Source organism: Mizuhopecten yessoensis, unplaced genomic scaffold, assembly GCF_002113885.1.
Source record: "Mizuhopecten yessoensis strain PY_sf001 unplaced genomic scaffold, ASM211388v2 scaffold10949, whole genome shotgun sequence".
NCBI lineage: Eukaryota > Metazoa > Mollusca > Bivalvia > Pectinida > Pectinidae > Mizuhopecten > Mizuhopecten yessoensis.
This window is the reverse complement of record NW_018408802.1, coordinates 444,131-516,219: the sequence shown is the minus strand read 5'-3', so window position 1 is coordinate 516,219 and position 72,089 is coordinate 444,131. Positions and strand designations below refer to the sequence as shown.

The 72,089-nt window shown below is 35.9% G+C and overlaps 4 protein-coding genes across 7 annotated transcripts in view; 2 read left to right on the top strand and 2 right to left on the bottom strand.

Annotated features, from left to right (window-relative positions):
• The window catches only part of LOC110463979, a 148,267-nt gene extending 138,053 nt beyond the window's left edge, over positions 1 to 10,214 (top strand). Inside the window, exons 10-14 of the mRNA XM_021518953.1 lie at positions 1,389 to 1,560; positions 2,035 to 2,175; positions 2,686 to 2,802; positions 4,582 to 4,675; positions 5,319 to 10,214. Coding sequence (XP_021374628.1) covers positions 1,389 to 1,560; positions 2,035 to 2,175; positions 2,686 to 2,802; positions 4,582 to 4,675; positions 5,319 to 6,550 — 1,756 coding nt within the window. The 3' untranslated portion in view covers positions 6,551 to 10,214. The remainder of the gene's footprint in view (positions 1 to 1,388; positions 1,561 to 2,034; positions 2,176 to 2,685; positions 2,803 to 4,581; positions 4,676 to 5,318) is intronic.
• Positions 10,215 to 20,564: 10,350 nt separating this feature from the next.
• On the bottom strand, positions 20,565 to 40,544 carry LOC110463976 (transmembrane and coiled-coil domain-containing protein 4-like). The gene is made up of 14 exons (XM_021518946.1): positions 40,432 to 40,544; positions 37,420 to 37,525; positions 36,836 to 36,893; positions 34,797 to 34,941; positions 34,038 to 34,179; positions 30,130 to 30,227; positions 28,964 to 29,107; positions 26,188 to 26,337; positions 25,776 to 25,937; positions 25,216 to 25,352; positions 24,332 to 24,416; positions 23,258 to 23,375; positions 21,815 to 21,935; positions 20,565 to 21,487 (listed from the first exon to the last, which is right to left on the bottom strand). Exons 1-14 carry the CDS (start codon positions 40,529 to 40,531, stop codon positions 20,663 to 20,665), a joined length of 2,391 nt encoding a protein of 796 aa, XP_021374621.1. The 5' UTR covers positions 40,532 to 40,544; the 3' UTR covers positions 20,565 to 20,662.
• A 51-nt stretch (positions 40,545 to 40,595) lies between these two features.
• Positions 40,596 to 56,793, top strand: LOC110463977 (OTU domain-containing protein 3-like). Of its 4 annotated transcripts, none has more exons than XM_021518948.1 (9): positions 40,596 to 40,681; positions 50,271 to 50,522; positions 50,992 to 51,140; positions 52,563 to 52,675; positions 53,232 to 53,360; positions 53,881 to 54,039; positions 54,486 to 54,576; positions 55,642 to 55,820; positions 56,597 to 56,793. In XM_021518948.1, exons 2-9 carry the CDS (start codon positions 50,299 to 50,301, stop codon positions 56,771 to 56,773), a joined length of 1,221 nt encoding a protein of 406 aa, XP_021374623.1. In that variant the 5' UTR covers positions 40,596 to 40,681; positions 50,271 to 50,298; the 3' UTR covers positions 56,774 to 56,793. The 4 variants fall into 4 exon arrangements, with proteins under 4 accessions (XP_021374623.1, XP_021374626.1, XP_021374622.1 ...); XM_021518951.1 differs by lacking the exon at positions 40,596 to 40,681 and adding an exon at positions 40,839 to 40,882; XM_021518947.1 differs by lacking the exon at positions 40,596 to 40,681 and adding an exon at positions 40,889 to 41,119.
• A 12,632-nt stretch (positions 56,794 to 69,425) lies between these two features.
• LOC110463974 (caltractin-like) overlaps positions 69,426 to 72,089 on the bottom strand; it is a 5,457-nt gene continuing 2,793 nt past the window's right edge. Inside the window, exons 4-5 of the mRNA XM_021518944.1 lie at positions 71,639 to 71,742; positions 69,426 to 70,226 (exon numbers count right to left, since the gene is read on the bottom strand). Of these exons, the coding sequence (XP_021374619.1) occupies positions 70,054 to 70,226; positions 71,639 to 71,742 (277 nt within the window). The 3' untranslated portion in view covers positions 69,426 to 70,053. The remainder of the gene's footprint in view (positions 70,227 to 71,638; positions 71,743 to 72,089) is intronic.

The window sequence follows — 72,089 nt, the reverse complement described above, 5'->3', positions numbered from 1 at the left end:
CCAACAATTGTATATATAGTTTTGGGGTTGGGATCTAAACCATTTCGAACCATCCTGGAAGCATATGTGCAATCATCTCTTTATACTCAGCAATTGTATATACCGTTACAGGGTGGGGCTCTCAACTGTTTCCAAGCTGTGACTAACAAACTAGGTCCCTAGGGGTTCGGTCAGACCCCAGGGTCTATTCTGATATCATGACTGCATTCGTCTTTTTATGCCCAGCATTTGTATATATAGTTTTGGGGTGGGGATCTCAACAGTTTTAAAGTTATGGCCCAGGGACTATGTCTCCAAGGGTGGGGCCAGACCCTATAGCCATACTGGAAGCAAATGTGCATTCTTCTCTTTATACTCAGCAATTGTATACCATGGTAATATGGTGGGGATCTCAACCATTTCCAAGTAATACACTTTTTTTGGCCCCACCTCTTAGCCCACAGGGTCAGCCCCACCATTTGTAAAATGTTTAATCCCTGCCTCCCATGAATGCTTCCGACCAAATATGATCAATATCCATGGCAAAGTTCTACAGAAGAAGTCGTTTATAGCAATATATCAAAATTGCCCCCTTTTTGGCCCCGCCCTCAGCCCCCTGGGGGCTCAGCCCCACCATTTGTACAATTTTGATTCCCCACCACCTAGGGATGCTTCCAGTCAAATATGGTTGATATCCACCTCTTAGTTCCAGAGAAGAAGTCCCTTTAAGCAATATTGCAAAATTGACCCCTTTTTGCCCTGCCTCTCAGCCCTCTGGGGGGTCAGCCCAACCATTTGTACCATTTTGAATCCCCAACACCTAGGGATGCTTCCAGACAAATATGGTTGATATCCATGGCATAGTTCTACAGAAGTCGTTTGTAGCAATATAGCCAAATTGCCCCCTTTTGGCCCCACCCCTCAGCCCCCATGGGGGTCAGCCCAACCATTTGTACAATTTCTAATCTCCACCACCTAGGGATGCTTCCAGTCAAATACAGTTGATATCAATCTCTCAGTACCAGAGAAGAAGTCGCTGAAAGCAGTATAGCCAAATTGTCCCCTTTTTGCCCCGCCCCTCATTCCCCTGGGAGGTCAGCCCCATCATTTGTACAGTTTTGAATCCCCACCACCTAGGGATGCTTCCAGTCAAATTTAGTTGAATTCCAATCAGTGGTTAAGAAGAAGTCGTTTAAAGAAATTGTTGACGGACGGACGTACGGATCGACGGACGGACGACGGACGCAACGGTATTGAATAAGCTCACCTTGATCCTTTGGACCAGGTGAGCTAATAATACAGATAAGCTTATGATAACAAAATTGAAATGCGTGATCATTAGGTTTTAGTAGTACATGTATGTATATAAAATAGTTCGTGATAAAGTTACTGATGTTATTTTCTACCAGGTATATCAACAACCCAATGTTGCTGGATGGCCGGAAGTTTGACATCCGCGCCTACATGTTGATTGGGAGTACAGTCCCCTTCCTTGTCCTCTATCACAAGGGATACGTCCGTCTGTGCTGCACCAAGTACGACACCAACGACACAAGTCTCATGACACATCTCACCAATCAGGTAACTCATCAAAAATCATCTGCATGACAGGAATATTTTATGAAGTTTAAATTGATTGCTTTGGCAAATTTGAAGTAATTACAAAAAAAAACAAAAAATCATATAACTTTACAACAAAATCTCCACTTATTCCCCCTCCGCCTGAAATGTGTTTTATATGTTCTAGGGGATTATATACATAGATGTATTAATAAAATATTCTAAAATTCTGTCTAGCTATTAGGTCAGTCATGTAATTTGCCTTAAAATCATGTATTATACATATCTGGCTCCAGCTTAATTAGAAAAACAGAGACGTGCAGACTATTTTGTAACTGACATAAAAAACCCTTTTATGTTTCAAATTTGAAGGAAACTGGAATATAACACAAAACAGTTTTAGGAAAAAGCTACATGTAACTTGTTGAAAACCTAAGGCCAGACTTTTGATTAGGAAAAAGTTGGGGTCATATTTTTTGTTTTTGTACCTGACAGTTTGTCCAGAAGAAGGACCCTAACTACAAAGAAAACAAGGAGGATTCTGCATGGTCGATGGACAAATTCAACGACTACGTCAATGAGAAAATAAAACCACAGGCAAATTTAGAACAGGATTGGGTCTACAATACCCTCACAGTAAGTAAAACAAGGAAGCTCAATCTTTACTGCTGTAACCAAACGGAAAACCTCCAGTTTTTCAGATGAACACTTTGTAAAGATACGTTTTGCTGCATGCTCGCTACCAGTGCTTTTGTCTTTCTCTCTAAAAGCTGTATTGGTAGTAATAGCTGTGATTCCTGGTGTACCATTTTGGAGTGTAACTTGTAACACAGAAAATGGGAAAAGTTTAGCAATGTCAATAGTTGAAAATGGTCAAATTTAGAGTTCAAAATTGTGAGTCTCCCTCCAAAATAGGTAGAATTAGAATGTATGTAAACAGTGTTAGCTAACTGATTCCTAACTTAAAATGTTCAAAGGAAATTATTTTTTTCAGTTCAACAATTCTGAATGATTGAAATCAAATGCCATTTAAAATCTAAAGGGAGATAACTGTTACAAAAGTGAAGTATTTTGTATAAGGTAGCATGTCTCCTTGAGAGGAGAGCAATTGACCCCTGACAGAATTTGTAACATATTTACTTGTAGAAACAGATGCAGAAGATAATGATCCACTGCTTCAACAGTGTGAAACACAAGCTGACTACCCGGCTCGGTTACTTCGACCTGTTCGGACTCGACTTCATGGTTGACCAGGACATGAAGGTATATTAGCTACCGTTAAAACTCAAGCCTTAATCTTTAACCTGTGTCTCTATTTCCACATAAGGTATCATACTTAATTGGTTTTTTTTAAATCCTCTGTTTATATCTGATTTTAAAAATAACCTCAAACTTTAACAGTTTAGTTTAGTTTAGTTTAATTTTGTTTAACGTCCTATTAACAGCTAATTAAGGTCATTTAAGGATGTGCCTCCATGTGTGTAGTGTATGCGTGCTTACATGTATGTATGCAGGAGACAGGGTATGTTAGTGTGCTTGCCTACTTGTGATTTTAACAGTCGTATAACTTCATACATGTTGGCAAGGAAAATTGTGTTTGAACTATATAGATATAAGTATGCTAAGTTGGTTATAAACACAAACAGGAATTGAAAACTGATGTCATTTTTCATTAATTACCACAATGTGCCTAGTCAGTAAAATCAGCTGTATGAATAATAGTGAGACCTAATGTGAAATAACACTCGGATTCTGCAGGCAGTGATCAGATGTATGGGTAACATGTTTACCTATTCTGCCCCTAAATTCATACCAAACTGATCTCATTCCAAATGGTGTTTGAACAGTTTTTTTTAGCTCACCTGCCCGAAGTGCAAGTGAGCTTATGCCATGGCGCAGCGTCCGTCCGTCGTCCGCCCGTCAACTTTTCCTTTGAAACGCTACTTGTCCTGAACGGCCCAGTAGATTTTGCCTAATTTGGTCTGGAGCATCTTTAGGCTAAGGGGACTCAATGTTGTATAAACGGTGGGTGTGGACCCCCTGGGCCAGAGGAGCGGGGCCCAATATGGGAAATGGAGGTAAAACCTTTAAAATCCTTCTTCTACTGTAGCAATTGAGGGATTTTATCTTAATTTGGTCTGGAGCATCCTTGGGCTAATTAGGGGACTCAATTTTGTATAAACCGTTGGTGGGGCCCCCCTTTGGGGCAGAGAGGTGGGGCCGAATAGGGGAAATAGAGGTAGCATTTAAAATCCTTCTTCTACCATAGGGATCGAGGGATTTCATCCCAATTTGGTCTGGAGCATCTTTATAAGCCAAGGGGACTCAATGTTGTATAAAAAGTGGGTGTGGACACCCTGGGGGCAAAGGGGAGGGGGCCCAACATGGGAAATTGAGGTAAAAACTTTAAAATCCTTCTACTGAAGCAATTAAGGGATTTTATCCTAATTTGGTCTGAAGCATCCTTTGACCAAGGGGACTCAATTTTGTATAAACGGTGGGTGTGGTCCCCTTGGGGCAGAGGGGTGGGGCCAAATAAAATCCTTCTTCTAACACAGGGATGAAGGGATTTCATCCCAATTTTGTTACGAGCATCCTTGGGCCAAGGCCATTGACTCAATTTTATATGATTTGTGGGATTTGACATCCTTGGGGAAGAGTTGCAGGGCCCAATAGGGGAAATAGAGGTAAAAATCTTTGAAATCCTTCTTCTACCATAATAATTAAAGGAATTCATCCCAATTTGGTATAGAGCATCCTTAGGCCAATGGGATTCAATCTAGTATAAGCAGTGAGTTTGCCCCCCCTCCCTCTGGGTGCTGAGAGTTGCAGGGCCAAATAAGAAAATTCAAGGTTTTAATCTTTAAAATCTTTCTTCTCCATAGGAGGGATTTTATGTAATAAGAATAATTTGCCATGGTTGCTTTATTACCCTCTTGGCCTCTATCTTGTGGTAAGCAAAATGCTGTTATAAGATTTTTTAAAACCTCATTTTCTCATTTTCAAAGTATGTCCAATGTATAATGTGATTGCCTGTTGTAGGTTTGGCTAATTGAAGTGAACGTAAACCCAGCCCTGCACTGTAACTGTTCCGCCCTGAAGGAAGTGATCCCGTTAGTTGTGGAGGAAACACTACGTAAGTTGTTACCTTTATTTTGCCCCCAACATTTACATGATATTGAATTGGAGATTAATTCACATTGCAGTCAGTATGTGTGTCTTCCATTCTGTAAAAAAAAAAACGGTCCTGTGATATTTTAATCTGTAATTGATGTTTAACATTAGATGTATATTCAAAATTAGATATTCTGCAATATAGGTAATTAAAATCATTAACCAAAATGTTAAAGATGATATCCTTGGGTGACTGTGTCGTTGGCATCAGCACAAATGGTTTTCTTACACTAATTCATGAATTCAGGAAAGCTTTGATTGTTCCGAAACTTTCTACTGTAATTTTGCTTTTATATATACTGGTGTCTATGAATGTTTGTACTCAGGCAGACTCTAGAACTTAAAGTCTGAATGTTTTCATGGAAGGGGAGTAATTGTCCAAGTTTGAGCTATTAATTTTGCTTACTTATTACAGACTTGACTAGAGGGACTTAGGCTAATGAAATCATTCAGTGGAGAAATCGAGCATGTATCTGTAGTCCCGAGAATGAACGCTAGGAAAGGCACTAAAACTGACCTCATTTATATTTATAAATCCCAAATCAATAATATTCGGATTTATTATTTACCAATTCTTATTGACATCTGACTGCCTCTATTCACAGATATCAGTGTCGAATGCTTTGAGAAGGCCAAGCGACACCAAGCACTACTTCCTCTGAACTCCCAACGCGGTTTCTGTGTGTTGTACTGTGGGACTCGTCCATACTACGTCGCATCACGCTCAACGCGCAGTGTGTCACCCTCAAAGGACTCTTCAAATGAGAAAACACGGACATCAGTATCAAACACTGCTGTTCAGCGTAACACATCGCCTGTACGGAGTCATCGTATGATGACCAACAGTACACCCGTGGTAGTGGCAGCATCGTCTGCACCCGCAGGAAGTAAAAGCACTGACACTACGGTGAAGGAATGTACCCCACAGACAATCATACCCAAACCTGTGCCAATAACCGAAGATTTAGTGGCATTAAAAATGACTCATGCAGGTGGAAATACAAACAAAAATAGCACCAGTGAAACCGACACTCCAGTGACGGAAGAAACACCGGTTACTGCGAAAAACGAATCTGCTCCTACTACCAAAGACACATCTGTCAAAGACACGTCAACAAAAGATACGACTACAAAAGAAACAACTGCAAAAGATGCGACTACAAAAGTTACCACTGGTGATACAAATAGCCGGACAGCTACAAAAGCTGGCGACGTAGCAAGTAAATCTGCTAGTGTTAAACCTGCGACAAAGTCGGTCGATACTAAAAATAAACCACTCTCTCTTCGAACAAGTACTTCCTCTAGGCCAACTTTGTCATCTACGGCCAAAACCACAACGTCAAGTGAAAATGTAAAGGCCCCAGTCAGTGCTCCCATTAAGACTGTTGTCTTGACGACTACGCTTCCAACATTATCACTGACAACTAGTTCTAATTTACCAACTCAGCATATAAAAAATGAAATCTTCACATCGTCAAACAATAATGCTGAAACGACAAAATCAACATCCATGCAATCAATGTCTACTGTTAGTGGACATACGTGGACTCTCGGTGCCACTGGTCTCCAAATGATTGGTCCAGAGTCAGCCCTTACCACTAAACCAGCCATCTTGTTTCCTGGTATCGCTGGGGCCAGCTCAGCCTCCTCCAGCCAAGGGGACACAGCTCTGTCTACGTCTTCCATGCTCGGGCAGAGTCAGAGTAGCACAACTCTTTTACTTGGCACCAATTTCACAGGATCCTCGGACAGTGGCCTGACACGACAATCCTCAAAAGTACTGACATCTGCTCACAGAAGGAACAGAGACAAAGATAGACCTGATCGTGGGAACTAATCTTACCTATACATCTTTATTCTTTTAGTGTTGAACATCAGGATTAATGAAAGAGTATGAAAATTTTAACTTATTTCAGTTTAAATGACTTAGTGCCAGAACATTCATATGCTACCATTCTGACAAATTTAAACTTTTATGTATATATATTGCAGCAACAATAGCGATGGGAAAATTTCCACACGGGAAAAATTTGAAGAATGAAAACATGCAAACCCTGTTAAAGTAGCATATACTTTTACAATATCAATCAATATATAGAACAAACGTTTTGTATCCGAAAAATTGCTCATTCTGAAAATGTATATACATTTAGCCATTGATCATCTCTTATAGTATTGTTGTCTTTTCTTCTTCTATTTTAAAGTTATATGTATATCTATTAACATTTATTTTGGTTTCAATCTAAATATTTTCAACAACTAAGTTATCATTTATTATAATATATTCTGTATGGCATTCAAATCATGTAAACAGATCTACAGCTACTGCTGTTGAGCTGGCTAATAAATTACAATGTGATAAAGGCAGGACTAAACCAGGGTTAGTATTGGTCAGTATTTTAAGGTTTTTAAACTTTTTTTTCTACATTGAAATCCAAAGGCAGGTTCTTAAAAATACAGGGTAATTTTATGTGGAAAATATATGTACAAAAGAATCCTCTTAGATTTCTCAGGATTTTCTTGAGGAACATTTTTATTCTTTGAGCTTGAAAACTTGCAAATGAAGCTTATGGTAGGAATCATACTAAAATAGAAAATTAGATATAAAATTTTCAGATTATATATATAGACATTAACTGCAATGTATTAAACACATTGAATTGTTCAGGGACAATTATTCCAGCCATTGTGATTTGAAGATAGAAATGAACTTATAAAAGCATTATCTTAAGGTTAACCTATCAAACCAAAAGTGCAAAAAGTGCATTGTAACATTTCTCATGATCCAACACAATGTTCAGGAAACAAGTCAGTTGATACGTACAGAAATACTATTAAATTCCTCAGGGTCAGGTATTATAATAGTTTGTTGTATTGTGAAGTGGTCCCTACCTATCTGTTGAGTATATGTATATTACAGAAACACAAAGCATGTTGCTCTTTTTTTTGGCCTACTAATAAGTTTGGAGCATTTCTTAATCCTTTTAAACATTTGACTGGCACTGAATTTATATATCATGAGAACTGTCTTACATATAGGGTTATCTTGAATGTACGGTTATTCCCCTACAACAGGGTTATCTTACATATACGGTTATCCCCCTTTAACAGGGTTATTTGACATGTACGGTTATCTCCCTTTGTCAGGGTTATCTTACATGTACGGGTATATATAATCTCCCTTTAACATGGTTATCTTACATGTACAGTTAGCTCCCTTTAACAGGGTTATCTTTCATGTATGGTTATCTCCCTTTAACATGGTTATCTGACATGTACGGTTATCTCCCTTTGTCAGGGTTATCTTACATGTACGGGTATATATAATCTCCCTTTAACATGGTTATCTTACATGTACAGTTAGCTCCCTTTAACATGGTTATCTTACATGTACGATAATCTCCCTTTAACATGGTTATCTTACATGTACGGTTATCTCCCTTTAACATGGTTATCTTACATGTACGGTTATCTCCTTTGGCAGGGCTATCTTACATGTACGGTTATCTCCTTTGGCAGGGTTATCTTACATGTACGGTTATCCCCCTTTGGCAGGGTTATCTTACATGTACAGTTATCCCCCTTCGACAGGGTTATCTTACATATACAGTTATCCCGCTTTGGCAGGGTTATCTTACATGTATGGTTATCTCCCTTTAACATGGTTATTTTACATGTACGGTTATCTCCTTTGGCAGGGTTATCTTACATGTACAGCTATCTCCCTTTAACAGGGTTAACTTACATGTACGGTTACCCCCCTTTGGCAGGGCTATCTTACATGTACAGTTATCCCCCTTTAACGGGGTTATTTGACATGTACGGTTATCCCCCTTTGGCAGGGTAATCTTTCACGTACGGTTATCTCCCTTTAACATGGTTATCTTACTTGTATGGTTATCTCCCTTTAACATGGTTATCTTACTTGTACGGTTATCTCCCTTTGACAGGGTTATCTTAAATGTACAGTTATCTCCCTTTGACAGGGTTATCTTACATGTACGGTTATCTCCCTTTGACAGGGTTATCTTACATGTACGGTTATCTCCCTTTGACATGGTTATCTTACATGTACGGTTATCTCCCTTTAACATGGTTATCTTACTTGTATGGTTATCTCCCTTTAACATGGTTATCTTACATGTACGGTTATCTCCCTTTGACAGGGTTATCTTACATGTACGATAATCTCCCTTTAACAGGATTATCCTACACTTGTTATTATTTCATAAAGATTAAGTACTTTTTCTTATATGGAACTATAAACACTTGATTGTGATATCACATTCCCAGATTCTAAGCTTGTTGTGTAATTAAATATTCATAGAAAGTTACCCTTCATAAGAATTATGTATAATATATATATATATATACATGTATGTATTCCATTTCTTAATGGTAAATTAATTGAATACATCGTATTTAGTTTGTGAAACAATTGTGCTGGGCTTTGCTGAATCACAAGTTTCATTAGCATATAAAACATTTGTTTTCCTGATTATTTAAACTGTTAACAATTTATATATGTCCTTGGATACAATATTATCACTGTCAGATAATACACAAAAATATAACTACACAGTTTAAAAAAAACAGAATTCGAAAATTTGATTTACATGTTAAGTTGATGACATGGATAAGACTGTGGGAACTGTAGCTCATTACTTAATATATATAATGTGCTGAAGGCCACAGATCTTTTATACTGAAGCTGTCAGTCTTTAACAGTCTTTATTTCTGTGTGATATTTAATTGTTCGTTCTGTTGTAAGTCTTAAAAGGCTTGGTGCAACATGTACATGTACCTATGACAGTAGAGTTTGGCTAAGAAGACAGAATTATTGATAAAGCACTTTTTTGTCAACTTAGAACATCTAGAATAAAGTATTCAACGATGTTTCACAGTTTTTTAGGAAGTAAATGAACTTTATTTAGGTGGTGTGATCAAGAGCTTTAGATGTTTGCTATGCTTTTGTTATGTTGGATTATTTAGACTGAGCTCTGTTTCATGCTAAATGTTACATATAAAAACTGTAACAGGGCAAAAACACAAACATACCTTTTTGTCCACTATGTCATTAACTCCTACTCATTATAAGGTCCGTCAGCATGAGGTAAGTATAAGTCAGGTTTTCATATATAAAATGTTTAATATTATTGTATGATTGGAGTGAAAATTATAAGTTACCAAGTTCATATCCTATTTAAAGTAAATGTGAAATATATTTTTTTAACAAAAATCAGTTCTGCATTGTAGCAGTTCATACTGAGTATAGTCAGTTCAGGTCTGATTATAAGTATATGTACGTGTACTTAGATTACACCTGTCTTAAGTCATTTGTGTATATATTGGTGCACATATTCATCAGAGCAGGCCTTTGAAAGGTAAGCATTCTTTCTGAATGTTTTCCCCCCTGAAAATGCTTAAACAATTTGCACTGTATACATTGTACCTGTTGCTACAGTATATATAAGTATACATTGTACTTGTAAATACAGTATATATAAGTATACATTGTACCTGTAACTACAGTATATATATAAGTATACATTGTACCTGTAACTACAGTATATATAAGTATACATTGTACCTGTAACTACAGTATATATAAAAATACATTGTACTTGTAACTACAGTATATATAAGTATACATTGTACCTGTAACTACAGTATATATATAAGTATACATTGTACCTGTAACTACAGTATATATAAGTATACATTGTACCTGTAACTACAGTATATATAAAAATACATTGTACTTGTAACTACAGTATATATAAGTATACATTGTACCTGTAACTACAGTATATATATAAGTATACATTGTACCTGTAACTACAGTATATATAAAAATACATTGTACCTGTAACTACAGTATATATAAAAATACATTGTACTTGTAACTACAGTATATATAAGTATACATTGTACCTGTAACTACAGTATATATATAAGTATACATTGTACCTGTAACTACAGTATATATAAGTATACATTGTACCTGTAACTACAGTATATATAAAAATACATTGTACTTGTAACTACAGTATATATAAGTATACATTGTACCTGTAACTACAGTATATATATAAGTATACATTGTACCTGTAACTACAGTATATATAAGTATACATTGTACCTGTAACTACAGTATATATAAAAATACATTGTACTTGTAACTACAGTATATATAAGTATACATTGTACCTGTAACTACAGTTTATATATAAGTATACATTGTACCTGTAACTACAGTATATATAAGTATACATTGTACCTGTAACTACAGTATATATAAAAATACATTGTACTTGTAACTACAGTATATATAAGTATACATTGTACCTGTAACTACAGTATATATATAAGTATACATTGTACCTGTAACTACAGTATATATAAGTATACATTGTACCTGTAACTACAGTATATATAAGTATACATTGTACTTGTAACTACAGTATATATAAGTATACATTGTACCTGTAACTACAGTATATATAAGTATACATTGTACTTGTACCTGTAACTACAGTATATATAAGTATACATTGTACCTGTAACTACAGTATATAAAGTACACATTGTACCTGTAACTACAGTTTATATATAAGTATACATTGTACCTGTAACTACAGTATATTTAAGAATACATTATACCTGTAACTACAGTATATAAAGTACACATTGTACCTGTAACTACAGTATATTTAAGAATACATTGTACCTGTAACTACAGTTTATATAAGAATACATTATACCTGTAACTACAGTATATATAAGTACATATTCAGGTACAGAGAAACAACAGAATAAAACTTCCCTAGAGGAAATGTTTATGTATAATTATCTGTGATTGTGCATTCCTAAATGTTTTTGTTTGTCAAAAAGTTTTTTTTTTTTTTACTGTAGCAGTATTTAATGAATTATCTATTAACCAAGCAACTGTGATTTACCAGTAGTTAGTTTATATAATAATCACTCAAAAGCTCCAGGTTGTAATACTTCAGCAGCATAATGACACAATGAAATTAAATTTGAATCTGTGATATTTTCATTTTAAATGCTGAAAACATAATAAACATTTACATGTAAACAAATTGATCGCCTTTATATATAAAATCAGTCCTGTATTAAACACATCAGTTATATAATGTGTAGCAGGACTTGTATGGGTCATATAATGTGTAGCAGGACTTGTATGGGTCAATCACCGGCGACCAGATAGCTCAATTGGTTAGAGCATTTGTTTAGAGGTCGGAGGGTCCCTATTGTGAATCCCACTCTAGCCATGCATTCCTTTTTCTACCGTTACATTTGGCACCCCCAAAATATACCCATGGTGGTATTAGGGTCTTGTGTGTCTTCAAGGGCGAAGACTTTGTTGAAGGAAGGAGGAATTTTGCAGAACTAGACTGGGTTGATCACCAGTGACCAAGTAGCTTAATTGGTCATGGTCTGTGTGCAGTTCCGACGGTCTGTATTTCTCTTTTTGCTGTTACAAATGTTATCATTTTGACCTAAATATGATACAGTGTATCTTTCTTTTTATTCACACTAAAACACATATGGTCCCTTATTTTGAATCAACTGTAAACATGAATCGCAGTGTGTTATTCTACAAGGTTTCACAATCTGTTACATTACCTCTCATTACAGTGCAAAATATGTGCTGTACATTTTAAAATGTTTTACTTGATCAAAATCCTAGTAAGTAATTGAAATTTCCATGATTTTTTTATTATTTTTTTATTCAGATTAAATCAGTGTTATCAATCTCTTTCTCTTTTCAATTTGTAAATGATAATTTCCAACAAGTGCCTTAAACGATTAAAAAGAAAAACTAAATTTGAGGTAATAGATAGAAGATTCTGATTTTGTATTCTGAGAATTCATGAGAATTTTTATTTTTTTAAACTACCAAATATATGTAAATTTAATTACAGAAAAGTTGAAATATAGATATATTATATGATAGTTTGATCTGAATAAATATGTCAATTTCAACATATTGCATAGTATTACAAAACAATCAAGTTTTGATATAATGGAAAGACATGAGAAGAAAGTGCATTAGTTTTTCCTTGATTCCATGTCTGATTATTTACGTATAGTTATATTTGTGTGAGATTTGTGATGTTTATATATGGTTATTAGCTATTGTTTGTAATCCCTGTTAGAATGTGACAGGGTTGTGTGGCCAAATATCCAATATTCCTCAGGAATTTTATTGGACACAGCATTTTAGTTACAGTATTAATGCGATTTGAAACAATGCACGGCTTAGTTGAGTTTTAGTTAGAGTAAAATTGTATTTTTTTTATGACTATTTCCTCAGCATAAACTTGAATATAAATTTTATTCTAAATGTTGTTTTTCTGTGATATGTTATGATGTTATCATTACTGAAATAATAAAATATTGAAAAGATGATTTACAACTTGTGTTTTTATACGTCCATCAAATTTGACGGGAGTATTATGGTATGGGGTTGTCCGGCCGGCCGTCTGTCCGTCCGGCGTAAACTTTTGTTTGTCCGGCAATCTCCTCCTACATTTTTTTGACGGATTTCTTTGAAATTTAGTATACATGTACATTATAATCATGATATGTTGTTGTGTTTTCTTGAAAAGAATTTTGATTCAACAATTTTTCCGAAAGTTATCTTATTTCAGTATTTGATTTTTGTCCAGCAATCTCCTCCTACATTTTTCAACCAATCTCTTTGAAACTTGGTATACATTATAAACATGATATGAAGTTGTGTCTCCCTTAAATGAATTTTGATTCAACAATTTTTGCAAAAGTTATTGCCTTTTGTTTATTTCAGTATTTGATTTTTGTCCGGCAATTTCCTCCACCATTTTTCAATGGATCTCTTTGAAACTTGGTTCACATTAAAATCATGATATGAAATTGTGTCTCCCTTAAAAGAAATTTGATTCAACGATATTTACAAAAGTGATTGCGCTTTGTTCATTTCAGTATTTGATTTTTTTGTCCGGAAATTTTCTCCTGCATTTTTTATAGCATGTCAGATAAGAATTAGAATGATGCAGATCTTATTTCAATGTAAGAAAGTATATAACACTATATGATATTCGACGGGCGTATATTGTTCCGCTCCGCGGTACTCTTATTTCTGAATATCATCACATTTTATCATTTAAAATTTTGATACAAATAAATTAAGTTGCATGTGAATCTGAATTTGGTCATACCAGCTTTGAAAAGTCTTCATAATATGGATTAATTTTGTTTGCCCTAAAAGGTCCTTTAGTTCCCTCATGTAACATTTTCATATAATCTAGCCCTATTTTGAATAGAATGAAATTCAGACAATTCATCACTTGATGTATAATCTAAAAATAAATGTTCAAGAAAATAAAAAAAATCAAGTTGCAGCTTGACACATAACAGCAAGTGTTATAATAAGAAAGCATTTTTCCAGTAAGTGTACCTGTATCATGGGTATGTTTTAGCTCCCCTTCCCTAATAATAAGTGAGCTATGACATGGTACAATGTCTGTCATCTGTCTGTCCACATTTTGGTTTTGTAAGATGAGCTGCATATTTTTTTTTAGATATCAATTAGTTTTGATAAAACTGATTAAAAGGCACAACATACAAAGACTATAAGGCTAAGTTTAAAGTAGAGGAAAAAATACAAAAATAATGAGTAAACATAATGTGCTTTTAGGATATGGGCAAAGGGAGGCAAATGTTATACCATTAATGTTTTCGTTATAGTTGATATTGAAACAAAATAAAGGTAAAAGGAGTCAATCCTTATAAAAAATATTTTAAGACAATTAAATTAAATGCCATATTATTTCTTTGACTTGTTAACTAAATCACAAATATATTTAGTCTACACTGACATTTACTCCATAACCAATGACCCTGCAAACTGGAGTTATCATCTGATAACCTAACCACAAAACGTGACAAGTTTCTATGACGTTCACAAAAGCACAAGTGGGTAGAACTTTGCAATTTTTCTGCAAACAAGATTAAATTATATGACGACATCAACAGACTTAATGTCGGCGGGATTAAACCAGGCTTAGAGAATTTCAGGCTGTTGCTTTTGGTGATTCGATCACATGTTATTATTCACAAGTTTTGAAAATGAAGTTTGTGTCCCTTGATCTGACTAATGAATAGGATAGTTTTAAAACATTAACTGAAATGTACTGTAAATATAAGGATTAGTTTTCTATTTCAGTCATGTACAAGAATGAATCAAATTTTTTCTCAATTTGTCTTTGCTATACAATGAGTCTAAGAGGATATAGTGGGCATATTATATATATATATAATTACTCCTGCATTTGCAGTGCATGCTCTTGTTTTCTTCATTTCTGTATGAAAATTAATCCAACAAATTCTACATAACAGCAAACTTTTCTAGTAAGTGATATTTAACATACCCTCTTAAAACTGCAAATTCAATGATTCAGATTTGGATGTTTTTTGTGTAACCACAAAAAAACCATGACACCAAATCAAAACTACCAGTATATACATCAATGGAATCCAAGAGGCATTCGATACTGAGCAAACAACAAACAACTCGGACTCGCCTGGTCATGCAATAACAAACATTCATTCATCTGAAGACTTAGGATACAGCTCCCAATTAATATAAGCTTAATTTATAACAAGGATGGTGAGACAGGTTGAGCATTTTGGATATAGCGATAAGTATAGTAAAACATGTGATATAGCGATAAGTATAGTAAAACATGTGATATAGCGATAAGTATAGTAAAACATGTGATACAAACGGCAGTTACATAACTGTATGTACAAGGTTATGTCAAGGCAGTGATTTTTTTCTGTAATTTTTCACTCATGGTTATGCACTTATAAACGATTTTGAAAAGTAGCTTCTGTCAAAATTTGGATATGATTTTAGGATACTGGACTTCTTTGTGATATTATCCATGTGGCATTTTCATGGACACCCTCTTGGTTCAATTCCAGATTTATCATTGTGAATCTGATGTTATCAAATAATAATTTATAGTTGGTGTGAAAATTATTGAGTACATGTATCTACAACAAATAATCATCACATGCCATTTTCATTTCATTTTCTTCTACAGCCAAACCTACAGAGGAATCATTTATAATATTGTGAAAGACATTCTGGTGATGCGATAGAATTTTTGAAATAATTTTTTAACACATCAGTAGTTATTTCTTTTCAAAAAAACAAACGTAACAATCTGTTAACCACAAATTCAACACTGTTAATTTATATCGCCGACGAAAATGTGAAAAACATCTGTAGGAAATGAAGCAGTACATTGTATAAAGTGTTCACAATCCAGGATGTTTTAGTCACTTTTGCCTATCTTGCCCTCTGCAATGAGGGTGAATTTATCACAACAGCGAACAACAGTACACACCATACCCTATTTAGTAATAACATGTGAAGGGTGAAATATCCACTGGGTGAACACAGATTTTACCGGTGAAAGGCGAATATTTGACTGAATGAAGTTTCCTTGTATACTTTAGTACTGCAGCATACAAAACTTCAGTTATACGACATTAACATTAGTTATAACATCTCAAAGATCTCTAAAAGTTAACGTCTTTGTGTCACCAAAGTCAGTCTTATCAACGAGTCAAAAAATGGAAAAACTTTAATGACTGAGACATGAATGGAGTAGAAATTTATACCTGTACTTTCTTCCACCCATCTATAAATTGTATGCTGTATATGCAGTTTCCAAAAAGATCTTTCATTTTGAATGTGTGTATCCAACCACAAACTTTACTATTATGACATGATGGTCTCCATCCACATGTACACAGGGTTAGACTGTCAATGTGCTGACCTTACAGGTAACAACTGATACCAACTCACAGACAGAAGGACTATTGCACAAACTTGCGATGAAAGTCTTGCTTGCTTTGTTAAATTGAAGGTTTAACTATAGTATACCTTACTTTTTACTGCTCTTGCCAAGGCCTTAGTTTGTGTGTGCTTTGTCTAGAAACCTTGATATAGTAACTCCTGCATTTGCATTGTCTACTGTCAATGTATTTCCAAAATTTAGAGTACGATTAGGGAGAAGAAGAGTCAATCATAATGTAGGTATAGGGAATATAAAAACGTTTACCCATGATTGTAGAATTGAGACCAGGGCCCATCTATCCCAATGCCTACATACAATAGACTGTCTGAGCTAGAGGTGCAGTATTGGGAATACTACGGTAATATCTGGTATTACGACCCCCTTCTCCAGTACCTAGTTCCTAATACACAATTGTATACACTTATTACAGTGTCCCTTGCGGATGAAATATTCATAATTTTCATTGACTCCACATGAATGATAAAAATGTAACAAATACAGGCATAATTATTGTAAATAACATGTTTTTGATACTAAGAATGTTTCTGGAATATGACTACCAGTAATCATAATTGTTTACATCAGTTTAATTAGACACTTCTGAAAAATTACAAATCAATTTTCTTTTAAATGAGAAAGAATGTAGCTCTAGATCCACACTAAATTTGGAATGCTGTATTATCACAAAAGAAAAGCATACATTCATACCATTACAAATCATTAATACTTTGACCACTTATACTGAAAACCCTATATAGAAACCCATTGCACATGTTGGTTTTATGTGTGAACATATCCCCCAACATCCTGGCTCCCGCCTGTTAATTCACCCAATGTTTGGTTACGCCTCGAGGTCCCCCTCGTGTCAGGATTGTACACAGTAGAAAGTAAATCACAGTATGTACTCTGCAGTCCCACTAAAAACACTAATACTATATACTATCTGCATCAGTATAAAATATATATAAAGCTACATTATCACACAATTATAACACAACTTATATAACAAAATTAATGCACACAAATCATTTATACTCAATTTATAATCAATTACCAATTAATACTGTACATTGTTTCTAAATCACAGCACATTCAAATTTGTACCGAAGCTCTTAGACTATACTTGACAATAAACTCATTCTGTTAAATACAGATAATAATTTTAGATTATTCTATGTTTATTTATGTACACTATAAGAACATTTCGAAGAAAAACTTTGGACTTCTTTGATATTTGGTACAAATGTCTTTTGACTTTGCACATGATCAAGTACTCTATAAAGCAAGGGCAATGTTTTGGATTTCAAGATCAAGTGAGAACTTTATTTACAATTTAACTACAGTATGACATATAAAAAAGACGTCATGAGGGCTTAAATTGGTTCTAATGGTGCATGTTTTCTATAGTAAATACTTTGTAGAGGACAAAAATATCACGTCCATATGGTTTATAGACAAGAGTTTACCATGGTCAACATTTTCATTCTTATACCCAGAAACCATAAAGGTACTGTACAAGTAAAACATTGGTGATGCTTCATATGAAAACTATATTCAAAAATGTGATGCCTAAATGTCACAAAGGAAAGAGTTAAGACAAACTCAGCCCAGTGGTTCAAAACTATAGTTAAGTTAATGATGTTTAATTTAACAACATGTAGTTCTCATACAGTATTCTAGTTTGAATATATTTTATAAGAAGAATTGGGAGCTTATCATGCTACAAACATAAATCTACATAATGTTGAAACAACAAATAAAAAAATTACAATTCTGAATTAATTTTGGAAAATGCAGCATACATTCAAGCACTTATTGAGAACACATCAAATGCTTCATTCAACATAATGACTAGATAAATGATTCTGAGCACACTACAGGGACTAGATGTTTCCAGCAAATGTCGCAAATAAAAGAGTAGAAAGATGTTTTTGCATTAATTAACAAGAGGCCTATGGGCCTTAACGGTCACCTGATATATCTATACAGAGAGTTGATTTTGTTTTTAACATGAAGGCAAAAAACAATAAAACCATCTTATTCAATATCTAGCATACAGATTTAAGACTAAAAAGTATTTGAACCTAGCACCTCTGATTCTAAACAAGGAAAATGAAGACATTTTAGCACACTGACTCCTTTGGGCCCCACCCTCCAGCCCTTGGGGGTAGGGCTGGCTCAAAATTTTCAAAGTATCAAACTCAGGGATATAATTCCAATCAAGTTATTAACACGTAATATTCAAAGTATCATTTACCATTAATATAAACCATAATAAATTTTGCCCCCCCCCCCTCCTTCCCAAGGGGGTAAACGTGAGACTCTAGGGTCATAAACCTTAAGACCCTTCCATCTATGAAGAGTGTTTGATTCTACCATATCTGGGTCTTTGAGAAGAAGATTTTTGAAATTTCAGTCAATTCAACCCTTTTTGGCCCCACCCATCAGCCCCGGGGGGTCAGTCAGGGCTCATATGTACGTGCATACCATCAAACTGCTACCCAATACTGATAATGCTAACCTAAATTGAATTACTTCCAATGAAAATTAAACAAATGTTGGTCCAAACTGTGATTTCCCTATATAAACTATAGTAAAGTTTACCCCCTCCCCAGGGGGAAACGCGAGACCCCAGGGTCAAGAAATTCACAATTTGGTAAAGCACCTTAAGACCCTTCCATCTATGATGAGTATTTGATTCTACCATATCTGGGTCTTGAGAAGAAGATTTTTGAAATTTTAGTCAATTTGACCCTTTTTGGCCCCGCTCCTCAGGCCCCTGGGGGCTGGGGTCCAAACCGGCAACTGTTTTTGTTGACCTTTGGCCATGGAAGGTTTCTGCAAAATTTCATTGAAATTGGTTCAGTGGTTTTGGAGAAGAAGTCGAAAATTGTTTACGGATGACGCCGGACAAAAGGCGATCGCAATAGGTCACTTGAGACTTTGTCTCAGGTGACCTAAAAATCTGGAGAAAAAAGATCAAGAACAAAGCTGGAATACAAATCTGTGATATTTAGGTCTGATAAGGAACTGAAATCTGTGAAAAATTGTATTGTATTCATCCTAAAAATTGCCCTACAGGCACTGTCACGATCTTATTAGCACCCCCTCATTTTTTCTTGGGTGAGTCCCTTCACTAAAAGGTACTGACCTACATATAAATATGTCTACCATGACTTAATGAATTAATTTTGGAAGGAACTGTAACCATTCTAATTATCTAAAATTGATGAGCACTCAGGATTATCATTACTAGTATATCAAATATGATAGTAAAGATGTTCATACCGGTAATACATGTACATGTATATGCCCCTGTAATATTGCACTATTAAGATTTACAAACAATATTTATGTTTATACATTTACAATTAATTACAGTGCAAAGTGATGCCACACTTCTCCCACAAATAATATTTTTCTCAACATTTTAAGTGTACCAGCTGTGAATAAAACACCAACGGTACAAGAAAAATTACCCCATGCATAATGTTCATATATCACTTTCATAATTACGAAAGTAACACCATTATATAATTGTTTACAGTAAAACATAACATAAATGTACCCCTTAATACTTGACAGACATATCAAGGCTATGAACGTTCTGTTGTATATTAATTTTGATACAGAAAAGTTCATTTTCCAAAAGTATCATAAAGATATGAAATTCTTATAGGAAAATATAGTATATCAGGGCTTTCAATAAGATCTTAATGTCCAGAGAATATAATTTAATAAAAAAATATTTTTTGATTTGTTTTAAAGCCCTGGGGTTTCAATAGACTAGTGTAAAACTTGTTCATGTTTTTCAGATTTCAATGTATCTTCTTGCGGGAGGTTCCGAAAATGTTGAAAACCGGTAGAGATTGGAAAAGTTTTCCCGTCATTTGTGGAGAATTACTAGCAGACATTTAAGCCATGACATTAACTCACATTTAGTATAAACATGTCACTCTCCTTTCTATCTTTGAAAAAAAAAAAAAAAAAGGCATTACACAGAGTCAAGGCTGATATGAGTTCAGCTAACAATCTCTCAGCTAAATCTCTCAGCTAACCAATCTCTCAGCTAATCAATCTCCCTCAAGATCACAATCTATCACTGTTCCCAGATACTGCTTAAAACTTCTGTTGGACAAATCCATGGAAATACTTTCCTCACCATTTGCCTCCAAACTGTCTTCACTAATTTTCACAAAACTAAAATCTGATTGGTCGACTGACCCTGTAGTGCATTCAGGAGTGTTTGAATCATCTTCACAAACTCTTTCTTTCTTAATTTTCAAATTTTCTTCAAAAACTTTCTTTTTCTTTATTTTCAAATTTTCAAAATTGCACTGAATCTGTTGCTCCGACTTATGACCTTCGTCTTGGTGAACATCGTCAATGGGGATGAAGCTCAAATCAGAGGAGTCAATGCCAGCCTTGATTTGATTTCTTTGTTGTGACTTTGGTTTTTCAGCAATGGGCTCAAAGCTTAAATCTGACTGATCAGTCGGGACCTGTTTGGACGTGTCAGGGTTTTCAGGTCCACTGAAACCATCACTACTCTGTTCAGTCTCCTCTTCGGTAGATGGGTTCGGTGGTTCAGAATCAATGCCACGATCTTCACATTCCTCTCCATTAGGCAAAAACACAAAGCTTATATCTGATTGGTCTACATCACCTCCTAAACCCCTAGACACCTGATCTTGGTCTGCCGGGAGGTTTGTATGACGTATGACATCAGAACTGGTATCCACCTCGCTGTCACTACTTGTGTAGCTATCACAGCTATCACCACGAGATAGGGGTTCTCTAGAAGACTTGGACGGCAACTTTACGTCACCTTTGGTTCGAACACCAACAACTTTCAGAATGACATCCAACTGCTTCAAGTAGTCTTTATGGCCATTTACCTGGGAGATAAAAAATATCAAATATTCTTACGAACGTTTTGGCTTACCTAAAAGATTGTTACATTTTCTGCTCACGTAAGACTCAATAAAAGTTGTTATTTCTTACTGACTTCAGCACCCGTAAAAGTAAGTAGGTTCACCTTAAATTGATTCTATTACCTTTGCGACATTATAATTGTGTCGTTAGAGACCGCAGGGAAGTCCCTAATGTCTTTTTTCAGTTTTGTTTGACAACAGCGTAATTACTAAAGCTAACAAAGATCAGAATGTACAAGGAAGAAATGAACAAATTCCTTCACCGCTATTGGTTTTAGCTGGACCACTCACCACGTCACTGAGGTCTATGTTGTGCATGCGTCGGCTGTCCCACTTAATGGGACTCAGCCCGGCAACTGTCGTTAAATGCACTGACGCTGTACGGAACAGGAACTTCAACAACCAGTCACCTCTAATTAACCATGCAACATAAAACGATTATTTAAATTAGAATGATACTCCAAAGGAAAATTCATCATGCAAAGACAAAACGATAATTTAAATTTAACTGATTTTCAAAAAAATAATTAATCGACCATAAAAAAAAAAGGTTAATTAATAGACCAATACTTCATAAAATAATTGATTAACTGGAGAATTTTGCAAGCCATAGGGATGACCTCTTGGCCCTGAAGTTGGCAGAACGAAATAGCAATGGTTAACCTATAAATAGCAACAGTCATCCTGGCATTGACCTATGGACCCTGAAATGAGAACCCATACAAGGTATTCTCATATTTGACCTTTGAAATAACTTTGATGAAAATCTGTTTTTTCCTTCTTGGTATTTATATAAACACTTTGATGAAAACTATTTTTTCTTACTTCATCTTTGTATAAACTTTTATGAAAATCTGGTTTTTTTCTACTTGACCTTCGTATATTTGATGAAGTTCTGTTAAGAAATGAAGATGTTGGAGTCATGATTATGAACACAGAAATGGACGCTACCTTTAGGTGGTGGAAGGGTTTTATGTTTGTTATATAAAAATGCTTACAATGATATCAATGTTAAAAATCATATTTATTCTTCTAAATGACCCCTCTTTATATGTTACATGTATCTATGTACAGCTACGACAGGTCTAACAGAAGGTCTGCCAGTTGTCTGGAGTCACATGTCTGCCAAAACGAGGGAGCCCAAGCAACCTCAATAGGCCCACACACAATTGTCTGGAGTCACATGTCTGCCAAAACTAGAGAGCCCAAGCAATCTCAATAGGCCCACACACAATTGTCTGGAGTCACATGTCTGCCAAAACGAGACAGCCCAAGCAATCTCAATAGGCCCACACACAATTGTCTGGAGTCACATGTCTGCCAAAACGAGGGAGCCCAAGCAACCGCAATAGGCCCACACACAATTGTCTGGAGTCACAAGTCTGCCAAAACGAGGGAGCCCAAGCAATCTCAATAGGCCCACTCACGATTGTCTGGAGTCACATGTCTGCCAAAACGAGGGAGCCCAAGCACCCTCAATAGGCCCACACACAATTGTCTGGAGTCACAAGTCTGCCAAAACGAGGGAGCCCAAGCAATCTCAATAGGCCCACACACAACTGGGGCTGCATGGAAATATTTCAGCATTTTACTGTGATACATTGGTAAATAGGAACTTTTCTGTTGATGACAATATGTTATATATTGATGAGTTATTGTAAGACCCTGTCAAGCGTATCTTATATTAATCCCTGTCCTAGATACAATTTGTATAGTGCAGACGTCATTCTTTACCTGCAATACCCGTTGATGATTTTCCCCCCAACAACTCGCGTTAAAGAGCTCCAGAGTTTAGGGTCACCTGACACGGGAGCACCTAATAGAACAGCATCTTCTATGATTCCTTCACCACCTGTCGTTTACAAATTAGCATCTTAATGTTTGACTGAACATCATATACAAACTGTATCCTATTTGACCTTATAATGACCAAGGGCTATTAAAAGACATTACACGCATACATGAGGAAAATTTATACAAATTATTTGACAATGTATGAGTTTAATTTTGTCAATTGCAAGAAAAATTGCTAACAAATGTTTTTTCAGTGAAATATTTGAACAATTTATTGTTAGGTTAAAATCAAACATTTTAACACCCTTTTATTTTAAATTTGTGGTCCTGTCAAACAGCTTGTTAATTATATGTTTAGAATACATTGGACAGTACATAGTTAACATGTTGACATTTTTAGAAACAAATGCTAAAAGGAATACACAGTGCTGATAAGTGTGTATAACCCTGTCATGGTGGAAACATGTGAAGCAGTACTAGTATTAAGGTATGCTATACATATGCAAGACCACATGCATACTTGTGTTTTTCTAATGAATCAGAAAGCACAAGTTAATTGCGCGGACAAATATATTCACCGAGTGAATATATACGGCCGCGCAATTAACTCGTGCTTTCTGATTCGTTAGAAAAACACAAGTGTGTGGTCTTGCATATGTATAGCATACCTTAATACTAGTACTGCTAGTTTGATATTTTTTGCAAAAACCGGAAACTTTTCAGTTCTACATCACAAGGGGATTTCCATAAAAAGTAGGTAAAAACAACATTCCGTATTGCACATGTGCAATACAGAACGTTGTATTTCATGGTATAACAAGATTCAACAGGTATGTGATAAAGAACAATACATGTGCATTGAGCACAAGGTTTTTTGATATTATGTCATGATATTAAAGATTCTAAAGAGTAATCCTCATATCTTTAAAGCATAATAATCATGTCATTTGATTGGTATCTTCTAATGACAAATAGCACAAAACTCATAAAGGCTGTGTAATTTTAATAACTTACCCTTTCTTTTGGAGAGTTCCTCAAGACAAGAGAAGACAACTCTTGCACCAAGACTAAACCCGATCAGTGTAACCGGCCGCTGACCCTTACAAATACAAAAAGTAGGGATAGTGGACATTTCTGCTTTCCTAAATTATCCTGTTACATTGAAATATAAAGTAACCTGGAACAGGGGTCAATGATTAAACCTAAATTTAGCAAACTGTTACTAGCTAGAAGTGGCTATAATCAACATCATTTCCCCACATCATTAAAACCAGTTTCTTACTGTGTTACTAGAACCAGTTCCTTATTTTTCTAGAACCAGTTCCTTATTTTACTAGAATCAGTTCCTTAGTTTGCCAGAACCAGTTCCTTATTTTACTAGAACCAGTTCCTTTTTTTACTAGAACCAGTTCTTTAGTTTGCCAGAACCAGTTCCTTATTCTACTAGAACCAGTTCCTTATTTTACTAGAACCAGTTCCTTATTTTACTAGAACCAGTTCCTTATTTTACTAGAACCAGTTCCTTATTTTTCTAGAACCAGTTCCTTAGTTTGCCAGAACCAGTTCCTTATTTTACTAGAACCAGTTCCTTATTTTTCTAGAACCAGTTCCTTAGTTTGCCAGAACCAGTTCCTTATTTTACCAGAACCAATTTCTTATATTATTCGAACCAGTTCCTTTTTTTACCAAAACCAGTTTCTTATATTACACGAACCGGTTCCTTTTTTTACTAGAACCAATTCCTTATATTACTCGAACCAGTTCCTTTTTTTACTAGAACCAATTCCTTATATTACTCGAACCAGGTCCTTTTTTTTTACTAGAACCAATTCCTTATTTTTTACTAGAATCAGTTCCTTATTTCACTAGAATCAGTTCCTTATTTTACTATCCTATACCTGTTCCCTTGCCAGTAAAACCTCTGCGAGCTCCCGTCCCACTGATGTTGCACGCTGTATACACACACTCCATGGATTGTCTATCACACTAGACACAGATAACAGTGTTGCTGGCCAGGCAATAGCAGTCAAGATACCTTAAGTGAAAGTAAATCATCTTTAGTGTTGTAGCTGGTACCAGTATGTGTCAAAATGCTTTCCTGCACAGAAGGCTGTCTTCACCTTATCATGATTATAATTATTACTGTGTATTTCAGGGCCATCTCCAAGTCGTGTAGAAGGTAGATTTTCCACACTTGACAGCACAGTGTTAATACAAGTCCCCTGTATCTCCTCTAGAGGAGTAAGACACTTCTTGTTTCATCAATACTTGTATTTAAAGATGTCTGCTGCCCTTTTACAGACATTTCTTTTCCTATCAGTACCATGTAAATAAGAGCCTAGCTACTGCTTGCCCCTTCCCCAACTCCCTAAAATTGAGTGAAACATTTCTTCACTTAAGTTTTTTTTTATTCAAGTCTTCTAAATCCCCAACCTCCTGATGGCGTGTGTTTTCTCACCTGAGAGTACTGTGTATTTGAGGGCCTCCTGTGTGGCTACAGACATGGCACCCCCGAGGAGGTAGTCAAGAGCCTGGCCGAGCTGGATCAGGTACTTAGATTCCCAGCGGAGGCTGTACTGTTCCCTAGACTCAGCCAGGGAATACCAAGGATATCGAAAGTCTGTAAATATATGTCCCATTATACTTGTGCGTCACCTGTTCAATAGCTGAAAACTTCTCATTTGGACAAGTTCTTTTGATAGTGTACATCACTCATATATCTCAAGATATGTACTTTCACATTCACTTCTCAGGAGTGATATAATTAAAGTGAACAATAATTTACCTTTTGTTATTAACTTCGAGATTTCAAATCCTTGCAAACAATTCATGATAGACATAAGTGAGAAAAAAATGTATAAAAAGTATACCAGTCATGGAGGTGGACAGCCAGCCAGACACTGCTAGGGTGATATGTAGCTGTTTGGCAGGGTGAGGATCAACCTTGAGTCGTGAACCAAATACCAGCGGCTCAAACTCAAACTCTTCTACGGCACCCACTCGCTTCTTCATCTTGTACCCTGAGTGAAGAAGTCATAGCACCATTCACAAGGCAAGCTTTAACCTCTTTAACATGCAAGTTACTTCATAAAGGCCTATTTTAGTGGTTTTTATTTTTTATGATTTTTTCACAATCAATAAGGTACATCCTGTAAGTTCATCACAATGTTAAACATTTCACAGTATCACAGAAAAACATTTATAGCAAATAGAGCATGTAAGACACCCATGTTGGAGATTGAAATTATAGCAGAAGGGTTTGGTCACTACAGAGAACGATTCCTTTCTTTGAATTTCTATCACTCTTATGGCCGGACTATATAGTGAATTCCATTCAGGAATCCATCAACTGGGGTATGCAGACCTTCACTGAACATCCACAGGTGATGTTGGACCTCGTTTTCCCTTGTATTTGCTGATTACTTCATAAGTTATAGTAGCTAGACTATAACTGTGAAGGGGTCACTTATTTAAGAAGAAAAAGCAGACTACATCTGCTAATTTCAAAACTAAGAGTAGGCAATGCCAATATACAGAATTATTAATTTTTAATAAAGGGTAGTAAGAGTTGGCTGTGTTCACTACAGAAAATACTTGCCGCCGATGTGACCAACTGATCTAGATTGGACAGACTATGAACTACCCTATTACAGTGGGGTACAACAACTCATCTAGATTGGACAGACTATGAACTACCCTATTAAAGTGGGGTACAGCAACTGATCTAGATTGGACAGACTATGAACTGCCCTATTACAGTGGGGTACAACGACTGATCTATATTAGACAGACTATGAACTACCCTATTAAAGTGGTGTACAACAACTGATCTAGATTGGACAGACTACGAACTACCCTATTAAAGTGGGGTACAACAACTTATCTAGATTGGACAGACTATGAACTACCCTATTACAGTGGGGCACAACGACTGATCTAGATTAGACAGACTATGAGCTACCCTATTAAAGTGGGGTACAACAACTGATCTCGATTGGACAGACTATGAACTACCCTATTACAGTCGGGTACAACGACTGCTCTAGATTAGACAGACTATGAACTACCCTATTACAGTGGGGTACAACGACTGATCTAGATTAGACAAGACTATGAACTACCCTGTTAAAGTGGGGTACTACAACTGATCTAGATTGGACAGACTATGAACTACCCTATTACAGTGGGGTACAACGACTGATCTAGATTGGACAGACTATGAACTACACTATTAAAGTGGGGAACAACAACTGATCTAGATTGGACAGGCTATGAACTACCCTATTACAGTCGGGTACAACGACTGCTCTAGATTAGACAGACTATGAACTACCCTATTAAAGTGGGGTACAACGACTGATCTAGATTGGACAGACTATGAACTACCCTATTAAAAATGGGGTACAACAACTGATCTAGATTGGACAGGCTATGAACTACCCTATTACAGTGGGGTACAACAGCTGATCTAGATTGGACAGACCATGAACTACCCTATTACAGTGGGGTACAACAACTCATCTAGATTGGACAGACTATGACCTACCCTATTACAGTGGGGTACAACAACTGATCTAGATTTGACAGACTATGAACTACCCTATTACAGTGGGGTACAACAGCTGATCTAGATTGGACAGACCATGAACTACCCTATTACAGTGGGGTACAACAACTGATCTAGATTAGACAGACTATGAACTACCCTATTAAAGTGGGGTCCAACGACTGATCTAGATTGGACAGACTATGAACTATCCTATTAAAATTGGGGTACAACAACTGATCTAGATTGGACAGACCATGAACTACCCTATTACAGTGGGGTACAACAACTCATCTAGATTGGACAGACTATGAACTACTCTATTACAGTGGGGTACAACAACTCATCTAGATTGGACAGACTATGAACTACTCTATTACAGTGGGGTGCAACAACTGATCTAGATTGGACAGAATATGAACTACCCTATTACAGTGGGGTACAACAACTCATCTAGATTGGACAGACTATGAACTACTCTATTACAGTGGGGTGCAACAACTGATCTAGATTGGACAGAATATGAACTACCCTATTACAGTGGGGTACAACGACTGATCTAGATTAGACAGACTATGGACTACCCTATTAAAGTGGGGTACAACAACTGATTTAGATTGGACAGACTATGAACTACCCTATTAAAGTGGTGTACAATGACTGATCTAGATTGGACAGACTAAGAACTACCCTATTAAAAATGGGGTACAACAACTGATCTAGATTGGACAGACGATGAACTACCCTATTAAAGTGGGGTACAACAACTGATTTAGATTGGACAGACTATGAACTACCCTATTAAAATTGGGGTACAACAACTGATCTAGATTGGACAGGCTATGAACTACCCTATTACAGTGGGGTACAACAACTGATCTAGATTGGACAGACTTTGAACTACCCTATTAAACTGAGACCCAAGCCTTATATCATAATTTGATAAAACACAAGTCTAACGTTTTGTGGATGTTAACTCTGTAAAAAAAAATAACGCAGAGTGGCAAAACAAGTATTGACAAAATACTACAAATAAACAGAAAACAACAATAGATACAGGCTACTCTGATAAACATTGTTATTTAGCTTTCCCAACTTACCTGTGAGGCCAGCCCCTGCAACACCAAACAAGGAGCCTATGATGGCCACTCCTGCTGTTGAACCCAGCACTGCCGCTCCGGTTCCACCAATAATAGCGCCGGCACCAGCGGCAACTAAAGGAGCAGCAAGCCCGCCTGTTAAACCTGATGATACACAAATAAATCTTCTACGTTTGATTTTAATGCCACTACACAGGTAATTTCAAAGGTACATTATACAGGTAAACACATAGGTGCATTATACAGGTAAAAGAACAGGTACATTATACAGGTAAACACATAGGTACATTATAAAGATAAACTCATAAGTAAAATACAGGTAATCTCACAGGTACTTTATACAGGTAAACACATAGGTACATTATACAGGTAAACAAACATGTACATCATATAGGTCAACAAACAGGTACATTATACAGGTAAACACATAGGTACATTATACAGGTTAACACATAGGTACATCATATAGGTAAACATGCAGGTACATACAGGTAAACAAACAGGTACATTATATAGGTAAACATTTATTATACAGGTAAACTTACAGGTACATTATACAGGTAAACATGCAGGTACATTATATAGGTAAACATGCAGGTACATTATACAGGTAAACAGACAGGTACATTATATGGTCCCATTATACAGATAATCTCAAAGGTACATTATATAGGTAAACATGCAGGTACATTATACAGGTAAACAGACAGGTACATTATATAGGTAATCTCACAGGTATATACAGCTAAACAGACAGGTACATTATACGGTCCCATTATACAGATAATCTCAAAGGTACATTATACAGGTAAACATGCAGGTACATTAGACAGGTAAACAGACAGGTACATTATACAGGTAATCTCAAAGGTACATTATACAGGTACATTTTACACTTCGGTCATCTTACAAGTGCATTATACAAGTAAACTCACTGTTACATTATACAGGTAAACACATAGGTACAATATACAGGTAAAATCACAGGTACATGTATGTGATAGTCATAATATGCACATTATACAGATAATTCCATACATTATATACTTAATGTATTAAATACTCACAGAGATGCATTATCAGGGAATGTTAAACTATGTATTCACAAGTTTTCTATACCGATTAGCTTAAATATTAACTCAGAAACATACTACAGCTATACTTACCAATCAAGGTACCTCCTACTGTTGTAGCCAGACCAATAAGAGCAAATCTTTTTGCCTTTTCCTTCCTTGAATTCCTCTGTTTTTCTTTCAATTCTTCCCTGTTTTACATAAAAAGATACAATTAGACAATCTTGTTTCCGTTGCTACACTTTTGAAGTCCTATTTACTGTTTGTTTTGACACATCAATTACCTAAAGGTCACCAGCCAATACTGATATGATAACAAGGGGGAAAATTCTGAAAAAAGACACTGTTGCACTTTTAACTGTTTACCTGGGAAATGTTAGCAGCAGTAAAAACTTTTGCAATTTTCAACCTCCTATAACGACTGAGACTTTATCATGAAAGTAAAGCATACATGGATTTTTTTTAAATGATTGATACATAAACATATCTAACCAAATTATCCTTACTTATACACAGCATATTGAATGTTTTGTGAATTATACAAATTAGAAAAAGCATTGTGTTAATGATTAAGTGTAGCATAGGCAATTATCTTTTTCTGATATGAAAAAAAAAAAAATCTGACCAAAAACTCCTCCAAAATGTTCTGTTATTATTGCAGATTACATAACACTTTTTACAAAATCAGTCTCTTTCAAAATGACTATCAAATACACATCGTTTGAATAGCATGAAAATCGGGGTAGTAAGTTGAACCAACATGCAAACAACTTTAAACATGACCAGAACTTGTCAAAATCAATTGTCCTGAAATGGGGAAATGTTTTAGACACATGAGCTATATAAATTGTCCATTGAAATGCTATAAACTAATAAAGATAACCCTTAACTTCTTTCTAGATGTACTAGCTCCATAAATATTACGCAAATAATGCAAAATCCACTGTCTAAATTCATGCAATGAAAATCAAATTTAGAGATGTCTGAGAATGTAACATTCAACTGAATATATATACCAGCAGTAGGCGATTTATTAACATAAAATGAACAATTCAAATTCCTGACAATAACAAAAACCACGGTACATTTTTACCAGATAAATGAACAAATACAACTAGTATTTCATCCAGGATTTTTACTTCTTCAGTATTTAAGTTTTAAAGACATCCACAACATGCTGTCTTGTAACTTCCTGAACTGGTTTGTCCAGAATTTCCGAACAGAGAATCAAAAACATTTTCAATGTTATTATAAAATGGTTTCACCTGTATTACAAATTTTCAACTATCATACAAATACCATTTCAATTATTTTCATGAATATAAAGAATAAACCTAAGATGATTCACACAACCATATAAAAAAACAAGTGAACTGTGAGACTTGTAAAAAAGAAATATGTCATTGTATTGTAAGACCTTAACAGTGTCTATAAAATATTAATAAGATACAAGTGTGGATCAAATGATTTATAAGGTGAACAACAAACAGCGGCAAAAGCACAAGTAACCTATAACGGGTAAATATTAAATCAGGGTCAGGTGGGAGGGATACAAAAAGGAAAGAAAAATGACAATAGTAATAATTTACATACAAGTAGCAAATCAAACTTAAATCTCAACTTTTTTCATTTTTTTGGGGGTGAAAACTATTCCTGGAACGGAATTATAGAAAACATATGATATCATTACACTAAAAACAAAAGGGATCTAACAGCAGGCATGAACAAAGATATTCATGTAAGATTGTTACCTCGTCGCTCTGTTCAAGGGGAAAGCATTAGCAAGTATATAATTATGAATTAAGGATGCATGCTCATTACACCTGTGATTTATGTAAGAATGATCCCCCTTTCACACTCTTTAATTACTATAGTCTGAATGCAGAATTACTTGAGTTTTATCAAAGTATGTGCTATTGTTTAATTTTCAAACAATTTATCATATACAAAAGATGTATAACAGATAATGGAACTCTTTTGTAACAAAGATATGTGTCAGTACTAGTAGCATATATCCTTATATTATCATCTCACATTGCACAAGGCGACCATTTTTTGACCATAAATTATGTTTTCTACTTCATAATTTGTTAAAATCATATCCTTCCTAGTATAACCAGCAGTATAAGCAGTATTCTATCTAATCACTTTTAACAATAAATAATCTCAATTATTTTATCACTTGGTAGGTATAGATAACTTGAAACACAAAACAATGTGATAACAAGAGGCCCATTGGGCCTGCATCGTTCACCCGGTATTAATCTCACCCTTGTAATCTTAAAAGTGGACTAAAATACAGCTACAGGCAGAATATCAGTGTTTGATTCATAAGAACCTTTTAAAAGATTTAAACATATGATGCCTGTGACCTTGAATGTCAAACAAGGACTTTAAGTTGAACAGAGTTTGTAGACTGTTTATAGTCTACAAACCCAGCATGTTTCTGGCAAAATATCATTACCCTGAACTTTTGGTTATACAGAACAAATCATTTAAAGATTTAAATATATATTGACCACTGTGACCTTGAATATGGGCGAAGGTCATTCACTTGGTAGTCCTTCATCCCAGCATGTTAATGGCCAAATATCATCACCCTTGGCCTTTTCGTTATTGAGAAGAAGTTGTTTGAAGATTTTAAGAAATTTGACCCCTGAGACCTTGAAAGTGGGTCAAGGTCATTCATTTGGACAAACTTGGCAGTCCTTCATCCCAGCATGCTACAGGCCTAATATCAGTGCCCTGGGCCTTTTGGTTATTGAGAAGAAGTTGTTTGTAGATTTGAACACATTTGACCCCTTTGACCTTGAAAATAAGTCAAGGTAATTCATTTTGACAAACTTGGCAGTCCTTCATCCCAGCATGCTACAGGCCCAATATCATTACCCTTGGCCTTTTGGTTATTGAGAAGAAGTTGTTTGAAGATTTTAACACATTTGACCCCTGTGACCCTGAAAGTTGGTCAAGGTCATTCATTTGAATAAACTTGGTAGCCTTCATCCCGGCATACTACAGGCCTAATAATAATACCCTGGGCCTTACGGTTATTAAGAAGTCTTTTGAAGATATTTGACCCCTGTGACCTTGAAAGATGGTCAAGGTCATTCATTTGAACAAATTGTATAGCCCTTCATCCCAGCATGCTACAGGCCCAATATCATTACCCTTGGCCTTTTGGTTATTGAGAAGAAGTTGTTTGAAGATTTTAAGAAATTTGACCCCTGTGACCTTGAAAGTGGGTCTAGGTCATTCATTTGAACAAACTTGGTAGCCTTCATCCCGGCATACTACAGGCCTAATAACAATACCCTGGGCCTTATGGTTATTAAGAAGTTTTTTGAAGATATTTGACCCCTGTGACCTTGAAAGATGGTCAAGGTCATTCATTTGAACAAATTTTATAGCCCTTCATCCCAGCATGCTACAGGCCCAATATCAGTACCCTGGGCCTTTGGTTATTGAGAAGAAGTTGTTTGAAGATTTTAAGAAATTTGACCCCTGTGACCTTGAAAGTGGGTCTAGGTCATTCATTTGAACAAACTTGGTAGCCTTCATCCCGGCATACTACAGGCCTTATAACAATACCCTGGGTCTTATGGTTATTAAGAAGTTTTTTGAAGATATTTGACCCCTGTGACCTTGAAAGATGGTCAAGGTCATTCATTTGAACAAACTTAGTAGCCCTTCATCCCAGCATGCTACTGGCCAAATATCATCACCCTTGGCCTTTTGGTTATTGAGAAGAAGTTGTTTAAAGTAAAATATTGACGCCGGACGGATGCATAAGCTCTCTTGACCCTTTGGGCCAGGTGAGTTAAAAATGGATAGTTTATGGTTCATTACATATTTTTTTTCTGAAGTCTTGAATCAAAACCAAACAAAACATGCTCTTTTTGACATGAAAATACATGTTTTTTCGACAAATTTTACAATTTTATTGTTTAGCTTGTACTAACCAAGAAAATATTTGCTGACATTCACAGGAAAGAAATACTTACTCTGACATCTCATACGCTTCATGGCTGGCTGATTCCAGAGAGTCAGCCATGGAAGCCTCAATCTCCTCCAGAGTGTCCCAACTTACTCTCAGTTGCCAGGCAACATGTTTAATCAACACTCTCATCCGGGAGTCATAGCAACCTACAACAGTACAACCAGAATGTCATAGCAACCTACAACAGTACAACCAGAATGTCATAGCAACCTACAACAGTACAACCAGAATGTCATAGCAACCTACAACAGTACAACCAGAATGTCATAGCAACCTACAACAGTACAACCAGAATGTCATAGCAACCTACAACAGTACAACCAGAATGTCATAGCAACCTACAACAGTACAACCAGAATGTCATAGCAACCTACAACAGTACAACCAGAATGTCATAGCAACCTACAACAGTACAACCAGAATGTCATAGCAACCTACAACAGTACAACCAGAATGTCATAGCAACCTACAACAGTACAACCAGAATGTCATAGCAACATACAACAGTACAACTAGGTTGTCATAGCAACCTACAACAGTCTAACTAAGTCTTCATAGTAACCATCAACTGTACAGCTTGTTTATAGGAGAAGTTAAAGATGTCTCAGTCAATCAGAGGTAATAGTAATGGTACTTGAGATCAGAGCAGCCATTTTCTGATTGGCATGATTTCTGATTATCAACACTTGACAATAGGATTTGTTTTACTTTTACCAATAGGTAACTGAATGTCTAACATTCACATATCTGAGTGACAGTTTACCCTTAGCGATGGACAGAGCTACGAGGTCTGACACGACTGGCACACCAGACTTTTCCAGGACAGGTTCATCTAGGACCATGTCTACATAGGGGCGGGCGTCGTCAAAACCCTGACCTTCCATGATTGCCATCACTGAATCCCTTGCCTGGAACACCAACATTACAATAGGAATACATACAGTTAAGGGTATGAAGCACCTTACAATAGTATTTATCCACTCTCAGAAAGAGTTTGAGACATCATTCATGAATTAGTGAACTTTTGTTATTTAGATGATTTAAAATGTATAATGAAAATGTGATTCACTAATTCACTTGTAATTTAAATCAACATGAGAGAATATATTTATTAGATGTTGTTCAATAGGTATATATATATATATATGTAGCTCTTATTTAAATTCCAAAAGTTCTATGTAAAGCATTAAGTTATAGTCAGACTGTGTAAGTCTGACATTCCTGAGGTCGTCAGACATCAAATTCAATAGCAAGTCATCACAGTTGCAGCTTCAAATTGTGTATGATTATTGTGGACTTTCTTTTTGGAGAAATTTAACCTCCTAACTATGTTTTTTCAGAACTTCTTTAGAACTGAAAAAAAACATGATTTGTCCACTATTGAAATAATTTGTCAAAAACAAGCTGGATCTTCAACAGTATTCAGGGTAGGTTAAGTATTACATTGAATTATTTTAAAACAACTGCCCTGTAGGCCTCAGAAATCTTCTTGTCTGTGTAATGATTCTAATGTTACTTCTAAGCAAGTCACAATATTGCACTTCAGTTTGTCCTGTCCTAAAAACTTGATGATTGTCATATTGTCGTCTAGTTAAAGTGTAAATGAAGTTTAACACACTTGATACAGAGCTTGTACTTGAGCCTTTAATATCACACTTGATACAGAGCTTGTACTTGAGCCTTTAATATCACACTTGATACAGAGCTTGTACTTGAGCCTTAAATATCACACTTGATACAGAGCTTGTACTTGAGCCTTAAATATCACACTTGATACAGAGCTTGTACTTGAGCCTTTAATATCACACTTGATACAGAGCTTGTACTTGAGCCTTTAATATCACACTTGATACAGAGCTTGTACTTGAGCCTTAAATATCACACTTGATACAGAGCTTGTACTTGAGCCTTAAATATCACACTTGATACAGAGCTTGTACTTGAGCCTTAAATATCACACTTGATACAGAGCTTGTACTTGAACCTTTAATATCACACTTGATACAGAGCTTGTACTTGAGCCTTTAATATCACACTTGATACAGAGCTTGTACTTGAGCCTTGAACATCACACTTGATACAGAGCTTGTACTTGAGCCTTTAATATCACACTTGATACAGAGCTTGTACTTGAGCCTTTAATATCACACTTGATACAGAGCTTGTACTTGAGCCTTGAACATCACACTTGATACAGAGCTTGTACTTGAGCCTTTAATATCACACTTGATACAGAGCTTGTACTTGAGCCTTTAATATCACACTTGATACAGAGCTTCTGTACTTTAGCCTAGAACATCACACTTGATACAGAGCTTGTACTTGAGTCTTTAATATCACACTTGATACAGATCTTGTACTTGAGCCTTAAACATCACACTTGATACAGAGCTTGTACTTGAGCCTTTACTATCACACTTGATACAGAGCTTGTACTTGAGCCTTAAATATCACACTTGATACAGTGCTTGTTCTTAAGCCTTTAATATCACACTTGATACAGAGCTTGTACTTGAGCCTTTAATATATGTGTTTTGTTGTTACAGGCTTTCCATTTCTCTATTTCCTTACAAGTCAAATGATGACTAAAACAGGTTTGAAGTTTATATAAAAGTGAACTTGGAAAAGTGAAATTTAACATGCCAATACCAAATGCAAGTTGGAAGCTGTTAATTTGGCTTGATGTTAGTTCTCATCATGAACTTAAGATCTTAATTATACCAGTATATTAATATCCCAAGCATTACATTTTCCATTAGAATTTTGCTGATATAATTTACCATTAATTTATTACAAACATACCTGGCTTGGTAGATGTAGGTGGTCCACAATCCTTTCCATGTAGACTTTCTTAAATTCACTGGTGAAATGAAATACCAACTTAACTTAAAAAGTTGATTACAAATAATCAAATATTCTGTTTTATTTTACATACAATCACAAGTTAAGTATAATTCATACTTAGAAATATGAAGATTTTTTATATAAACCACTTTATAAAGCCTACTTAAGATATTAGAGATATATTTTTAAATCATCTAAAAATATTTAAGAAAATGTACCAATAATATTTCTGTGTTACATATGAGATGACCCTTTAAGCAATTTATATAGTAAGGAACAATTTTAAATGTATAATCTAATGATTGATTTCCTAAATCATATATTCAAAATGACAGACATATTTCTTCTAAATTAGACACATACTTTGGTCCTTGTACATGCATTAATGGATCACTCACATTAAATAATTATCTGTCTTTGGCTGCTAATTCAGGCACTGTCATATTTGGTAGTACAAAGGAAATTTTAATTTTAATCAATTTATTTTAATTTAATAATATAAATAATAATATATATAATAATAAACACAGTAATGTACTCACTTGTGCAGTTTGTCCTCGTACAGCTGTAGGAAGGAGACCGCACACAGTGCTGAGTACGAGTAGGCTCCAACATCGGACAACTTACGATGGAGGATCTTTGATATGTCTGGGAGGAAAAGAAACACTTTACTGGGTTTCAGAAGTTTTTATAATACATAAAAATCAATATGTACAAAGTTATCTAACTATCCTGGGATCTTAATACTAATAATGGTGTTTATATACACTGTAATTTAGCTACCTAATGTCAAAACTGATTCCTTCATAAAACATGCATAAGCTAGCTGTAGTTAAATGGAAAACCAGTATGGTAAGCACAGTAAAACCAGTACGGTAAGCACATTAAACCAATACGGTAAGCACAGTAAAACCAGTACGGTAAGCACAGTAAAACCAGTGCGGTAAGCACAGTAAAACCAGTACGGTAAGCACATTAAACCAGTGCGGTAAAATATAAGCACAGTAAAACCAGTACGGTAAGCACAGTAAAACCAGTACGGTAAGCACAGTAAAACCTAGCTGTTACACTGCCACCATTTGTTAATGTTAGAACTATTAAGAAATCTTGTAATACAATGAAGGAGGCATGTTTATTCTCTTAACCATTACCATAAACATTTCTACGCAATTACATCCTGAAGATTATTACAAGTTATGGGTAAAATATATGATTCAACTTTTAAGTGATACTGTTTATGTATATGTTACCAGTATAGTTTTTCAAACCTCAATTAATTCGACTCACTATTTTCGAGTCCTTGTTAAAAAACAAGAGGCCCAGAGGGCCTGTATCGCGCACCTGTTTCTTTAGTTACATGAAACCGACATATAGGTAACTTCAGACCAATTTGGTAACTAGAACACGTCGTTTGAAGTTGTTTTTTTCACATTTTTGACTTATGTGACCTTGAAAGTAGCTCAATGTCATTTTAAAGAGGAAACTTTATAGCACTCTATCCCTGGTACTAAGTAGCATGACTCTAGTCCAAATGGTTCTAAGGATATTGTTGTTTGAAGTTTTTAACATATTTGACCCCTGTTACCTTGAAAGAAGGTCAAGGTCATTTTAAAGAGGATTTTTTTTTAGCACTCTATCCCAGGTACCTACTGGCCGAATATTATGACCCTGGGCCTTATGGAACTTGAGAAAAAGATTGTTCAAGGTTTTAACCCATGTTGACATTTGACCCCCAACTAGCACTTAAAGTTGACCTTTGACCATATTACTGTAATTAAGAAAAAGATCCGCACTGCTGGTCTTCATAACATTACTAAGTATCATGACTCTAGTCCAAATGGTTCCTAGGATATTGTTGTTTGAATTTTTGAACATATTTGACCTCTGTGACCTTGAAAGTAGGTCAAGGTCATTTTAATGAGGAAACTTTATAGCACTCCATCCTAGGTACCTACTGGCAAAATAGCATGACCCTAGATCATCCAGTTCTTCAGAAGAAGTCGTTTAAAAGAAAAAAAGTTGATGGACAAGACGACAGACGCCGGACGAGCTAAAAACCACTGGAATAACCAAGAACTTTTTTAAATTACAGAGCTGCAATCATATAACTGTCAAATTGTATATATTATATATGCATAATAATACTTTGTATGTATTTTTTGAGTCTGGTATAGAGGGCTTTATGTATTAGTCCTTAACCAGAAATAAACTTACCTTATCTTTATAACGGGGAGAATTGGGGACTTATACAACAGGGCATTTAGTCGTGCCGGGATTGTAATTTACAGATTACATGTACATGTATATACTATGAAATGTGTATGCATTCTGAATATAAACACATATATATTGCTGCAACAGTATCAGTATGAAAATCAGTCATTTTTATACTGTAAGGACTTTTGATTACACAGTTAGATGTTTGAAACTAGCTTTAGGGGGTGAGTGTGTCTGTTTGGACAGATGGAGGGGTGCATTAAGTGTTCTCTTTATCTGTATCTGTAGAGTTACGAAACAAGGAATAATTCTGGTATATGATTCTTCTGGGGGGAGGCTGGTTACTCTAGTAGTATATACTGTGTGAGAGCATCTTTAAAACCCTCAACTGTCTCTGCGCGTGTCACATTCTCATCAAACTGGTTCCAATCAAGAACAGTTCTTATTTTCTACTTCTACTTCTACCTGTTTATCGACCTACTTTATCATAATGAGGATCATGTCAATGTTTGGGTTGTACTTATTGTACAGGAAAAGAGAGTGAGAAATTAATAGAGCTAATTTTGTAGAGAGGAGAGACGACTTTTAAAGGTTTCCAAAGTTTCGGATGAGACCCGGTCTAGTGGGAGGTTGATCCAGTCTGGGATAGTTCCGGGAAAAAAAGAGTATTTGCGGCAGTCTGTTCTACAATGTGGAGTGAGATAGGAGAAAGAGTGAGAGTGTCCTGTCTGTTGCAACTGTTATGTTAGGTAATTTTCTTTTGTAATTGCTACAGTATAAGAAATGATTTTAAATATTCATTGAACGGTCCAAGTGCGTTCGTTTATCGTGGACAATTTCTGCGCCACACGTACTGTTTCAACCGGTATGTACACAAATGTAGCCCTAGTAAATTTAGAAACTGGGTGTGAAAGTTTTGATGGGTTGTGTTAGGTTTGATAGACATGTTTTTTTTCAATCAAGTCCGGGGAGGTTAAAGTCCCCACCTATTAGTAAGGATGCATTTCTAATTTGTGTCAATGTGATGCCCGCCTTACAGAGCTTCACACTTGGCACTAAGCTCGTCTGATGTTTTTGGATAAAGTTAAGCAGGAAGGATTTCAAGATTATTACGTGTATAGATACCTTATTGTGACCAAATAGCACGAAAAAATATCCACATGGGTCAGATTTCTTGAAATTCAATGGTCCTTCTATCACAGTGTACTTACCTGCTTACTTTCGTTTTTACTTCTTTACAACGATCCGACACGATGACTATGACGTGTCCAGGATATGTAGATCCACATTCACGACCTACAACTGTAACTTACCCATTCGATATCTACTCTAATTACCTGTATTATTTTCTACTTCGGAGTCAGAATTGTCTTTTTCCTTTTGCGTTTTACCACTTTTTGCCGCAGTCAGCTTATACTTTGCCCCATCTTCAGCCATGACAGTACGACAACTTCCGTTTTACTTTACGCAACTTCCGGTTTGCAGTCATTGCTAAGGACAATGCAATATATATACGTTCTGATATTTAGGAAATGAATTTAACCAAGCCTATCATAGAAATTACAAGATCAGCAAGAACCAAGACAGGTATGCAAATGCCATAAAAGATAAATATATAGTCTTTTATTCCCCAAACCCCCTGCTCCATGTTGCTAATGTCAGCACAAGACCGGTTTTCATTCATGAACAACCATTTAGGCCTACATATTTAAAAGGCCAGTCACGGTCTACCTGTCACGCTATTAGAGTAAACAGGTAGGCCTATAGATCTACCCACACACTGGTCGGGTAAGTGTCTGTTCGGTCGGACAAGCTAGTAATAGTCTCACCTGGTGAGCAATGAAATTCGCCGGCTTTTCTTCGGAGTTAAAAATAGACTTTCAGTTATAAAGGTGTTTTAATTCCGACATACCTGTTCACAGAGAAGGGTGTGTCAGCACCAGGGTCAGAGACAGATTTGAAGAAAACACAGAATCGTTAAATTTCAGCAGGTTTCAAACCAAGTGATTTTATTTAATCCTAAAGGTAGGACTTTATTTGATAATTGTATGCAGTTCAGTTCATGTTTCCACCATATTTCTCCTGCTATATAATGTACGATGTTTTGTTGAAACAATGTTGCTGTAATAGATTTGCGCTTTACTGATATGTATTCTAAAGTATACGACCAATTGCGAGATAAAAATTCCCTCATTGGATTATAATTATAAGAGAAAAGCAGATCTGACTCAAGTGTTACCACTCTTCTGACTGGTCATGATCAGGTGCCCCCTAACTTGTGACAGCTGTCATAATCAACTGATACTAGTGTCACTTAAGTAAGAATAGTTCATGCTTGCAATTTAATTAACAACTGTAAACAATAACCTTGTAACAATTAATACTGTGTACAATAATATATACAATGTGTATATACTACGATTTTAATTCATATATCTAGCTGTCTTTTACCAAACATCTTGCACATGCTCTGTCCCTATTACATGACATTATGTAATCTTCTAAATATGGGAACTGATCATGAGCTGTCAATAAAAATAAAAATGTTCAGTTTGAGTGCCAAGAGTCTTTAGAATTTCTGGTTTAGTTTAGATGATCATTACTTAGATATCACTTATATATTATAATATTTCAATTCAAGATATTTTATCGTTTCCAATTCCAACACAAAAGCATTAGACAACAGGCTGACGCCTTTATAAGTCTTCTCCCATTCCGGTTACAGCATGTGGTATAAGTATATATGTAAATATTAACATAGGTTTGAACAGTTGATACAGATTGACTATTTAAGAGAATAATTTTGAAAATAGTGAGTCGAATTAATTGAAGTTTGAAAAACTATACTGGTAACATATACATAAACAGTATCACTTAAAAGTTGAATCATATATTTGACCCATAACTTGTAATAATCTTCAGGATGTAATTGCGTAGAAATGTTCATGGTAATGGTTAAGAGAATAAAATAAAAACAAAAACAAGGTTTGAAGATTGCTGTTCCATTTTACGTTTTTGCTGCCTCGGATTACTCATTATAACATGTATATTTTGACAAGAGATCAAGCTGCTCTGTAATTTTTACCACAATTTCACTATACTCCTGTGATATTTTAGAGAAAATGCATATGATCACAACATATTCAAGCGTCACCAATACGTGGGTTTTAAAGTTTATTTGGCCATGTAATATTTTGTTATATACATGTACTTTAGATACCAGGTAGATATCAGGTCATTTCACCTTAAATCTTGTTTGTCAAGAGTCATTCTGTACTAGATTGTTTCACCCAAAAACAAATATAAGGCAAACGTTTTTTAAGTCCTGTCTTACTTTTGTATGGCTAAGACGTCGACAGTCTCATTTGTTTTTCCTATGTCTTCCTTAGTCTTTTTGGTCATTATACTCGTTAGGTTTGTACTGGTCGACCAGATCTGCCCATACAATGTCTTGTACAGGGATCCTGGATAGTATTGGGCAATTGTTCAACTTAGAATTACAAAATGTAGGTTCCTGACAATACCTGTAACAGTCATGTAAATGGTGTTTTGTAAAGCCAGAAAAAGATTATGTGTTTCCTGTAACATGTAGGAAACTTTTAAATGTTTTATATAGGAGAATGAACTTGACTTTAACGTTGCTTCTTTGAAAATTGCCATTAAAAATGTTAGGGTAGGAAGGGTTACCGGAAACATCAAATATGTTTTGTTTGGCCTAATTACTGTAAGGAGAGGTATTAAAGAATTGGGAAAAAAGACTTAGAAAGTTTTTTGTTATGACAAAGGTTGCAAATGAAACAGAGGCTTAATTTTATTATGTAATCTGAGGTAATCTTAAGTATGGTACCTGTAGGCTAGAACTTTAGTTCTAAATTTTAGATTGTACATCCCAGTAGATCTTATCACATTATAAAAACAGCACAATTTGTTATATACATCCCTGTACATCTTATCACATTATAAAAACAGCACAATTTGTTATGTACATCCCTGTACATCCTAGCTATCACATTATAAAAACAGCACAGTTTGTTATATGCATGTACATCCCTGTAGATCTTATCACATTATAAAAACAGCACAATTTGTTATAAACATCCCTGTACATCTTATCACATTATAAAAACAGCACAATTTGTTATGTACATCCCTGTACATCCTAGCTATCACATTATAAAAACAGCACAGTTTGTTATATACATGTACATCCCTGTAGATCTTATCACATTATAAAAACAGCACAATTTGTTATATACATTTCTGTACATCTTATCACATTATAAAAACAGCACAATTTGTTATATACACACTGTACATCCCTGTACATCTTATCACATTATAAAAACAGCACAATTTGTTTACGCAGAAGCTTCATCATAATCATTTATCAGTGCAACGTATGTTAAAGCTTGAAAACGAAATCTCATCAACGTATGTTAAAGCTTGAAAACGAAATCTCATCAACGTATGTTAAAGGTTGAAAACGAAATCTCATCAACGTATGTTAAAGTTTGAAAACGAAATCTCATCAACGTATGTTAAAGCTTGAAAATGAAATCTCATCAACGTATGTTAAAGTTTGAAAACGAAATCTCATCAACGTATGTTAAAGCTTTAAAACGAAATCTCATCAACGTATGTTAAAGCTTGAAAACGAAATCTCATCAACGTATGTTAAAGTTTGAAAATGAATTCTCATCAACGTATGTTAAAACTTGAAAACGAAATTTCATCAACTTATGTTAAAACTTGAAAACGAAATCTCATCAATGTATGTTAAAGCTTGAAAACGAAATCTCATCAGCGTATGTAAAAACTTGAAAATGAAATCTCATCAACGTATATTAAAACTTGAAAACGAAATCTCATCAATGTATGTTAAAACTTGAAAACAAAATCTCATCAAGGTTTACATTCACAAAACATTAAATTATTGTTTCAGAAAAGAATTATAAATTTTTCACATGCTTTTACTAGCGCATTTATGAATACTGCATAGGTTCATCATGTATGAGATATGTACCTGGTATTTATTGCTGCCATTGAGACCATCCTTTTAATTTCAAACCCCACTTTTAGGAGCCATGCATGGATAGTTATTCCAATGTACTTGGTGTTTATACAAACTATGTCGGTTACACTGTGTGGGCTACAGACGGTTATAAATGATGACACAGAAGTGTTTATAATGATGTTGATATACAGATAAGGTACGGCCCAGGTAGGACTTTATTTTTTCAACTATTTTTATTGCAAGTGCTTAATTATGTAAGGTAGCCATACAAACTATGTCGAAGTCTCATAAACAAAATTTTATTTGAAATGTTAATTATCAAATTTGAATTTTAAATAATCAGACCGAATAATCTAAAATTTCAAAATAAATAAATTCATCGCGTCTAATTGAGCTAATGGTTCCCGCACTTTAATATATATAAATAAGATATATATTACCTGACGATTCATTTATACGTGTACATGTATACAGGTTTTAGAGCTTATTAATTTTGTGGTTTTTTTCTTTTAATCGGAAATTAAGTTTACCAATACACAATGTACTGGTTTTTGTGTGGTGGTGAAATTATTTGTTCAAGTATCTGTAAAAATGTTGCATTGTCACTTCAATCCTATACTCACTGTGTACATGTATTTGATTAACCTACATATACTAAAATTATAAAAAGCGATGTGAAAAAGTACACCATATTTGTTCATGATTTTTAATGTGACAATAACCCGAATGTTTAGGATGTACCCACACAAAATACCATAGTGACGGATACAGTTTACCTTGGTACACCTGATACAGGTTAATGGCAAGTTGTCCCAATCTCCCTAAGTGTAGCTGGTACAAAGTGCACCTTGGTACAAACCCCTGACACTAAGATACCATCAGTGATTTATGTGTCCATGTCAGCCTATAAACTAATTGTTATTTGCATCTTATCAAATTCCTAAGGTGTGATAATTTATGCCAACTTTTCTTTCTCATTTTAAGCTTTTAAGAAAATTTCCCCATAGTGTACGAAGAATAAAACAAAATATTTCATGAACAAATTACGTTCTTAAAGACCTTGGTTCATGATATCTGTAAATGTTTTCTTCAAAAGATGGTCAAACACTTTCATGTAGTTGACATAGTACAATAAAATACTGGTGTATTGTAATGATCACTTTGATTTATTTGTCTCCCTTTTATCAAAAGGTGACAATTATTAGTTTTCTGCTCCATGGTATTATACAGCTTTAAAAGTTGTACACCAAACTTTCCACCCCCATTATACCATATTATAACATACACAATTCATTATTACATATACATATATTGTATTAAAAAGAGTATATATACCTGTAACCTGCTAACCTCTAAATACCATTAACTTCAGCCTGGGGGCTAGATTCGTTCAGCATGCTTATTGTAAGTAATTTCACTATGGGCAGTTAAACAATTTAAGAGGAGTGTATAAGTGTATGAGTACATGTTTAGAGGTCAAATATATATACCTTGATTGTCCCTTATATTTACACCAGGAGTCACACAACCTGCATGATCTAACAGCTTTTCTGGTACTCACTACTAGTACATTAATGCACTTAGGAATTCATAACTGACCTGTATAGTAATTTTTAACTCTACAGACAAACACTAAATAATATACTTTAAACTTCCATTATTAGCTAGGCTTCAATTTTAGCTCTGCTTATAACTGTTAACTATATCAATTTGCTGTACCTCTGGTTTGGCTTTCAACCTTAAACTGAACTTTTTGGACAAAGTCTTTTAACTATTTCATCATAGATTGCACCTGTTTACATTTCATCCAAATTGCGTGGTTTCTTCAAAAAATGTTTTTATAATTGAAATCCCTTTCAAAAAGTAAATATGAACGACTGAAATAATTGTTTTAATGGCCGACTCTCAGTATTACTTTCCAGATTGTTAGCAATGTTAAAATCTCAAACACAATATGTATAACAATACTGTGGCTTTACACACTGTTACCTATACAACACATAATCTCTATAATTACTGTATACAAGGTCATTTTCATGGCAGTGTTATTTTCACACCTTTTATGGAAAAATTTTTACAACAAATTTAAAAATGCATCTAAAATTTCAAATTCAAGGCATTATAGTCATATCTAAGATTGAGACTACAGACAAACAGTCGATATATAATATAAACTTTATTTATTCTACAACAATTGGGAACAAGTTCTCTAACCTATATAAATCAATGTTGATGGCCTGGATTGAAGCGTGCAGAGGGACTTAATGTAGGAGGAACCCGGAGTACCTGCAGAAAACCCACGGCCACCTTTGTGAAAGGAGAGTGCATTAACCACTGCACCTCCCCACCACCCCTAACAGTACATAAAACCACGAACTACACCTCCCAACCACCCCAGTACATAAAACCACGTACTGCACCTCCTAACCACCCCTAACAGTACATAAAACCACTACACCTCCTAACCACCCCTAACAGTACATAAAACCACTGCACCACCCAACCACCCCTAACAGTACATAAAACCACTACATCTCCCAACCACCCCTTACAGTACATAAAACCACTACACCTCCCAACCACCCCAGTACATAAAACCACTACACCTCCCACCCACCCCTAACAGTACATAAAACCACTACCCCTCCCACCCCCCCCTTACAGTACATAAACCCACTCCACCTCCCAACCACCCCTAACAGTACATAAAACCACTACACCTCCTAACCACCCCTAACAGTATGAACATAAAACCATGTACTACACCTCCCAACCACCCCAGTACATAAAACTACTACACCTCCCAACCCCCTTAGTACATACCCACTCTACACTTCTCAACCACCCCTAACAGTACATAAAACCACTACACCTCCTAACCACCCCTAACAGTATGAACATAAAACCATGTACTACACCTCCCAACCACCCCAGTACTTAAAACCACTACACCTCCCAACCACCCCTAACAGTACATAAAACCACTGCACCTCCCAACCACCTTAGTACATAAAACCACTACACTTCTCAACCACCCCTAACAGTACATAAAACCACTGCACAACCCAACCACCCCAGTACATAAAACTACTACACCTCCCAACCACCCTAGTACATAAAACTACTACACCTCCCAACCACCCCTAGCAGTACATAAAACCATGTACTACACCTCCCAACCACCTTAGTACATAAAACCACTACACCTCTCAACCACCCCTAACAGTACATAAAACCACTGCACAACCCAACCACCCCAGTACATAAAACCATGTACTACACCTACCAACCACCCCAGTACATACAACCACTACACCTCCCAACCACCCCAGTACATAAAACCATTGCACCTCCCAACCACCCCAGTATATAAAACCACTACACCTCCCAACCAACCCAGTATATAAAACCACTGCACAGCCTAACCATCCCAGTACATAAAACCATGTACTACACCTCCCAACCACCCCAGTATATAAAACCACTACACCTCCCAACCAACCCTAACAGTACATAAAACCACTGCACAACCCAACCACCCCTGTACATAAAACTTTTGCATATTATTTTGATTGAACAATCAAATGTCCTGTTACATTTTAAATGAATTAAAATTTTGCTTTATTGACAAATGTCTTTATTTATTAAAAGGTAATTGGTTACATCCAATTTGAAGTATATTCCATTCATGTTATAAACATGCATATGGTTTTAATACTGGTAAAATGTTTACACGACACATTCAAATTTTTTATAAGTTAAAAATATCAAAGCAGTAAACATTATCTTTTTAACAAACACCAAATTAAGGATTTTAATAGGAATAAATTTAAGAGCACAATTAAAAGTTAAAATGTTTTGCTGAGATAAAACATCATGGAATGCCGACTTTTCCATGAATTCTACTCTGCACAAGTATAATTTCCGGATGAAAACGTGAAAAACACTTGATCTGCATGAATTCAAATTTAAGCTCACAGTATACATTCTCTTCATACATGCACCAGTTGCCTTTGTAATTCTTGACATACCAAATGACCTTGACCTTGACCTGCTCACAAAGTCATATTATACATTCAAAGTGTGTATTACCCTTTTTGTTGTTGTTTTGTACCAGATAGGACTGGTATCGTGTATCATTGATTTATTGAGATAAAAAAAAAATGCTCTGGCACTTTCTGTGTACATTTGTTCAGCGATGTGAGGTAAGATATCACCTGGACAAAGGGAACAGACATATTTGCTGAGAATTCATTATTGTTTAGCATATTTAAATTACAAAATGTTAAGATTTACTGTCTACATTAAAGTGTACCATTACAGTCATTTGGGTTGCAAATTAGTTGTTACCTGTCCATTTTATACTTGTATTGTATACCTTATGTCCAAGGAACATTGAGTCGTTACATATTAGCATTAAGTATTATACAGCTATATTTTATGTACAACAGTATTTGTATTGTTTGTGGGTGAGCCAGTTTGTTTAAGTAGACTATAGCTAAGTGTCTGACTAAGTATTGATTATAGGAAGGGAGCTGATCTTGAGAAGATGGGAATAATACCTCTGGTATTTGATAATTAACTGTCTCAGCCTGCTCAACAAGAGACTCATATACTGGACATGTTGTAAATAGCAGGCTCTTGTAGACACACATAGGGGTTCCTAATTAGGATACAGAACACTGGTGTATTTGTTATGTACAGGATGTGTCTTGACCAAATGTTTTCTTTCATGAAAGGGTCTTATATCGATTTGCCCTTTCATCTATATGATTAATGTGCTGATGTATTTAAGCAGTTGTGCATGTGACTTCCTTGACGTGATTGTTTTTGTGTGATATTGATTTAACTCTCAATTAATTAGTTTTCATGACGCACACACTATTGCTGCTATTTTAGATTCTGACAGATTGATTGAATGTTTTAGAGCATTTGTTTCTGCTTTAAACACTAAATTATGCCAAATCATTTGGATCATAAATGGTGCTGAGTCTCTGTGTTACGTATACACACACTAGATTGCTATAGATACAAGTTACAATACATCTACACACTTGACTAAATGAGGCACAGCCATACATTTATATAAACTAACCAAATATTTAAGCACTTGGTTTACCATAAATACTATATAATATGTACCTAATCAGGAGTCAAACTTCATAAACTCAACATCCTTCATGACTTAACAGTGACAAAACATACATACGAAGATCCTTCATGACTTAACAGTGACAAAACATACATACGAAGATCCTTCATGACTTAACAGTGACAAAACATACATACGAAGATCCTTCATGACTTAACAGTGACAAAACATACATACGAAGATCCTTCATGACTTAACAGTGACAAAACATTCTTATGAAGATATTAATGCTGCTATACACTAAACTTATCCTGCTCTTGTAAGTATACACTTAACATCTTATTACATTTGTATGATATACCACCACTCATTGACAAGGTCTGCCTTGTAAATCATTTTCTCAGTCAAATCCCAGTATAATGCCATGTCCTCAAATTGAGGACTGTGGTAGTGACAACAAAAAATAACAAGGCACTGACTCTACTGTTGTGTGTATACTGTATATATATATGTATTGGGCATGATGTAAAACATTATACGATGATGGACTTTTGTGCTGGTGAATATGATGTGGATACATGATATGAACCTGAAAAAGTGATAATTTGACTGAGGTAAAGCCGAGGTCTATATAACTTTTTCAGGTTCATATCACATTATATTTACCAGCACAAAAGCCCATAACTGTTTTATTATATGCTTCAACAATACAATTTGTAATGTTCTGGAACGAGACTCTGTGTAAAATAAATACAGGCTATATTTAGAAATTGATTTTCACCAGATAACCAGACTACATGAGTTTTTGAGGACTTGTCACGTGTATAGGATCCGGCCAATTGCAATGTGATTGCAGGAAATTTTCAAGTATATAATAATGATTGTTTTATCACGCAACTGTATAGTTGCTAATTGTAACTTAAGTCTTCATAAACCTGCATCTCGGGAAATGAAGTATTCTAAGTTTGTCTAAAGGTAGCATCCATCATGGAAATAACACTTGCACTGACTTATAAATACGTACACTGGATTTCATTGCTTAATTTTTAACACTATCTTTCTATTTATAGGGACAGCTTTGGTCCTTAGTCTATTTCCATGTCTGCGAGGGGAGTGCAGTACGTTTATGATCCGAGAATGACAAAGTCTCAGCACTACCGACAGGATGTTGTGTCACGGAAGCGGGAGGAGCGGGCTGTGCGAGAGCACCACAAACGTGAGAGAAAGGTAGTCTCTTACCTCTCTGACGATGGTAATTTTCCAAGTTTTAAGATGCAGCTCAGCAAGATTGGTCTACAACTGAGGGATATCCCAGGAGATGGGTAAGTACATGTACAAGACATCCTGGCAGGGGGACACATGAATAAAGGAGATATTCCAGGGGATGGATGAAGGTGTAAAAGATCTGAGACATCCTGTTTGTTGATGTGTTAAGAAACACTGATATGGTCTCTTAGTTTACAGGATCTTTCAAAGGAGAAGTTGAGTTCTGTTGTATCTTTACTTTACAAAGTTTTTTTTACCTGTTATACCTTGTTGGTACATGGTCATGTGACTTCATATTGAAATATGCTCTGATAATACTGGTGGATTACCTCAGAGAATCACATTAAACCATTGATGAACAGTGGTTAGCATTTTTTCTCAACAAGTGCTATAGATGGATATATAAGTGAAAAATGGTAACTGCAGCTTAATTAAATACTTGGGAGCCAATTTGTCAACAGACTGACCATCCGTGATTTGCTAAAGACTTCTGTAATGCTAAGTGTATGTAAATATTTCTTCTAGGAATTGTCTATTCCGAGCTTTGGGGGACCAACTGGAGGGTCATGGTAGGAACCACTTCAAGTACCGATATGATGTTGTCAACTTCATGTCAGAACACCGGGAAGACTTTGAACCATTTGTGGAGGACGACGTTCCATTTGATCGACACAGTGAGTTCTAGGTGTTCAATAATAATATCACAGTAATTTTGGATCTATATACTTATATAGCTATTCATGATTTCAGGTGGAACTTTATCTACGCTAACACTATAACCATTTAATTATCCTGGATCATACCTGTTACCTGTACTTTATCTAAGCTGGATATTCCTAACCCTGTTAGTTAATCTAACCAACTTTGATTTAACCCTTAAGCTCTGTCACAATCCTCTCCAATAGAATTATCTTGAAAATCATTTATAATTGATCTTCTCTAATTTTTAAACTCTGCTGTCTGATTTTCTAAAATGAATTATCCCTGAAGGCCTCTAACACCTGAGTTTTGATACATAGAATGATATACCAGTTAACACTGCCCATCGATCTCTTCCCTTGTATAAATCATCTTGTGTAATTTCAAATAGACATGATATTCCTTGGTTCATTATGGAACCTGAATCATATTGCCCTATTGAACCATTTGACCATCTTACCTATTGTATTATATGAACCCCTCTATCTCTGACTCCTTTAATCTTCTAAATCCCTCTTCTCAAGACCCATCTAACCACGAAACCCCTCTACCCCTGACCCCTCTAAACTCTGAACTCCTCTACCCCTAACCCCTCTGCCCCCCTCTAACCTCAGAACCCTACTACCTGAGCCCTCTAACCTGTGAACCCCACTCCTGATCCCTCTTGCCCGCTTTACCCCTGACCCCTTTAACCCCCTCTACCCATGACCCCTCTAACCTCTTAAACCTGCTTTCCTATACCCCTCTCACCTCTAAAACCCGCTTTCCTTAACCCTTCTCACCACTGAACCCGTCTTCCTCAGAGCTTTAACCTACAAACACCTCTTCTCCTGACCCCTCTGACCTCTGAAATACTCTGAGACCTCTTACCCATAAACACCTCTACTCTTGCGCCCACTAATCCCTAAGTCTGATTTAGCACCTAATGACCCCTGGTAGTTTGTATAAGTCACCTGTTGACTACACCTACACTAATATGTGCTACTTACAACTACAACTAGAAGTTATACCAATATGTATTGTTTTAAAAAAAGTGGTATAAAAATGATCAAAAATGATTGATTTGGTTTTCATGTAGAAAACTGATGGACCCTGTATTTATAAGATTGAGTGTGAGGAGTTAATTAGGTGTAAACAGCCATTGTCCCTGAGTATTGATGTATGGTTGTGTACTCTGTCTTCCCATATAACTCCAAATCTCAAAATCTACTACATAAAGCTATGCATCACACACTACTGTAGCTCTATAAGATCTGCATTTATAATTACTGCAGAGATCTAGAAAAGCTAACAATGGCTTAAATTGGAAATTTTCACTGACAAGATTACAAATTAAATAGACTTTTCCATTAAGCTTTGTATACAATGTATTATATTTTCTTTTTATCTTATTTCAGTTCAGAATCTACGAAAAATTGGTACGTACGCAGGAAATGATGCTATCGTAGCTTTTGCTAGACTCCAACAGGTCAATGTAATCATCCACCAGCTCAGCTCGCCCTTCCTTCTGGTATGTACACTCAACAGGAAAACAACATAGTGGTCCCAGTATCACTGCCAAAACTGTAACCGTGCGTTAGAACCTTGTTTCTGGCGTCAATATAGCTTTGATAAATCATTTCTGGAGAGAAAATCAAACCTTGCGGGACCTTAATGACAAATTGTTATGAAGATGAAGTAAACGTAATACAATGTATATAATAATAAACAGTGTTCTGTGAGTAAAACTTCAACATGGCTAGACTGCTTTAAACATAATTTTCTTTCATATAATGTATTAATGCGAAGGTGTCTCATTTTTCCAGCTAGTGTCAATAACAGTGGCTAGATTAAAAAGGCTGTTTTTTAATGGTGATTTATCATTGGAATAGAAAGCTGTGAAAAGAACAATGAAAATAATTTGCAGAAAGGGATCTGAAGGAATATCTGTGAAAACTAAACTTTTGGTCATACATATATAGATATGATCTATTCTAAAGTTTAAAGCAATTTGCTGTGTGTTCTGTATGAAAACTATGGTATACTTGACTGTTACTTACATCTGTTTGTATTATATTTGTATATAGATTCAGGGCCTTTCCAAGCCGACGCCCAATGCTCGACAGATACACATCGCCTACCACAATGGTGACCACTATTCCAGTGTGAGACACCTCAGTGACAACACAGAATCCCAAGCCAATCTCCGACTGAAGGTCAGTTCCTAATTAATTAAAGGTTGAAAGTCAAAGTTTGAAAGCTTCTGTTTCCTTATATCATAATTGCAAAATTATTAATTAAGGTTGATGAATTAAGTACAGTGTATTTCACATTTTAAATGGCAATCATTTTGAAATTACTACTTGTATTTACTTGATGTTATAATCATACCCCTTATTATTACATAATAGTATTGCTCTGCATTGATCTTCAAAGTTTTCACATATTTATATAATGTGAAAACCTTCAAGGAATTAAGAGTAGACTTAAATGACACAGTTGGCACATACAGGCTGAACGAGAAAGTTTGCATCATCAAAATATGGTTTGCAAACATAGACCACTTGCAAATGTTTCAAATAAAATTGCAGTAAACCAACCAATTCAAGAGCAATGACTGAAACAATACTATGTCTCTCCCATATTTCACAGGTTGATTTCAAATGGCAATCATAGACTACAATGCCTCATGCTAAATACCTGTTTCTCACATTTTGTTTCCAATATCCTCAACAGGTGGACTGTGGGTCTGATAAGTCTGGACGACCGACCATGAAGATCAACACATCCTCTGCTATGAAAGTTCAGCAAGAGGTCAGAGGTCAAGGTGTGGTGTCAGCACTGAGGGATGAACAGAGTATAGAATATGAAGTAATGGCCGCCACTGGATGTATGGTATGTACCTTTGAAATACCAAGGTGAAATGCAGTGTTTTAAGTAGAACTTACTTTATTTTCCCCCACTTCTAGGTAGGAGAAATCTTTTCCTTAAAACAATTGGGGAACAAATTACAATTTAAGTAAATAAAAAAAATAAAAAAAAATTCTCCTAATTTCTCTCGGTATTGTGCTCATTGCCTTGAGTAACAAAGCTGAACCTTTGGGTGTTTTTTTTCAAGAAACCTTTTCCATTCCTTTTTGTCATTATTGTGAAGCATAAAAGCTGAGTATTAAGCTTTTGTTCAGGGTTATTTTAATTTTGCTGCTGATCTAAAAGAATAACTCTGATATAGTCAATGAAAATTGCAAACAATATTATTAGATTGTTGCTTACCATCTTTAGTAAATGATGAAGAAAGTGACAGAGATGTTGCTCAGGGTTTACTTTTTGTTGTTGTAAAGGATGAAGGCCGGGTGACGGAGACGTTGATGGATTGCCAGTATGATGTGGACTTGGCTATCAGTCAACTTCTACAACTGATGGAGATGGAAGGTATGCTACCCTGTCTAAAGTTAATGTTGCATGGGAGTTACCTCCCCTTGTCTTTGCTTTGCTGAGCAACTGGGGGTACATTCGCGTTACCGGTTGAAACGGTTGAATCGGTTGAACCTGTAAAGAAAACGACAGGTACAGATCTGGACCGAGGCTGACCTCAGGAAAATTTGGCACGTTTAGATTGAGGGGTCCAGACGTGCCTGACCGAAACTAAAATGCTGACTATTGCCAATTTGCGTTATTTCTTTCTAAAACAATGTCAAGTCACATGTAGTTTTTAAGTTACGTTAGGTAATTCAGTGGACGGATGAAAGAAGGTCATAATATTCTTGAAACACTGGTGTTTTTTCTCCGAAACTGTGGATTTTTAGCTCTGCTTATAGAACGGTCCAAGTGTGTTCGTTTATCGTGGAAAATTTCTGCGCTACACATACCGTTTCAACCGGGATACGTGAATGTAGCCTGGGTCTTGACTACTGCAGTGGTTATCTTGAAGTACATTCATATGTCCAGTACTAGTCTAGTGTTGATGTATTGTTAGTGCCAAACATTTGCAAGTTTTTGATAGATTCACCTTCATCTGTCTGAGTTTTTGTATATAGAATGACACAGCTCATTATCAAAAAGTTTAGTATTCAACTTAGGTCGCAATAATTTAAGTGTGTTCATAGTAAAATATATGTACAAGTTTGTTATAAAAGTAAACAGGTTCTGTTGCAAGTCCTGAATGAAATTTATATCTATATAGGTTGCTTAATGAATTGTGTTGCACAGAGGTGTTAGATATGTTTTAATGTTGTGAAGAATTACCTAACATGTATTTAACCACACACCTTGAAATATAAAAGATTATCCCTGTGTATGTGTTATTTCTTAGTGTGTGTTATTATGTAGGAATTTACATAGCCATCTGGAGATACAGATTGAAAAATAATTGTCAGTAAATATAAACACATTATTGAAGTGTATTTCACACAAGAAAGCTGTAGCATATGGTCAATCAATTCAACCCTACTCCTTTTTTAATCTATACTTTTTTTTAAATTATTTTCTGGTATCTAGGAGAACAGGAATATTCATCTTCAGGCCCTTCTGAGGTAACCTCCACCGACAGTGGTGTGTCGTCTGAGACAGGGATGTTCACACCCATACACTCGCGTGACAACAGTTACGGGGGCAGTTCTGGCTACGGATCACTGAGCTCGGCCAGTGGAGCAAGGCCCAAGACTCACAGTGCCAAGGTAAGTCTGCAAATGTTCTTCTTTGTAAATAATTTATTTATTTAGATAGACATTTCAAATGACCCCGCATTTAGATTGATATTTGTCTTTGAAATCTACAAGGTTGTTGAATACAACAAAGGACTGTGTATGGTTTGGGTGCGTTTTGGCCCCCAAATGCATCAAAATTCAAAACCTTTAGATAAACTTTCCAACATTTATATCTTTAATTTTGAATTTTGAATACTTCCCAAATACTATCATGAAATTATTTATTTGTATTTCTATTTATTGCTGCCATGGTAACAAGTTCAAATTTGCGTAAATTAGAAAAGAAAAATAATGTTCAGTGAATATTGTCATATTTTGCATATTTTTTCTCCTCTTAACTATAGAGTGCATGCTTGAACAAACTTAATATCAAAGGATAATGTGTAGGCACTTGTAATACATCTTTAGGATAAATATAAAGGTTGTTTAAAAAGGCGCTTTATGGTAGCTAAGAGAAAACTAGGTGAAAAAAACTGTCAAAATTCAAATATCTTTAATTTATGCAAATAATAACTGGTTACCATGGCAGCCATAATTGAAAACACAAATAAATATTCAAAATTAATGAAACAGTCATTTAAAAGTTCTATTAAAGATTTTTAATTTTGATGGATATTGGGGCCAATATAAATATATTTAAAAGTATAAATAAACTTTTTATATTGAACTATTTCTTAGAAAGAATTTAGCAAAAATATCCAAATATTCAATTTATTCTTTATAAATTCATCATTTATCAATTTCAGAGCATAATAACCATATCCAATAAACAAAAGAAAGAACAGAAGAAATTGGAAAAGAAGAAGAGAGCAGAGGAACGCCACAAACAAAGAGTGCTTGGAATTAACCCTACTCAGCCAGACTCAGAGGATGAAGGTGTTGTGACTGTAGTTTCCAAGGACATCGCCATGATGAAAATCTGATCATCAAATCTGTGGTCTCAAGGGACATAGCAATGATGATGAAAATCGAATATCATATCAGTGGTCTACAGGGACAAAGCCACGATGATGAATATCTAATATCATTATATTGGTGGTCTCAAGGGACAAAGCCACGATGATGAAGATCTGATATCATTATATTGGTGGTCTCAATATACATGAAGATACAGTACATGTATCTGTGATTTTGAGGGAAAAGGTCGTGATGAAAATTGAATATCATGATATTTGTGATCTTTAGGGACAATGTTAATGGTCTCGAGGGAAATCACAATGCATGTATCAAAAACTCTATTGTTAAATGTAATCTAATTGGACATTGCAGTGATATAATTCTTAAACCTTCTTGTTTCTGGTATCTAGAGACAGGGCCTGGACATTTATGTAACTATATATATCTGTTGTAATAACCGTTATTGAAATGTCATGTATTGTAACTTATAGAAATATGTAGGGCATACACTCAACATTATCATCATATCTCGTGTTAATTCACAATGTTGAACATCACTATGAATTCCAAGTACAAAGGGCATATGCAGATAATATAAACTGCTTATATTTTACACAAGATATTATTTTTGCGTCATCAATAGAATTGATCACATATTTGAATATCTGCCAAATGTTTATATACCTCTCGTTCATCATACAAATTTGAATTTTCATGAACAATTGTGAAATTTGATATTCACAAAAATTAAGTGATTGACATTATCTCGTTATTTATATATACAGATCACCAATATAGACATTTATGTTATATTTGTAGATAATAATTTACCTCTTTACAGAATTAATGCTAGCTGTACTTAATTACATTTTGTACATTAGTCGTTAATTTGTTGTTATAAACTGTAAACATGTGTTAAAGCTTAATTGCTTCACCGTAATAATATTGATAAAAAAAATTGATCAATGAAACCATCATAGGATTGTACTGTGTAATTAATGGATTAATTAATTCTCCTGTTGTTAGGATGATTTTATGTGCACTTCACTACTGAGTAGTTTGATTATCCAACAGTGTACTCTTTTAAGGTACACAAACTTCTCCAGGCCGTTTTTGATAATTTAGAATAGACAATCAGCTATATAAAGCATGCTTTGTCTGGTATAATAAACAGCTGAAAACCTTGTCCAGCATACTAGACAACAAGGAAGGGAGTACCCAAAACCGTGCCAAGCATATATATATATATATATACTAGACAACAGTGAAGGGAGTACCAAAAACCTTGTCCAGCATACTAGACAACAGTGAAGGGAGTACCCAAAACCTTGTCCAGCATACTAGACAACAGTGAAGGGAGTACCAAAAACCTTGTCCAGCATACTAGACAACAGTGAAGGGAGTACCCAAAACCTTGTCCAGCATACGAGACAACAGTGATGGGAGTACCCAAAACCTTGTCCAGCATACTAGACAACAGTGAAGGGAGTACCCAAAACCTTGTCTGGCATACTAGACAACAGTGAAGGGAGTACCCAAAACCTTGTCTGGCATACTATACAACAGTGAAAGGAGTACCCAAAACCTTGTCCAGTACACTAGACAACAGTGAAGGGAGTACCCAAAACCTTGTTTAGTATACTAGACAACAGTGAAGGGAGTACCCAAAACAATGTCCAGCATACTAGACAACAGTGAAGGGAGTACCAAAAACCTTGTCCAGCATACTAGACAACAGTGAAAGGAGTACCCAAAACCTTGCCCAGAATACTAGACAACAGTGAAGGGAGTACCCAAAACAATGTCCAGCATACTATACAACAGTGAAGGGAGTACCCAAAACCTTGTCCAGTATACGAGACAACAGTGAAAGGAGTACCCAAAAACTTGTCCAGTATACTAGACAACAGTGAAGGGAGTACCCAAAACCTTGTCCAGTATACTAGACAACAGTGAAAGGAGTACCCAAAACCTTGTCTGGCATACTAGATAACAGTGAAGGGAGTACCCAAAACCTTGTCCAGCATACGAGACAACAGTGATGGGAGAACCCAAAACCTTGTCCAGCATACTAGACAACAGTGATGGGAGTACCCAAAACCTTGTCTGGCATACTATACAACAGTGAAAGGAGTACCCAAAAACTTGTCCAGTATACTAGACAACAGTGAAGGGAGTACCCAAACCCTTGTCCAGCATACTAGACAACAGTGAAGGGATTACCCAAAACCTTGTTTAGTATACTAGACAACAGTGAAGGGAATACCCAAAACCTTGTCCAGCATACTAGACAACAGTGATGGGAGTACCCAAAACCTTGTCTGGCATACTATACAACAGTGAAAGGAGTACCCAAAACCTTGTCCAGTACACTAGACAACAGTGAAGGGAGTACCCAAAACCTTGTCCAGTATACGAGACAACAGTGAAAGGAGTACCCAAAACCTTGTCTGGCATACTAGACAACAGTGAAGGGAGTACCCAAAACCTTGTCCAGTATACTAGACAACAGTGAAGGGAGTACCCAAAACCTTGTCAAGTATACGAGACAACAGTGAAAGGAGTACCCAAAACCTTGTCCAGTATACTAGACAACAGTGAAAGGAGTACCCAAAAACTTGTCCAGCATACTAGACAACAGTGAAAGGAGTACTCAAAACCTTGTCCAGTATACTAGTCACAGTGAAGGGAGTACCCAAAACCTTGTCCAGCATACTAGACCAGTGAAAGGAGTACCCAAAAGCTTGTCCAGTATACTAGACAACAGTGAAGGGAGTACCCAAAACCTTGTCCAGCATACTAGACAACAGTGAAGGGAGTACCCAAAACCTTGTCCAGTATACTAGACAACAGGGAAGGGAGTACCCCTAATCTTGTCCAGTATACTAGACAACAAGGAAGGGAGTACCCAAAACCTTGTCCAGCATACTAGACAACAGTGAAGGGAGTACCCAAAACTTTGTCCAGTATACGAGACAACAGTGAAAGGAGTACCCAAAACCTTGTCCAGTATACTAGTCACCCCAAAACCTTGTCCAGCATACTAGACAACAGTGAAGGGAGTACCCAAAACCTTGTCCAGCATACTAGACAACAGTGAAGGGAGTACCCAAAACCTTGTCCAGCATACTAGACAACAGTGAAGGGAGTACCCAAAACCTTGTCCAGCATACTAGACAACAGTGAAGGGAGTACCCAAAACCTTGTCCAGCATACTAGACAACAGTGAAGGGAGTACCCAAAACCTTGTCCAGCATACTAGACAACAGTGAAGGGAGTACCCAAAACCTTGTCCAGCATACTAGACAACAGTGAAGGGAGTACCCAAAACCTTGTCCTGTTTACTAGACAACAGTGAAGGGAGTACTCAAAACCTTGTCCAGTATACTAGACAACAGGGAAAGGAGTGCAATATGTACCAGGAATGAATTAAATGTATTAATGTCTTTTGGGTTTTGTTATAAACATGTTTTACTGTAGACTAATTACTTAGGTCCCTGGGGTTTGTTATAAGCATGCTTTCCTGTAGAGAACTAATTACTTAGGTCCCTGGGGTTTGTTATAAGCATGTGTTACTGTAGATAACTAATTACTTACGTCCCCTGGAGTTTGTTATAAGCATGCTTTCCTGTAGAGAACTAATTAATTTTTAATGCCATATAAGCTTTAATGAAAATAGTTCTCATACTTCAATATAGGACATTAGGAATTTTTTGGACAGAACATATGTGTTACGAGTATAAATGTGATATGGAGAGTCTTACCATGATATTCAATCCCTTTGTGTAATATGGTCAAGGGTTGTGTGGTAATGGCTACTTATTGAAATGGTCTGTATATTTTGTTTTGATGTTTTCCAATCAATTTTTATATCAATCATGATTATATTATCAAATGCTGTGCTATGGTTTGTATGATGTTTGTAAATAGCGATACAATAACAATGAGATTATTACTGTATGCAATCAATTTGGCATCAGTTGATCATCATTTGTACAGGTCAGAGCTAGATTCTTGGTGAGTATTATAAAGTACTAAATGTGTTGACCAGGGGAATTTTCATTTATTGCAATCCAAACAGTTGAACGGGTCAAACAAGAGTTGTTTGTTTACGAAATAAGGTTGGACCTAGACTAGGCTTGTAGTTTGATGCTGCTTTCGGGCAAGCCTTCACAAAGCCTTGCTAGGTATGCTTAACATTTGCAGGTTTTATACCAGAAAATGTTACATTTAAAAACAGCCGAATCAGTTATACTGCATAACAAACAGAGCCCAGGTCTCGAGTTCTGTTGTACACTGTACAAGGTAATGTGAACCTGGGCCTGTAATACAAATTATGATAGGAATATAGTGATAGTGTGGCCCTGGGTCAGAGTTGCACACATATGCTAACCAGGGTCTCCTTTGTTCTACACATGAGGACCATGGTCTGAGTTTTCATACATATATGTATTTGAGGAGGGCACTTGTTGAAATTGTCTTTCAGATTGTGAAGGAATATGCATACTAAAATGGCTTTCATTTTGAAATTATTTGACTTGATGATTTGTGATAATGTAAATATTTTGTTTTATATTGGAATTATTATTACTCTGAAAACTACATACTCTGTACATAAAACAGATTGTACACTATGTATGTATGGGAAACATTCGTGTCTTCCCACATCATTACATATCTTGGAGTCAATTGTTACTTAAGTTTCATTTTGTCGATGAATTTTAAAATCAATAGAGATATATCGAGAGTTGTTATTAAAAGAGATGACGTATGATTAGCCAATTACCATGATGTATATTTGCTTTTCCAACTTCAGTTCTGAGAGTTTTTTGCTAAATGAATGTATTCAGAATATAGGACAAAGTCACAAGGCTAGAACAAAATGGTCTGTTTGGCTTGAATGTTAATCTTATTTTGGTAACTGACAGTTGTTATACCCTGGTATTTGTTGTATTCACAGAAAACTATTTTAAACAAGCAATAACTATCTTACTGTGAATTTGCTATACATGTATATCATTGAAACCAAATCTTAATCGTTGTCATGATGTTAGTTAGAATGTTAAGGATTACTAGAACTGGTTATACACTATAACAGAGAGTCAGTTGTTTTGTAAATCTGTTTCTCACATTTTTTGTTAATAGTTTTTAAGTTTAATGCATTTTGAAGCTGAAATTAACCAAAACAGAATGTTGCATCATGTTTTTGTTCAGAATATAAGGAGTGTTTTAAAATTTCATCCAGCATGGAGCATTTATTAAATTATTTCAGTCCAATATGTACTCGCAGTAAAAATGCAGATTTCATTTTCTTCTTCGATATCTGACAGAGATAATTCATATATACCTTATTAACACATTTTCACTTTGGAGTCTAGAGCTAGTTATCTCCCTTGAAAGTCATTTTGTAAAAAAAACAAAAAAAAACGTGATTCTCATTGAAAAAGATGAGGTGCATATGTAGGAATGGTAAAAATCAGCTGATTACCCGTTTACAAAAATGTGAAGTAGGAAAACACATCCAGCGTAATAGAATGAAAGGATAACATTGTAGCCCTCCTATCAATGGGCTAGCTCCGTTTACATGCCGTGAGCTTAACCTATTCACCCCAAAGGTCACATTTGAACCTTACCAAATCGAAGACTGGGCAAGTCCAGGTTAGATATGTAGGGGCGAATGAGTTAATACAGGTAAGGTATACTTCATTACTACTGATAAGTTTGATCTTTATACTGAATAAATAATATATGTCGAGATACATTTATTGTATAACGGGTAATTTTTGTGATAACTTTATTGAAAGGTTCACTCTTGACAAAATGTATAATTAAATGACACATCATGATCAGATCTAATAAAGCATGCATTAAATTATTCTGCATGGAGTGTGAAAATAAAGTTATCGCAAATCCAACCCGTTATAAAGTATGTACAAAGATTGTTTACCCCGAGACTATTGTACAGGTGTTTACTGTTGATGTTATGTACATGTACTATACCTTTATCTTGACATTTACGAGTACTCCATAGATATGTATATAGAGTTACACAACTGGTTCAGTACCAAATGAGTTTATATCTATTTTTTCAATAAAATTTATATTTTTCGCAGACACTGTGTTTGACAGTTTTTATGTTTTCTGTCTTTACTTTTTGTTGTAGTTTCAGAATGTAGAATTAACTGGGAAGCTAGAATTAACCACCTCACACTTATTAAAGGGTTCTGTTAAACTTAAGAGTATGATTTATGATTGTTCAATACCGTAGAGTGCCTAAAATTTGGCGGGTCAATATTTCACGGTTTTGTATTCAATACATATTCCCGGGGGTTAAATTTTGCTGTGCACCCGAATCCCATATGTTGTGCATAGCATTTTGACTCACTTGTCATCATTTAAGGGTTAAACCTCGAAATCCTGATCCTGAGCGTCGTCATCCGCCAATGACTTCACTCGAAAGAAAATCAAATGTGTATGTACCTTTATAGGAGTAAACTGTAATCAATTAATCATGCACCTACTGTATACACATAAATATGCTGTGGCCACTTAAATTTAAGTGTAGTTTTTACATGGACTGCCCAGTGGTTCGGTATTAATCTGATTTGAGCTCATTTAAGCTTGCATAACAGCGTTGGGTTAAAGTATTTTCAACATTTTGTGATTAGATCCGTAAAAATGGTTAACATTTTCGATAATTTTGCTGGTGTTTAGAATTCAGGGATATTAGTCAAAGCGTGAATATAGCGAAATTGAAAACCCCATAAAATATAACCGCTATACAGTATCATAATTTGACGACAAAATCTGGTATAATTATCATAAATTAATATAGGTTGTTTAGGGTTAGTGTCCTTCCAACAGCTAAATAGGTCATATGAAGACCGCTTTCATGGTAATAAGGCCACTGCAGTGCTACATAAAAGTGTCATTTCACTGAAACATCATGCTTTGACAGGACAGCACAATACCCCACACTTCTTATTATAACAAGGACAGCACAATACCCCACACATCTTATCGTAGCAAGGACAGCACAATGCCCCACACATCTTATTGTAACAAGTACAGCACAATACCCCGCACATCGTATCCTAACAAGGACTCCACAATACCGCACAATACCCCACATATATTAACGTAAAAAGGACAGCACAATAGCCAACACATCTTATCGTAACGGGGACAGCACAATACCCAACACATCTTATCCTAACAAGAACAGCACAATACCCCCCACATCTTATCGTAACAAGGAAAGCCCAATACCCCACACATCTTATCGTAACAAGGACAGCACAATACTCCTGAGATATTATCCTAACAAGGACAGCACAATACCCCACACATCTTATCGTAACAAGGACAGCACAATACTCCACACATCTTATCCTAACAAGGACAGCACAATATCCCACACATCTTATCGTAACAAGGACAGCACAATCCCCCACACATCGTATCCTAACAAGGACAGCACAACACTCCACACATCTTATCCTAACAAGGACAGCACAATATCCCACACATCTTATCGTAACAAGGACAGCACAATACTCCTGAGATATTATCCTAACAAGGACAGCACAATACCCCACACCTCTTATCGTAACAAGGACAGCACAATACCCCACACATCTTATTGTAACAAGGACAGCACAATATCCAACACATCTTAACGTAACAAGGAGAGCACAATACCCCACACATCTTATTGTAACAAGGACAGCACAATATCCAACACATCTTATCGTAACAAGGAGAGCACAATACCCTACACATCTTATCGTAACAAGGACAGCACAATACTCCACACATCTTATCGTAAAAAGGACAGCACAATACCCCACACATCTTATCCTAATAAGGACAGCACAATACTCCACACATCTTATCGTAAAAAGGACAGCACAATATCCCACACATCTTATCCTAACAAGGATAGCACAATACCCCACACATCTTATCGTAACAAGGACAGCACAATACCCCACACATCTTATCGTAACAAGGGCAGCACAATACCCCAAACATCTTATTACTTATCGTAAAAAGGACAGCACAATACCCCACACATCTTATCCTAACAAGAACAGCACAATACCCCACACATCTTAGCGTAACAAGGACAGCACAATACCCCAAACATCTTATTACTTATCGTAAAAAGGACAGCACAATATCCCACATATCTTATCGTAACAAGGACAGCACAATGATCCTGACATATTATCCTAACAAGGAGATCACAATACCCCACTCATCTTATCGTAACAAGGACAGCACAATGCGCCTGACATATTATCCTAACAAGGAGATCACAATACCCCACTCATCTTATCGTAACAAGGACAGCACAATGCTCCTGACATATGATCCTAACAAGGAGAGCACAATACCCCACACATCTTATTGTAACAAGGACAGCACAATATCCAACACATCTTATCGTAACAAGGACAGCACAATGCTCCTGACATCTTATCCTAACAAGGACAGCACAATACTCCACACATCTTATCGTAAAAAGGACAGCACAATATCCCACATATCTTATCGTAACAAGGACAGCACAATGCCCCTGACATATTATCCTAACAAGGAGATCACAATACCCCACTCATCTTATCGTAACAAGGACAGCACAATGCCCCTCACATATTATCCTAACAAGGAGAGCACAATCCCCCACACATCTTATCCTAACAAGGCCAGCACAATACCCGACACATCTTATCGTAAAAAGGACAGCACAATATCCCACATATCTTATCGTAACAAGGACAGCACATATCCCACACATCTTATCCTAACAAGGGTAGCACAATACCCCACACATCTTATCGTAACAAGGACAGCACAATGCTCCTGACATATTATCCTAACAAGGAGAGCACAATACCCCACACATCTTATCGTAACAAGGACAGCACAATATCCCACATATCTGAACAAGGACAGCACAATATCCCACATATCTGAACAAGGACAGCACAATGCGCCTGACATATTATCCTAACAAGGAGCGCACAATACCCCACACAGCTTATCGTAAAAAGGACAGCGCAATATCCCACATATCTTATACCCCACACATCTTATCGTAACAAGGACAGCACAATACCCCACATATCTTATCGTAAAAAGGACAGCACAATATCCCACATATCTTATCGTAACAAGGACAGCACAATACCCCACACATCTTATCGTAACAAGGAGAGCACAATGCCCCACACATCTTATTGTAACAAGGACAGCACAATATCCAAAACATCTTATCGTAACAAGGAGAGCACAATGCCCCACACATCTTATTGTAACAAGGACAGCACAATATCCAAAACATCTTATCGTAACAAGGAGAGCACAATGCCCCACACATCTTATTGTAACAAGGACAGCACAATATCCAAAACATCTTATCGTAACAAGGAGAGCACAATACCCGACACATCTTATCGTAAAAAGGACAGCACAATACCCCACATATCTTATCGTAAAAAGGTCAGCACAATATCCCACATATCTTATCGTAACAAGGACAGCACAATACCACACACATCTTATCGTAACAAGGACAGCACCATCTTATCGTAACAAGGAGAGCACAATACCCCTCACATCTTATTGTAACAAGGACAGCACAATATCCAAAACATCTTATCGTAACAAGGAGAGCACAATACCCGACACATCTTATCGTAAAAAGGACAGCACAATACCCCACATATCTTATCCTAACAAGGACAGCACAATACCCGACACATCTTATCGTAAAAAGGACAGCACAATACCCCACATATCTTATCGTAACAAGGACAGCACAATACCACACACATCTTATCGTAACAAGGACAGCACAATCCCCCTGACATATTATCCTAACAAGGAGAGCACAATACCCCACACATCTTATCGTAAGAAGGACAGCACAATACCCCACATATCTTATCGTAAAAAGGTCAGCACAATATCCCACATATCTTATCGTAACAAGGACAGCACAATACCCTACACATCTTATCGTAACAAGGACAGCACAATGCCCCGCACATCTTATCGTAACAAGGACAGCACAACACCCCACACATCTTATCGTAACAAGGACAACACAATACCCCACACATCTTATCGTAACAGGGACAGCACAATACCCCACACATCTTATCCCCCACACATCTTATCGTAACAAGGACAGCATAATACCCCACACATCTTATCGTAACAAGGACTGCACAATACCCCACACATCTTATCGTAACAAAGACAGCACAATACCCCACACAACTTATCGTAACAAGGACAGCACAATACCCAACACATCTTATCGTAACAAGGACAGCACAATGCCCCGCACATCTTATCGTAACAAGGACAGCACAACACCCCACACATCTTATCGTAACAAGGCCAGCACAATCCCCCACACATCTTATCGTAACAAAGACAGCACAATACCCCACACAACTTATCGTAACAAGGACAGCACAATACCCTCTTATCGTAACAAGGACAGCACAATACCCTCTTATCGTAACAAGGACAGCACAATACCCAACACATCTTATCGTAACAACGACAGCACAATACCCCAAACATCTTATTATAACAAGGACAGCCCAATACCCCACACATCTTATTGTAACAAGCACAGCACAATACCCCACACATCTAATCGTAACAAGGACAGCACAATACCCCACATATCTTATCCTAACAAGGACAGCACAATACTCCACACATCTTATCGTAACAAGGACAGCATAATACCCCACACATCTTATCGTAACAAGGACACCACAATACCCCACACATCTTATCGTAACAGGAAAAGCAGAATGCACATCTTATCGTAACAAGGACAGCACAATCCCCCACATATCTTATCGTAAAAAGGACAGCGCAATATCCCACATATCTTATCGTAACAAGGACAGCACAATCCCCCACACATCTTATCGTAACAAGAACAGCACAATCCCCCACACAGCTTATCGTAACAAAGCCAGCACAATACGCCACACATCTTATCCTAACAAGGACAGCACACTACCCCACACATCTTATCGTAACAAGGACAACACAATACCCCACACATCTTATCGTAACAGGAAAAGCAGAATGCACATCTTATCGTAACAAGGACAGCACAACACCCCACACATCTTATCGTAACAAGGCCAGCACAATCCCCCACACATCTTATCGTAACAAAGACAGCACAATACCCCACACAACTTATCGTAACAAGGACAGCACAATGCCCCGCACATCTTATCGTAACAAGGACAGCACAATTCCCCAAACATCTTATTATAACAAGGACAGCACAATATCCAACACATCTTATCGTAACAAGGAGAGCACAATACCCCTCACATCTTATTGTAACAAGGACAGCACAATCCCCCACACATCTTATCGTAACAAAGACAGCACAATACCCCACACAACTTATCGTAACAAGGACAGCACAATACCCCAAACATCTTATTATAACAAGGACAGCCCAATACCCCACACATCTTATTGTAACAAGTACAGCACAATACCCCACACATCTTATCGTAAGAAGGACAGCACAATACCCCACATATCTTATCGTAAAAAGGACAGCGCAATATCCCACATATCTTATCGTAACAAGGACAGCACAATATCCCACATATCTTAACAAGGACAGCACAATACCCCACACATCTAATTGTAACAAGTACAGCACAATACCCCACACATCTAATCGTAACAAGGACAGCACAATACCCCACACCTCTTATCGTAACAAGGACAGCACAATACCCCACACCTCTTATCGTAACAAGGACAGCACAATACCTCACACATCTTATCCTAACAAGGACAGCACAATACTCCACACATCTTATCCTAAAAAGAACAGCACAATACCCCACACATCTTATCGTCACAAGGACAGCACAATACCCCACACATCTACATATCTTATCGTAAAAAGGACAGCACAATAACCCACATATCTTATCGTAACAAGGACAGCACAATTCCCCAAACATCTTATTATAACAAGGACAGCCCAATACCCCACACATCTTATTGTAACAAGGACAGCACAATCCCCCACACATCTTATTGTAACAAGGACAGCACAATCATCCACTCATCTTATCGTAACAAGGACAGCACAATACTCCACACATCTTATCCTAGCAAGGACAGCACAATACCCCACACAACTTATCGTAACAAGGACAGCACAATACCCAACACATCTTATCCTAACAAGGACAGCACAATCCTCCACACATCTTATCCTAACAAGAACAGCACAATACCCCACACATCTTATCGTAACAGGAAAAGCAGAATGCAACAGCAAGCAAGATTTGAACCTGGGACCTCATAGCTCTATGAGGATGCTGTAACCGATTGAGCTACTCGGTCAACTACGATCCACCCAGTCCAGTTCTGCTACATTCCTTCATCCTTCAAACTGGAGGCCATACAAGACACTATCTCAACTTCCCTGGGTATACTTACATGTAGTTCGGCAACAAATGTAATAGAAAAGAAAGCATGCGATGGCCAGACCAGGACCTCTGAGCTCTAAATAAATGCTCTAACCACTCAACCTTCCTGGTCGACCCAGTTCAGTTCCGCTTCAAATTCTTTGTGAAAGAAGACAACTGATACCAAAAAATGATTTAATGAAATTTATTTACAAAAATATCTAGACTAGATGATAACAGCACATGAATATGAAATATGTATATATGACAAACAACGATACACGAAGATATTTTCAATCACACTCACATAGATTATACACACTTCTCTTATTGTATATCACAGTTGTTTAAAAACTATACATCTGTATGGGAAAACTCAAACCCTAAATTGATTGAAAGTTATTGCAAAATAGAAAGTTGTAATATTGGATTTAAATACACAATGTATAAAAATTGTAAATATCGATTCAATATCTATTTCCGTTACAAATTGTAATTCACTAATGTCGTTAAAACAGAAAATTATATCAAAAAGGAGTCGAAGGAAAGAAATCATAAAAAAAATCCCTGAAAGTACAGTCCAAATCTCTCCGATTTATCAATTTTTATTTTAAGGTCATGGTTAAGCTGCATTTATGACACATTTATCAGATATTGCAATATAATTCCTGAAAACAGGCCGTGAATTTTCATAACGGGGCAGAACTCAAATACTTCATCCCAAAGTATGTTATTAATTCACACAGACACCCTCTTGAATTGAATTATCAGCTCAATGTTACAGGTTGCACATAACACTGAGCCAGAGTTTGAAAAGTCTAAAATAAATTAGTCTGCAGCATGATACGGATAAATTCTGATTGGTCGACTTTGCCGTCACCATTGAGATCCGCCTCCTCAATCATCTCCTCCAGCTCCTTCTGTGTAAACTTGATACCAGCATCTTCACAGGCCAGCTTCAATCCATCCAGTGATATTGCTCCTGTCTTCTCTGGAAAACAGAAATCAATTAACATCAAGAAATGCTTGACATTTTGTACCATATTTTAGGTGAGATGATTACATATTATCTGTTCATGTGCTATATAAAAAGAATACTGGAAAGTTTTAGCCCAGACAAACTTTCGCCCTGCCATATTCACCTAGTGTTGATTTCGCTCTTAACAGCTAATTACTACGCAAATTGAAAAATTCGCCCTCATTAAGGGCGGGCAAAATGTATATAGAGTAGACATGTATTATACTGAGTCTGTATTCTACTGTTCTAACAGATCTAGAACTTCCTCTTGTTCTATATTGGGCTTAATCCGGCAACAAAACTTGACTTATTCATTTTTATCCTTCAAATATATATAAATAAGTGACTTATGGCAAGAAAAACAATAAGAAAAACATAAAGAAAATAATAATAAGCAATTTCCATTGTTATACAAGTAAGATTTTATGAAAAGGTTTATAGGATTTTTGTTTTTTTAATTTTAAAAGCGCTATTATTTATTGATTATCGAATAGTTTAAACATTTTGTCGCAGATAATATTGTTCAACAACAATACATGCTACTGCATAATATTATACTTTGCATCAATGACAACACAACAGTAAAGTGCATCTTCAGTATATAAAATCTGTTTCTAATTATAGAATCAAATAAAATGTAAAAAAGTCATATACAATTTTGGCTATTAGATTCTTAATTCCAATTTAGGCTTCAGGTGATTTTCTGCCATTCCAGAATACTTGGACCTTATTCCAGGTTGATAGTAAATTTTATGGAAGGTATTTTGAGTTAAATGTTCAGACAAGTGTCTTCTATAGGTGTTAGATTTTTTTTATTTTCCTCCTAGAACCTTCATATTCTTGGTTAACTTTCTCATTTTTCTAGGTAACTTTTTAACCCACAGCTGCTTTTGAAGGACAATATTATTAATAATTACTAGACTGTAGATTTCTTGTATATAGTTGAGTGTTGGGGATAAGGTTAGCCATATTACACATTTGAATGGTGGTTTATAAGAGTTGTCATACTTTAGGTTTACTAAGAATGTCTGATGATTCACTGTACCTGAGTATTAGGCAAAACGCAAAATAGCCCTACTTGCTGTAATGTTTTTGTACCTAACGGTACCCTTAACATTTTTGAAGAAGCACTGCCATAGTCAAGATCACACTCCTACATAAATCAAATGAAATTACTTTCAAAAATAAAAATGTGTTACCTATATATAGCTACGTATATATATATACCTACCATAAATTTGTTCAAACATGTTATAGAACACCTATTTATGTTTGGCCAATTACTGATGCATTAAATCCATTCACATATGAAGTATCATATTATTCATTCCAAGTGCAAGAAATTATTTTTGTGTAAATGTGCAACAATCATCTAAACAACATACCGTAATCAAACATGTTAAATCCTTTGAGTATTTCATCATACATGTCTCTGGCGTCCCCCTGTCTGTCTATCACCGCCTCCAGAAACTCAGGGAAATCTATCATACTAAAACACAAACATGAAAGATGATAAGCTAAGTCTGTTATGTTCTGAATGCCTCCTCTAGAATATTACATATACAGTAAAAAATGTTTTTTATTACATATACAGAAAAAAATGTTTTTATTACATATACAGAAAAAAATGTATTATCATAATTATTGTTTTTCGTAGGATTGCAACTTCAGCTCATCAAGGCCATTTCATATTAGAGTTATAGACCTTCATGATGGTAAATGTAAAGTGTAAATACTGGGGTATCACTTTTTCAGACATATATCACCTTAAATGAACCATCATAAAGTCCATTACTTATTCATTAAATGTACTTCAACAATAAACATTTAAAAAGG

Excerpts from the sequence above, each read along its gene's own strand:
- LOC110463976 (XM_021518946.1), bottom strand. The coding sequence starts at position 40,531 with ATGGCTGAAGATGGGGCAAAGTATAAGCTGACTGCGGCAAAAAGTGGT. Across the intron at positions 37,526-40,431 it reads CGAAGTAGAAAATAATACAG|ACATATCAAAGATCCTCCAT; the intron begins GTAATTAGAGTA and ends TTTTCCTCCCAG. Across the intron at positions 25,353-25,775 it reads CAAATACACAGTACTCTCAG|GTATCTTGACTGCTATTGCC; the intron begins GTGAGAAAACAC and ends CTTTCACTTAAG.
- LOC110463977 (XM_021518948.1), top strand. The coding sequence starts at position 50,299 with ATGTCTGCGAGGGGAGTGCAGTACGTTTATGATCCGAGAATGACAAAG. Across the intron at positions 53,361-53,880 it reads AAGCCAATCTCCGACTGAAG|GTGGACTGTGGGTCTGATAA; the intron begins GTCAGTTCCTAA and ends TATCCTCAACAG. Across the intron at positions 55,821-56,596 it reads CCAAGACTCACAGTGCCAAG|AGCATAATAACCATATCCAA; the intron begins GTAAGTCTGCAA and ends TATCAATTTCAG.